This window comes from Oncorhynchus nerka, linkage group LG18 (assembly GCF_034236695.1).
Source record: "Oncorhynchus nerka isolate Pitt River linkage group LG18, Oner_Uvic_2.0, whole genome shotgun sequence".
Taxonomy (NCBI): Eukaryota; Metazoa; Chordata; class Actinopteri; order Salmoniformes; family Salmonidae; genus Oncorhynchus; species Oncorhynchus nerka.
Window position 1 is genome coordinate 16,341,498 of NC_088413.1, and position 72,089 is coordinate 16,413,586.

Consider the following 72,089-nt stretch of genomic DNA (forward strand, 5'->3'; position numbering starts at 1 on the left):
AGGAATACCTAGGATAGGATAAAGTAATCCCTCTCACCCCCTCCCCCTGAAAAGATTTAGATGCACTACTGTTCCACTGGAGGTCATAAGGTGAATGCACCAATTTGTAAGTCGCTCTGGATAAGAGCGTCTGCTAAATGACTTAAATGTAAATGTAAATGTAATGGTATAGAGTACAGTATATACATATGAGATGATATGAAGTGGCATTGTTTATTAAGTGACTAGTGATACATTTATTACATTCAATTATTAATTATTAAAGTGGCTAGAGATTGAGTCTGTACGTTGGCAGCAGCCACTCAATGTTAGTGATGGCTGTTTAACAGTCTGATGGCCTTGAGATAGAAGCTGTTTTTCAGTCTCTTGGTCCCAGCTTTGATGCACCTGTACTGACCTCGCCTTCTGGATGATAGCGGGGTGAACAGGCAGTGGCTCGGGTGGTTGTTGTCCTTGATGATCTTTATGGCCTTCCTGTAACATCGGGTGGTGTAGGTGTCCTGGAGGGCAGGTAGTTTGCACCCGGTGATGCGTTGTGCAGACCTCACTACCCTCTGGAGAGCCTTAAGGTTGTGGGCGGAGCAGTTGCTGTACCAGGCGGAGGAGCACTTTGGGATCTACTTCCCAATCCGAAGTCAGTTGACTTGCCGATAAGTGAAATCAAACAGCTGATCGAGCTGTCATGTGACTGAATGCTGCAGACAATGCATTCAGGGGTCAATGTTTCACTGGATGAGTGTCAACAAGATGCACACCCAGCATTGTTAAAATAACAGTTGTAATTCAATCTGAGCATACTAGTTCACGCCCTAAAAGAAGACGAGGTTCCAATGTAGTCCATGAAGAGGTAGTCCATGACGAGGTAGTCCATGAAGATGTAGGTCTATTAGAATGATGGTCACAGCTATTCTACTGCACTATTACAAACAGCAGTAACTACTGTTCACATTTTTCAAAAGTGAAGACTGAAATCCAGCTTTGTAGAGTCCGGTTTATCTTGTCACAAAGTGTCCTGGTTCAATTATATTCAGTTTCAGAGAAAATAGTGTCAAATAGTGACTGTAAAATCCAAGTAAAAACCAAGGCAAACAGCAGGAAGTGAAGTTACTGTACTCTGTCTTTGTTCCACCGTGATTTGACTGCAGTTACTGTGGTTTGTCTTGGTTTTCTGCTCCGAGTTAGGGCTAGGAGGTATGGTTGGGCGGGCTAGGAGGTATGGTGGTGCCGGCTAGAAGGTATGGATGGGCGGGCTAAGAGGTATGGTTAGGGGGGCTAGGAGGTATGGTTGGGCGGGCTAGGAGGTATGGTTAGGGGGCTAGGAGGTATGGTTGGGCGGGCTAGGAGGTATGGTTAGGGGGCTAGGAGTTATGGTAGGGGTATGGTAGGGCGGGCTAGGAGGTATGGTAGGGCGGGCTAGGAGGTATGGTAGGGTGGGCTAGGAGGTATGGTAGGGAGGGCTAGGAGGAATGGTTAGGGGGGGGGCTAGGAGGTATGGTTGGGCGGGCTAGGAGGTATGGTTGGGCGGGCTAGGAGGTATGGTTAGGGGGCTAGGAGGTATGGTTGGGCAGGCTAGGAGGTATGGTTGGGCGGGCTAGGAGGTATGGTTAGGGGGCTAGGAGTTATGGTAGGGCGGGCTAGGAGGTATGGTAGGGCGGGCTAGGAGGTATGGTAGGAGGGCTAGGAGGTATGGTAGGGCGGGCTAGGAGGTATGGTAGGGAGGGCTAGGGGGATGGTAGGGCAGGCTAGGAGGTATGGTTGGGCGGGCTAGGAGGTATGGTTAGGGGGCTAGGAGTTATGGTAGGGGCGGGCTAGGAGGTATGGTAGGGCGGGCTAGGAGGTATGGTAGGAGGGCTAGGAGGTATGGTAGGGCGGGCTAGGAGGTATGGTAGGGAGGGCTAGGAGGGATGGTAGGGCAGGCTAGGAGGTATGGTTGGGCGGGCTAGGAGGTATGGTTGGGCGGGCTAGGAGGTATGGTAGGGTGGGCTAGGAGGTATGGTAGGGGGGCTAGGAGGTATGGTAGGGAGGGCTAGGAGGGATGGTAGGGCAGGCTAGGAGGTATGGTTAGGGGGCTAGGAGTTATGGTAGGGCGGGCTAGGAGGTATGGTAGGGTGGGCTAGGAGGTATGGTAGGGGGCTAGGAGGTATGGTAGGGAGGGCCAGGAGGTATGGTAGGGAGGGCTAGGAGGTATGGTAGGGCGGGCTAGGAGGTATGTTTGGGCGGGCTAGGAGGTATGGTAGGGCGGGCTAGGAGGTATGGTAGGGCGGGCTAGGAGGTATGGTTGGGCGGGCCAGGAGGTATGGTTGGGCGGGCTAGGAGGTATGGTTGGGCGGGCTAGGAGGTATGGTATGGCGGGCTAGGAGGTATGGTTGGGCGGGCTAGGAGGTATGGTTGGGCGGGCTAGGAGGTATGGTAGGGCGGGCTAGGAGGTATGGTTGGGCGGGCTAGGAGGTATGGTTGGGCGGGCTAGGAGGTATGGTTGGGCGGGCTAGGAGGTATGGTAGGGCGGGCTAGGCCTCTTAAGGTCCGCCCATAACATCGTCCCTGTTGCCAGGAAACAAAACCAAAGCATGGATTGCTGACACACCTTGTCCATAGACAGTTTACAGGGTAAGGAATCCAATGTGTTATTTTGTCATTTGGGTGAACTATCCCTTTAACACATTTAGATTTTAGATACCGCACTTTGCGTTTGCATTACCCATATACTGTAGTTGTTTAAGGTCATACAATGGCAGAGTGCAGTATCCGCATTTTAGGGGTCAAAGTTGTCGTGTCTTTGGCTATGCCGGATTAAGTGATATGACATACTATTCTATAAAACCCTTTCTCCGTAATTAAATTACCTGATTGAGCTAATCATGTAAATGTAATTAACTAGAAAGTCGGGACACCACAAAATAATATTTATAGAGATGTTATCTTCCGAATAAACTCTTAAAGACCTAGTAATATTTTACATCAACAGTAGTCAATATCAATCGTCACCTTAATTCAGTCTCATCTGAACGTTGTAAATTCTTGGTTATCTTCACGAAGCCTGGCTAACAAGTTGAATCAGCAATACAAAATTGGGTTTAATTATTTATTTACTAAATACCTAACTAATCACACAGAATGAATCATACCTTGATTACAAATGACGTCATAAAGGAAAACGTCTCTAGCGGACTGAACAGATATGACAGCTACACAAAGAAAAGGGGGCTGGGTTTGAGTGAAAGAGCGAGAAGATTTGAGGAACAAAGGGAGACGCCATGCTATAGTTTTAACCATGTTTTGATGCTATACAGTGTTCTGAACTAAGCTCATCAGGCATTTATAAGTTACATTATTCCAGAATAAATAGGTATATATCATTAATTTCAAAGTAAAATGGATGTAGCAACTGCAGATAGTCCCTTTAAGGACATTTTTTATCAGTTTCCCTGTTTGCATAGTTACTGATCTTGTCCTTTATAGGTTAGTTATTGACCTCAGGTGGCTGTCCTGCTCTTGCCCCTAGTCTGCCTCATGTCCCTCCTTTCACCATGGGTACACATTCCTGAAAACAATAGCACTACACATTGCTTTAAACCTGTTCTGACAGTTCATTTCCTTGAAGATTAGAAGGGTCCAACGTGGTTCGCCAAGAAGATGTTCAGATAGTAAATCTGGATGATGACTGTGTGAACTGTCAAACAGATATGTCACATTTCTGGTTCGTCCATAACTTGGTTCCTGCTTGTAGGAGGGTGCGTTTACATCAGTTAATGGAAAATGTTTCCTCAGCCTAATGCAAGTCAAGGTATCCTTGGATGATTGTTAACAATAGGCATACTCAGCATTGTTGAAATAACTATGCTATGGAAAAATCTGAACATCGCAGTTCAGACCCTAGAAGAAAACAAGGTTCCAATGTAGTCCATGAAGAGGTAGGCCATGAAGAGGTAGGCCATGAAGACGTAGTCCATGAAGAGGTAGTCCATGAAGAGGTAGTCCATGAAGAGGTAGTCCATGAAGAGGTACTCCATGAAGAGGTAGTCCATGAAGAGGTAGTCCATGAAGAGGTAGTCCATGAAGAGGTACTCCATGAAGAGGTAGTCCATGAAGAGGTAGTCCATGAAGAGGTAGGCCATGAAGAGGTAGGCCATGAAGAGTTAGGCCATGAAGAGGTAGGCCTATTAGAATTATGTGCACAGCTATTCTGCCATACAATTACAAACAGCAGTAACTTACTACACATTAAATGATCATATAGATACTATACTACAAGGCTGCATTTCGGGCCTAACTACATGTTGACAAAAATGTTGGTCAAAATTGAGTTAGGACTGATATCCGGCTGTGCAGTATCTATTTAATCTTGTGACAAAGTATCCTGGTTATGTTGTATTCCGTCTCAGAGAAAATGAATTGTAAAATGTGTAGTAACTACACAATCCAAGTAAAAACCCAGGTAAACAACATTAAGTGAAGTTACTAAGTGAAATTACTTTACTCTGGCTTTGTTACAGCGTGTTTTCACTACAGTCACTGAAGTTTGTCTTGGTATTCATTGGGGTTCCTAGTTCAGGCCATCCCAAACATGACACACACCATGAGACAGCCAGGGATCAAGTTTTTACCAGAATAAATATGACACTATCTCACTGGAAAATTATGGTTGAACTCGCATTGAAACGCAAATACCCAGATAATGGTAAGATACCAAACAGAATATGTAAAAGTTAGCTAACATAAAGCAACTGACAGAATTATAACTATATTTATACAAAGTCAAATATGTCTTAAGTATGAATATTCTCCATGATTAAATAGTTATTTCCTTCATACCGAAACAATGCTTGAGGGTTACTTCAATACAACATTCACAACATGAAAACATGGCTACATAAAACCATTAAATACATCTAGAATGTAGTTAGAACTCTCAAACTGTTTCCATCAAACAGAAAAACAACAAGAAAGATGGATTAACACATTTATATTTCAGATCCTATACTTTGCATTTACCCATATAGTTGTTTAAGGTCATACAATGTCAGAGTGCAGTATCAGCGTTTTAGGGGTCATTAGGTTAATCCAACTTGTTGTTTTTCGGGGCGGCAGGTAACCTGGTTAGAGCGTTGGACTAGTAATCGAAAGGTTGCAAGGTTGAATCCCCAAACTGACAAGGTAAAAATCTGCGGTTCTGCCCCTGAACAAGGCAGTTAACCCACTGTTCCTAGGCCATCATTGAAAATAAGAATTTGTTCTTAACTGACTTGCCTAGTTAAATAAAGGTCAAATTAAACAAATCTGTGTGCATGGTTGATGTACCAAATTATTCATCGTAAAATAATAATCCCTCAGTGGATTATCACTTATCGACCTACAACATATTTTTCTATGCAGCCATATCGTTTTAAAGAGCCAATCTCCAGTTCAAACAATAACAAAGAGGGCACCCCGCCTCTGTTTTGGGTAAAAAGGTTAAGGGCTGGGCCTGGATAAATGTAACCACTCTCAAATTAATAGACACAGCTATGGGTGCAAGGACTGACCATCCATGATGTCAACAGTAAGATCTATACAGTGTACTTTTACATTTACATAGTTTACAAACATTGGAGTCAAACTTACTGCTTGGGCAGTGCACAACCCTGAATTAGCAGCGCCGTAAACTATATATACAAACGTATGTGGACACCACTTCAAATGAGGAGATTTGGCTATTTCAGCCACACCAGTTGCTGACAGGTGTATAACATCAAACACAGAGCCACGTAATTTCCATAGACAAACATTGGCAGTAGAATGGCCTTACTGAAGAGCTCAGTAACTTTCATGGTGACACTGTCATAGGATGCAACTTTCTAACAAGTCAGTTTGTCAAATTTCTGTAGTGGAAACGCCTAGGAGCAACAACTGCTCAGCCGCAAAGTGAGAGTCCACACAAGCTCACAGAATTTGATTGCCGAGTGCTGGAGCGCATAGCTCGTAAAAATGGTCTGGCCTCAGTTGCAACACTCACTACCTAGTTCTAAACTGCCTCTGCAAGCAACTTTAGCACAATACCTGTTTTTTCGGGAGCTTCATTAAATGTATTTCTGTGCAGCCACACACAAGCCAAAGATCACCATGCGCAATGCCAAGTGGCGGCTGGAGTGGCGTAAAGTTCGCTGCCATTAGACTTTGGAGCAGTGGAAACACGTTCTCTGGAGTGATGAATTTCGTTTCACCATCTGGCAGTCCGACGGATGAATCTGGGTTTGGCGGATGCCAGGAGAGCGGTACCTGCCCCAATGCATAGTGTCAATTGTAAAGTTTAGTGGAGGAGGAATAATGGTCTTGGACTGTTTTTCATGGTTCAGGTTAGGCCCATTAGTTCCAGTGAAGGGAAATCTTAAATCTACACAATAAAATGACATTCTAGACAATTCTGTGCTTCAAACTTTGTGGCAACAGTTTGGGGAAGGCACTTTCCTGTTTCAGCATGACAATTCCCCCGTGCACAAGGCGAGGTCCAAACATAAATCATTAGTTGAGATCGGTGTGGAAGAACTTGACTGGCCTGCACAGAGCCCTTACCTCAACCCCATCGAACACCATCGGGATGAATTGGAACGCCGACTGCGAGCCAGGCATCATCATCCAACATCAGGGCCGACCTTACTAATACTCTTGCGGCTGAATGGAAGCAAGTCCCCGCAGCAATGTTCCAACATCTAGTCGAAAGCCTCTCAGAAGAGTAGAGGCTGTTATAGTAGCAAAGGGGGGACAAACTCCATTTTAATGCCCATGATTTTGGAATGAGATGTTTGATGAGCAGGTGTCCACATACTTTTGGTCATGTAATGTATATTGCCAAGCTTATATTTTCGGATTTAAGTGACATTAATAAGTGATCATACCTTTCACCTGGATTCACCTGGTCAGTCTGTTATGGAAATAGCAGGTGTTCATAATCTTTAGTACACTCAGTGTAAATGCCTCATGAGCTTATTTCTAATGTCGTTCCTCATAGAGACCCAAAAAATAAACTTGGTTTGCTCAAATGTTTGTTTAGTTCTACTGTCGTAACTATAGAGACCAAAATATACTCTTGTTTTGCTCCAATGTTTGTTACGTTCTACATTAGTAACCATAGAGACCCAACATATGAGTTTGTTTTGCTCCAATGTTTGCTTAGATCTACTGTCTTAACTTTTTTGGGATAGGTGGCAGCATTTTCACTTTTGGATGAATAGCATGCCCAGAGTGAACTGCCTCCTACTCTGTCCCAGATGCTAATATATGCATATTATTATTACTATTGGATAGAAAACACTCGGACGTTTCTAAAACTGTCTGAATGATGTCTGTGAGCATAACAGTCTCAGATTATTGCATGGTTTGCTTTTTCCGTAAAGTTTTTAAAAAATCTGACCCAGCGGTTGCATTAAGAACAAGTGTGTCTTTAATTCTATGTAAAACATGTATCTTTCATCAAAGTATTTATTTGATTTGATGTGGCTCTCTGCAATTTTTCCGGGTATTTTGGAGGCATTTCTGAACATGGCGCCAATGCAAACTAACATTTTTGGATATAAATATGCACATTATCGAACAAAACATACATGTATTGTGTTGCATGATGTCCTATGAGTGTCATCTGATGAAGATCATCAAAGGTTAGTGATTCATTTTATCTCTATTTCAGCTTTTTGTGACTCCTATCTTTGGCTGGAAAAATGGCTGTGTTTTTCTGTGGCTATGTACTGACCTAACATAATTGTTTGGTGTGCTTTCACCGTAAATCCTTTTTGAAATCAGACATGTTGGCTGGATTCACAACAACTGTAGCTTTAATTTGGTGTCTTTCATGTGTGTTTCATGAAAGTTTGTTTTTTTACAGTAATTTATTTGAATTTGGTGCTCTGCATTTTTACTGGCTTTTGGCCAAGTGGTACGTTAGCGTCCCACATATCCCAGAGACGCTTTAACCTTAGAGACCCAAAATATGAGCTTGTTTTGCTCTAATGTTTGCTTAGTTCTACTGTCGTGCCCCGTAGAGACCCAAAATATAAGCTTGTTTTGCTCCAATGTTATATTGATGCTTTGCTTGGGCAGTGCGCCAACCTGAAGGAGCAGACCCTATAATAGCCCAGACTTGCATTATTCGTTTTGATCTATGACCCCCACAAGCGTCACGGGATTCGAGTGAAGTCGGTACCACCAATCTGCCAAATTCTGTCTGTAGAGTCTGAACAGTTTGGGTTACACACTAATATGACCCCTTTGTAGAAAGATGAGGCTCTCACGAACAAATACACGTCAGTATAAGAACACACACAAGCTTCACAAGACTCGTGTGAAGGAAGTCCGAAACCAGTTTAAAAAATGAAAGGAAGTAATATATATGGCGGTAGTTTAGTGCCTAAAAAAAGGCATTAAACATGTGGCAAAAAATATATAATTATTTCCAGATCTTCCCTATATCGCTCAGATAAAGGACAGAATCTTTAAACAAACTTCCTTTAGATTTTTTATTTTATTTTATTTTTTACAGATTTTACATGTATGAATCTGTTATTCAATGCGTTTCTATGGGCTAATAGCAGTAAGGTCGGAAGTTTACATATACTTAGGTTGGAGTCATTAAAACTCATTTTTCAACCACTCCACACATTTCTTGTTAACAAACTACAGTTTTGCCAAGTCGGTTAGGACATCTACTTTGTGCATGACACAAGTCATTTTTCCAACAGCTGTTTACAGACAGATTATTTCACAGATAATTCACTGTTTCACAATTCCAGTGGTTCAGAAGTTTACATACACTAAGTTGACTGTGCCTTAAAACCTGTTGGGGCCAGGGGTTCGACAACATCCGGTGAAACTGCAGAGCGCGAAAAAAAAGAAAAAAAAATCACAAATTCAACACACCAAATTAAAGCTGCATTTCTTGTTAATCTAGCCATGGTGTCAGATTTTAAAAAGGCTTTACGGTGAAAGCAAACAACACTATTATCTGAGGCTCGCACCCCATCAAACAAGCACAGAAAATCATATTTCATCCCGCTAGGTGAGACACAAAACTCAGAAATAAATATAAATCATGACTTACCTTTGAAGATCTTCTTTTGTTGGCGCTCCAATATGTCCCACAAACATCATAAATGGTCCTTTTGTTCAATTAAATCCATCGTTATATATCCAAAATGTCCATTTAGTTGGCGCGTTTGATATTTGTGGGCAGAACTGAAAAAGCATGTGCGAGCAAGGAGACCTACAAACCGGATTCAGTTACACCAGCTCTGTCAGGAGGAATGGGTCAAAATTCACCCAACTTATTTTGGGAAGGTCGTGGAAGGCTACCCGAAATGTTTGACACAAGTTCAAACAATTTAAAGGCAATGCTACCAAATATGAATTGAGTGTATGTAAACTTCTGACCCACTGGGAATGAAATAAATCATTCTCTCTACTATTATTCTAACATTTCACATTCTTAAAATAAAGTGGTGATCCTAACTGAGGATTAAATGTCAGGAATTGTGAAAAACGGAGTTTAAATGTATTTGGCTAAGGTGTATGTAAACTTCCGACTTCAACTGTATATATAGAATAATTTATTTAAATTGCGTTATTTTGATTTGATTTAATACTTGTTCTCCATTTGAAGAATACGTCAAAAGTCATTTGTATTACATTAAACAAAATGTTGAATCATTTTGATACTACAGGAAATAGGTTGACTGCTATGTTAAACAACAACAGTCATGGCTGCCTTGGTTGTCAACATCCTTGTGGCTGTTGAAGTCTTTTTACCATAGAAAAACAGGAATCCCTAAAGTTGTTGCTGGTGAGGCATACGGCATGGAAGGGTGGGGCAACTGTTCCTGCCCCTGAACTAGACAGACTGGAACAACCTCCGTGATTTACAAGAAATCACCCGACTGTCTAGAAATGGAAAACCTTCAAACTAAGGCTGACCTATCACTTCATGAAGTACAACTTGGCCCCACATCACTTTAAAACATCAGCTGTCAATCCTCCCGCAGACATACAACTCCAGATACCCAACTCAACAGGCAGGTAAGGACGTCTATAAAGTCACTATTACAAGACACAAGCCTGATACAATAAATGGGTGTTTTGTCTTTCTAAATCGACATGAAATGAAGTATGACTTTTGTAAAGGCTATATGCAACTTATTTTTTACATATCTGTATGGTGTTAAGATATAGATGGGAGGGGTTGAATGGAGCTGAAGGGTGGGACGAATAACAACAAGAGAAGTAACGTAAAATATACTGTGTCCGTAAAATGCTTTGGTTCAGAACTTTTGTGAAACAGAACAGTTAAAAATATATGGCAAATAGAAATCAAACTGGATGCATCCCTCGACATGTAGCGAACATTAGTCAATGCATCTCGGCCCTCACAGCCAATGTTCATTTGGATGGCATAAGGTGGGGAGTTGAGTCGTTCAGTCAGTTTCCTATTGATTGCTAGATATAGCACCAATTCTTAGCTTCACAGTGTTTTCTGACGAAGGCATTGATGCCAGTTTGTGCCTCTGCCTCCCCACACATTGTTTTCACGTATTAGCGTCACACCCTGACCTTAGTATTCTTTGTTTTCTTTATTGTTTTGGTTAGGTCAGGGTGTGACATGGGTGATGTATGTGTTTTTGTACTGTCTAGGGGTTTTGTAGGTTTATGGGGTTGTTTACCATCTAGGTGTTTATGTATGTCTATGGTTGCCTAGATTGGTTCTCAATTAGAGGCAGCTGTTTTTCGTTGTCTCTGATTGGGAACCATATTCAGGCAGCCATATTCTTTGGGTATTTCGTGGGTTATTATCTATGTCTATGTGTAGTTGCCTGTGTCTGCACTGTTTATATATATATATATAGCGTCACGTTTGTTGTTTTGTAAGTTTGTTTTAGTGTTCTTTCTTCATTAAATATATAACATTCATTCATATCACGCTGTGCCTTGGTCTCCTCCATTCAACGAACGTGAAAAGACACCTCTCTGTTTTATACTTTATCTAATATTAACATGGAATCTAGAAGGACAAGACACCTCTCTGTTTCATACTTTATCTAATATTAACATGGAATCTAGAAGGAAAAGACACCTCTCTGTTTTATACTTTAATATTAACATGGAATCTAGAAGGACAAGACACCTCTCTGTTTTATACTTTATCTAATATTAACATGGAATCTAGAAGGACAAGACACCTCTCTGTTTTATACTTTAATATTAACATGGCATCTAGAAGGACAAGACACCTCTCTGTTTTATACTTTATCTAATATTAACATGGAATCTAGAAGGAAAAGACACCTCTCTGTTTTATACTTTATCTAATAGTAACATGGAATCTAGAAGGACAAGACACCTCTCTGTTTTATACTTTATCTAACATTAACATGGAATCTAGAAGGACAAGACACCTCTCTGTTTTATACTTTAATATTAACATGGCATCTAGAAGGACAAGACACCTCTCTGTTTTATACTTTAATATTAACATGGAATCTAGAAGGAAAAGACACCTCTCTGTTTAATACTTTATCTAATAGTAACATGGAATCTAGAAGGAAAAGACACCTCTCTGTTTTATACTTTAATATTAACATGGAATCTAGAAGGACAAGACACCTCTCTGTTTTATACTTTATCTAATATTAACATGGAATCTAGAAGGACAAGACACCTCTCTGTTTTATACTTTATCTAATATTAACATGGAATCTAGAAGGACAAGACACCTCTCTGTTTTATACTTTAATATTAACATGGAATCTAGAAGGACAAGACACCTCTCTGTTTTATACTTTAATATTAACATGGAATCTAGAAGGAAAAGACACCTCTCTGTTTTATACTTTAATATTAACATGGAATCTAGAAGGACAAGACACCTCTCTGTTTTATACTTTATCTAATAGTAACATGGCATCTAGAAGGACAAGACACCTCTCTGTTTTATACTTTAATATTAACATGGAATCTAGAAGGACAAGACACCTCTCTGTTTTATACTTTAATATTAACATGGAATCTAGAAGGAAAAGACACCTCTCTGTTTTATACTTTAATATTAACATGGAATCTAGAAGGACAAGACACCTCTCTGTTTTATACTTTATCTAATAGTAACATGGCATCTAGAAGGACAAGACACCTCTGTTTTATACTTTATCTAATATTAACATGGAATCTAGAAGGACAAGACACCTCTCTGTTTTATACTTTATCTAATAGTAACATGGAATCTAGAAGGACAAGACACCACTCTGTTTTATACTATATCTAATAGTAACATGGAATCTAGAAGGAAAAGACACCTCTCTGTTTTATACTTTATCTAATATTAACATGGAATCTAGAAGGACAAGACACCTCTGTTTTATACTTTATCTAATATTAACATGGAATCTAGAAGGACAAGACACCTCTGTTTTATACTTTATCTAATAGTAACATGGAATCTAGAAGGAAAAGACACCTCTCTGTTTTATACTTTATCTAATATTAACATGGAATCTAGAAGGACAAGACACCTCTCTGTTTTATACTTTATCTAATATTAACATGGAATCTAGAAGGACAAGACACCTCTCTGTTTTATACTTTATCTAATATTAACATGGAATCTAGAAGGACAAGACACCTCTGTTTTATACTTTATCTAATATTAACATGGAATCTAGAAGGACAAGACACCTCTCTGTTTTATACTTTATCTAATATTAACATGGAATCTAGAAGGAAAAGACACCTCTCTGTTTTATACTTTATCTAATAGTAACATGGAATCTAGAAGGACAAGACACCTCTCTGTTTTATACTTTATCTAACATTAACATGGAATCTAGAAGGACAAGACACCTCTCTGTTTTATACTTTAATATTAACATGGAATCTAGAAGGAAAAGACACCTCTCTGTTTTATACTTTATCTAATAGTAACATGGAATCTAGAAGGAAAAGACACCTCTCTGTTTTATACTTTAATATTAACATGGAATCTAGAAGGACAAGACACCTCTCTGTTTTATACTTTATCTAATATTAACATGGAATCTAGAAGGACAAGACACCTCTCTGTTTTATACTTTATCTAATATTAACATGGAATCTAGAAGGACAAGACACCTCTCTGTTTTATACTTTAATATTAACATGGAATCTAGAAGGACAAGACACCTCTCTGTTTTATACTTTAATATTAACATGGAATCTAGAAGGAAAAGACACCTCTCTGTTTTATACTTTAATATTAACATGGAATCTAGAAGGACAAGACACCTCTCTGTTTTATACTTTATCTAATAGTAACATGGCATCTAGAAGGACAAGACACCTCTGTTTTATACTTTATCTAATATTAACATGGAATCTAGAAGGACAAGACACCTCTCTGTTTTATACTTTATCTAATAGTAACATGGAATCTAGAAGGACAAGACACCACTCTGTTTTATACTATATCTAATAGTAACATGGAATCTAGAAGGAAAAGACACCTCTCTGTTTTATACTTTATCTAATATTAACATGGAATCTAGAAGGACAAGACACCTCTGTTTTATACTTTATCTAATATTAACATGGAATCTAGAAGGACAAGACACCTCTGTTTTATACTTTATCTAATAGTAACATGGAATCTAGAAGGAAAAGACACCTCTCTGTTTTATACTTTATCTAATATTAACATGGAATCTAGAAGGACAAGACACCTCTCTGTTTTATACTTTATCTAATATTAACATGGAATCTAGAAGGACAAGACACCTCTCTGTTTTATACTTTATCTAATATTAACATGGAATCTAGAAGGACAAGACACCTCTGTTTTATACTTTATCTAATATTAACATGGAATCTAGAAGGACAAGACACCTCTCTGTTTTATACTTTATCTAATATTAACATGGAATCTAGAAGGACAAGACACCTCTGTTTTATACTTTATCTAATATTAACATGGAATCTAGAAGGACAAGACACTTCTCTGTTTTATACTTTAATATTAACATGGAATCTAGAAGGACAAGACACCTCTCTGTTTTATACTTTATCTAATATTAACATGGAATCTAGAAGGACAAGACACCTCTCTGTTTTATACTTTAATATTAACATGGAATCTAGAAAGACAAGACACCTCTCTGTTTTATACTTTATCTAATATTAACATGGAATCTAGAAGGAAAAGACACCTCTCTGTTTTATACTTTAATATTAACATGGAATCTAGAAGGACAAGACACCTCTCTGTTTTATACTTTATCTAATATTAACATGGAATCTAGAAGGAAAAGACACCTCTCTGTTTTATACTTTATATAATATTAACATGGAATCTAGAAGGAAAAGACACCTCTCTGTTTTATACTTTAATATTAACATGGAATCTAGAAGGACAAGACACCTCTCTGTTTTATACTTTAATATTAACATGGAATCTAGAAGGACAAGACACCTCTGTTTTATACTTTATCTAATATTAACATGGAATCTAGAAGGAAAAGACACCTCTCTGTTTTATACTTTATCTAATATTAACATGGAATCTAGAAGGAAAAGACACCTCTCTGTTTTATACTTTATCTAATATTAACATGGAATCTAGAAGGAAAAGACACCTCTCTGTTTTATACTTTATCTAATATTAACATGGAATCTAGAAGGACAAGACACCTCTCTGTTTTATACTTTAATATTAACATGGAATCTAGAAGGACAAGACACCTCTCTGTTTTATACTTTATCTAATATTAACATGGAATCTAGAAGGACAAGACACCTCTGTTTTATACTTTATCTAATATTAACATGGAATCTAGAAGGACAAGACACTTCTCTGTTTTATACTTTAATATTAACATGGAATCTAGAAGGACAAGACACCTCTCTGTTTTATACTTTATCTAATATTAACATGGAATCTAGAAGGACAAGACACCTCTCTGTTTTATACTTTAATATTAACATGGAATCTAGAAGGACAAGACACCTCTGTTTTATACTTTATCTAATATTAACATGGAATCTAGAAGGACAAGACACCTCTCTGTTTTATACTTTAATATTAACATGGAATCTAGAAAGACAAGACACCTCTCTGTTTTATACTTTATCTAATATTAACATGGAATCTAGAAGGAAAAGACACCTCTCTGTTTTATACTTTAATATTAACATGGAATCTAGAAGGACAAGACACCTCTCTGTTTTATACTTTATCTAATATTAACATGGAATCTAGAAGGAAAAGACACCTCTCTGTTTTATACTTTATATAATATTAACATGGAATCTAGAAGGACAAGACACCTCTCTGTTTTATACTTTAATATTAACATGGAATCTAGAAGGACAAGACACCTCTCTGTTTTATACTTTAATATTAACATGGAATCTAGAAGGACAAGACACCTCTGTTTTATACTTTATCTAATATTAACATGGAATCTAGAAGGAAAAGACACCTCTCTGTTTTATACTTTATCTAATATTAACATGGAATCTAGAAGGAAAAGACACCTCTCTGTTTTATACTTTAATATTAACATGGAATCTAGAAGGACAAGACACCTCTCTGTTTTATACTTTATCTAATATTAACATGGAATCTAGAAGGAAAAGACACCTCTCTGTTTTATACTTTATCTAATATTAACATGGAATCTAGAAGGAAAAGACACCTCTCTGTTTTATACTTTATCTAATATTAACATGGAATCTAGAAGGACAAGACACCTCTCTGTTTTATACTTTAATATTAACATGGAATCTAGAAGGACAAGACACCTCTCTGTTTTATACTTTATCTAATATTAACATGGCATCTAGAAGGACAAGACACCTCTCTGTTTTATACTTTATCTAATATTAACATGGAATCTAGAAGGACAAGACACCTCTGTTTTATACTTTATCTAATATTAACATGGAATCTAGAAGGACAAGACACCTCTGTTTTATACTTTATCTAATATTAACATGGAATCTAGAAGGACAAGACACCTCTGTTTTATACTTTAATATTAACATGGAATCTAGAAGGACAAGACACCTCTCTGCCACTATGAAAGAGAGTCAATGTTACTGTTTACAATTGAACTCTTATCTTGTTAACTTCCTCTTTGTGGAGGCAACACCAGAATGAAGGGTTGGATCATAACCATCAGTTATCAGAACAGTGTCTAAGGTTTTGTTACTAAACTAACTAGGATGAATCATTGACAACAGTAGGACAGGTGGCAATGACCTTCAGTTATCAGAGAGACAGCCTTAGGTAGGGTTTTGTTGGTGTGATTGTCAGAATGCATGAGATTAATCTAAAAGTGTATAAACCATTGGAGGCTGCTGAGGAGGACGGCTCATAATAATGTCTGGAACAGAGCAAATAGAATGGCATCAAACACATAGAAACCATAGAAACCATGCGTTTGATGTACAGTGGGGCAAAAAATTATTTAGTCAGCCACCAATTGCCACCAAAAGTTCCCCACTTAAAAAGATGAGAGAGGCCTGTAATTTTCATCATAGGTACACTTCTACTTTGACAGACAAAATGAGAAAACAAATACAGAAAATCACATTGTAGGATTTGTAATGAATTTATTTGCAAATTATGGTGGAAAATAAGTATTTGGTCACCTACAAAGAAGCAAGATTTCTGGCTCTCACAGACCTGTAACTTCTTCTTTAAGAGGCTCCTCTGTCCTCCACTCATTACCAGTATTGATGGCACCTGTTTGAACTTGTTATCAGTATAAAAGACACCTGTCCACGACCTCAAACAGTCACACTCCAAACTCCACTATGGCCAAGACCAAGGAGCTGTCAAAGGACATCAGAAACAAAATTGTAGACCTGCGCCAGGCTGGGAAGACTGAATCTGCAATAGGTAAGCAGCTTGGTTTGAAGAAATCAACTGTGGGAGCAATTATTAGGAAATGGAAGACATACAAGAGCACTGATAATCTCCCTCAATCTGGGGCTCCACGCAAGATCTCATCCCGTGGGGTCAAAATGATCACAAGAACGGTGAGCAAAAATCCCAGAACCACACGGGGGAACCTAGTGAATGACCTGCAGAGAGCTGGGACCAAAGTAAAAAAAAGCTACCATCAGTAACACACTACGCTGCCAGGGACTCAAATCCTGCAGTGCCAGATGTGTCCCCCTGCTTAAGCCAGTACATGTGCAGGCCCGTCTGAAGTTTGCTAGAGAGCATTTGGATGATCCAGAAGAAGATTGGGAGAATGTCATATGGTCAGATGAAACCAAAATATAACTTTTGGTAAAAACTAAACTCGTCATGTTTGGAGGACAAAGAATGCTGAGTTGCATCCAAAGAACACCTAGTGTGAAGCATGGGGTTGGAAACATCATGCTTTGGGGCTGTTTTTCTGCAAAGGGACCAGGACGACTGATCCGTGTAAAGGAAAGAATGAATGGGGCCATGTATCATGAGATTTTGAGTGAAAACCTCCTTCCATCAGCAAGGGCATTGAAGATGAAACGTGGCTGGGTCTTTCAGCATGAAAATGATCCCAAACACACCGGCCGGGCAACGAAGGAGTGGCTTCGCAAGAAGCATTTCAAGGTCCTGGAGTGGCCTAGCCAGTCTCCAGATCTCAACCCCATAGAAAATGTTTGGAGGGAGTTGAAAGTCCGTGTTGCCCAGCAACAGCCCCAAAACATCACTGCTCTAGAGGAGATCTGCATGGAGGAATGGGCCAAAATACCAGCAACAGTGTGTGAAATTCTTGTGAAGACTTACAGAAAACGTTTGACCTCTGTCATTGCCAACAAAGGGTATAACAAAGTATTGAGATCAACTTTTGTTATTGACCAAATAGTTATTTTCCACCATAATTTGCAAATAAATTCATTAAAAATTCTACAATGTGATTTTCTGGATTTTTTCCCCTCATTTTGTCTGTCATAGTTGAAGTGTACCTATGATGAAAATTACAGGCCTCTCTCATCTTTAAGTGGGAGAACTTGCACAATTGGTGGTTGACTAAATACTTTTTTGCCCCACTGTATTTGATGCTGCACCAGCCATTACAAGCCCGTCCTCCACACTTAAGGTTCCACCAATAAACATCCATTCCGTGTGACTATGCATGACTGGCCGAGAAGAGCTTCAGCCTGTGCTAATTCATTAACACAACACTAACCCAATACACTATGGCTCTTTTTCTCAGTCGTCTAAAAAGCACTCTTCCTCTCGGTCCTCTCCTTCACTGATCTGAAAGAGCTGACCAGGTGAAAGTTAAACCAGCGTAATGATGAGCTTCCTTCCACCATATTGTTTTCACCTGTGAAGCCAATCAGTGCAGAGGTAGGGGAGGAGACAAGTAGAGGGAGACATTTGCAAAAGAGCCTCTGGCCACATTTAGAAGCCTTTTGGTCAAAAGTTGCAGATATAAATTATATCAATAAAGCGGAATTGATTCCTTATTCTACACGTCAGAGAGGCATGTTTTTTTTACTACATACATCAGTTCCAAAACGTTGCATCCTGCTGAACTTTGGTGCTGCTGAACCTTGGTCTGGTAACATGTCCATAGATGACGTACCAAGTCCACCATCTAGTGGTCAATTATTATACTGCTATACATTTCCTCAGACTAGTTTCTAACAAAGATATGCATTACCCCTTGACAACTGACAGGGGGCGCTGTTTTGAAGCCTCTGCACATTCATTTTGGTGCTACTCCATTGTAAAGATTTTGGAAGATACAGAAATGCATTTATTAATGTCTACATTCAAATGACAAGTATAGTATATCAGACATCTTAATGTATGCATATTAGACAACTTAATGCATACTTTAAAATGATATTAAATGAAGATTAAAATATAACAGATGGGTTCATTGTACAACAACAAAATCAATGAGCAACCATGGGGAATAACTGACAGGGTTGGCTTAGATTGTTGACAGCATGTAAACTATATTTCATCTCCAATGTTTGAAAACAAATACATTTGAACAATGAGCCCTTGTCTCAAATACATCATTACTGTTGCTGGTGAGACAGCTAGCAAATATTACCCATATTAACGTGAAATCAGTCAAAACACCTAAATCAAGAAACTGTATCAATAATGATGAAACGAGCTGAAACGAGCCACTTACAATTCACCACATGGAAGTTTGTCAATCTTGCTAGCAATTTGGTCATCCAGAATCACAACCACTTACGTTCTCCAGCAAGAACCAAATAATGTAGCTCAAACAGAAGTGGGAACTAACAGAGAGTCACTGACAACAACCAAACAGAAACAGGTGGGTTTAGGAGGGGTTCTGAAAGACACTCATGGGGGAGTCCACTGGGAGTTGACTAGCAACAACTGGAACCTAAAAGACACACATCATGAGCACAACACTAAATTTGCCCAAGAACAGGAAAACAAATGAAAAACCCACACCAAACTGAAAAGACACCAAACTTGAAAGACATGAAAACTTTAATTGACTAAATGTATATTACTGTGCGAATTAAATTGTTTTGTTTGTTTTTTTCCAAGAGCTTTTAAAGAGCTGCACATGGGATATTAATTGCATTATGTTTTCTGGTTGATGTATTTTTAAAGGTTGGGGCTGCATTTCCTCTTGAATTTGGTTAAAAGGACAGTGAATTCACTCATACTTTGAGGACTTGCTACCAAGCTTCTGTGTGTCAGACACTTCTGGGAAGACTTTCCAATAGATGCTGGAACATTGCAGCAGGGACTTGCTTCCATTCAGCCACAGGATAATTTGTGAGGTCGGTCACTGATGTTGGGCGATTAGGCCTGGCTCGCAGTTGGCGTTCCAATTCATTCCAAAGGTGTTTGATGGGGTTGAGGTCAGGGCTCTGTGCAGGCCAGTCAATTTCTTCCACACAGATTTCAACAACCAATTTCTGCATTGACCTCGGTTTGTGCACGGGGGCATTGTCATGCTCAAACAGCAAAGAAAATGTGTCCTACTCCACCAACCAAACTTTACAGTTGGCACTATGCATTGGGGCAGGTAGCGTTCTCCTGTCATCCCCCAAACTCAGATTTGTCCATCAGAATGCCAGAAGGTGAAGCGTGATTCATCACTCCAGAGAACGCGTTTCCACTGCTCCAGAGTCCAATGTCAGCAAGCTTTACACCACTCCACCCGATGCTTGGCATTGCACATGTCCACGTTGAAAGTCACCGATAAAGGCAAACAATCCTTATTAGCCGTACCGTTTGTATTATTTATGACAATATATTACATACAGTATATAAGGCCTTTCTTTGAGGGCCTTGTTATTCAGAAAATCTCCCTGAAAAAATATATATGGTTATGCTTTTTCCCCCCCATGTCATTTTATTTGATTAGAAATAGTGAAAATAGCCAAAGTATTTCTGACCCCTGAACCTACAGTATAGCGCTACCACCTGAGCTTAAGTTTCCCATCACTTAAGGTTTGTTAAAATAGAGCCCTCGGTGTTCTAGCTAGAAAATGGGGGACGATATACAAAAAGTGCTGTCATTCCTAAATGGATGAAAATACCCTCAAATTAAAGGTGACATTGTTTGATTTCAAATGCAAACTTTTGGAATAAAGAGTGAAAAGAATAAAAAATGATTCACTGTCCCAATAATTAAAAAGGGCACTGTATCTCAAACCGTTTCCAAACAACTTGAACAGAGCTGTCCTGTGCTGACCTGGTCAGTGGTGGGCCGTCGGGGCCAGCAAGGCCTTCTCTGCTGGCCTAAACATCATCAGAATAAAAAATATATATATATATATTTTACCACAAATATGTATTACATTTTTCCCCAGAGTAAGGGTTATACTCTTAATTTCATAGCTTTCCTCTTGGTTGCACTGCTTCCAGCCCCAGGTTGAGATTTGGAGGGCTGGTCTTTATGTTAGATCTTTTATCCAATCATATTCAGCTATCATGTGTTGCCAGGGGTCTAAAATCTGCCCTCAGGCCTTCAGAATCAACAGTGCGGGCGCTTGTAGCTTAAAGTGAATGGAAATGAAAATTTAGTGTCAGCTATTCAGCTTTAGAGTTGGCTATTGTATGCCTGCTGGCTGGCTCCAGTGTTACACAGGAGCCAGCTAGCAGGCGTAGTGCGTGCATGTCTTTTGATTGGATTACCAATATTGAGAGGCAGGTCCTATATGGGCAGGTCTATGCAGAACCTCACAACTAGGAAACTGAATTTGATAAACAAATTAATTTGCATACCACTAAGCTTTTTTTTCAACCCACAAGGGCGGAAGGAGGAGAAAACTGTTCGCTGCTCTGGCCCCCCAATGGTGGAACAAACTCCCTCACGACGCCAGGACAGCGGAGTCAATCACCACCTTCCGGAGACACCTGAAACCCCACCTCTTTAAGGAATACCTAGGATAGGATAAAGTAATCCCTCTCACCCCCCCTCCCCCTTAAAAGATTTAGATGCACTACTGTTCCACTGGATGTCATAAGGTGAATGCACCAATTTGTAAGTCGCTCTGGATAAGAGCGTCTGCTAAATGACTTAAATGTAAATGTAAATGTAAGATATCGATTTGGTCGAGGATATAATTATAACGCCATTCTCAAGACGAACTTTGAGGTTGCCGGACGCCGACGCTACAAAGCCTGTCACAGGCGGGAAAGGGGTTTGTTCGCCACTTTCAAAGTTCCAACAAAGTTTAAGACACCCAGTCACTACAATACAGGCGTAATTTCCTAACTCAGTTGCCAGAGAGGAAGGAAACCATTCAGTGATTTTACCATGATGCCAAATGTGAATTTAAAACCATTACAGAGTTGAATTGCTGTGATAGGAGAAAACTGAGGATGGATCAACAACATTGTAGTTACTCCACAATACTAACCTAAATGACAGAGTGAAAAGAAGGAAGCCTGTACAGAATACAAAATATTCCAAAACATGCATTCTGTTCGCAATAAGGCACTAATGTAAAACTGCAAAAAATGTGGCAAATAAATGAAATAGAAAGTACAAGTACAAAGCATTATGTTTGTGGCAAATCCATTACAACACATAACTGTATATCCCTCTTCATATTGTCAAGCCTGGTGGTGGCTGCATCATGCTATGGGTATCATTCTCATTGTAAAAGAATAGGGATAAAAGTAAATGGAATGCAGCTTTAAGCACAGATGAAATCCTAGATGAAAACCTGGTTGAGTCTGCTATCCAACAGACATCAGGAGACAAATTCACCTTTCAGCAGGACAATAACCTAAAACACAAGGTCAAATATACACTGTAATTGTTACCAAGATGACATTAAATGTTCCCGGGTGGCCTAGTTACATTTTTGACTTAAATATATGGGAAGACTTGAAAATGGCTGTCCAGCAATGATCAACAATCAACTTAACAGAGCTTGACGAATTTAAAAAGAATAATGTGCAACTATTGTACAATCCAGGTGTGCAAAGAGCTTGGTGACTTACCCAGAAATACTCACAGATGTAATTGCTGCCAAAGGTGATTTTAACACTCAGGGGCTGAAAACGTATGTAAATTAGATATTTCTGTATTTCATTTTCAATAAGTTGGCAAACATTTCTAAAAACATGTTTTCACTTTGTCATTATAGGATATTGTGTGTAGATTGGTAAAATAATATATAAAACCTAATTCATTTTGAATTCAGGCTGTAATACAACTAAATGTGAACTACTATTTGGGATTATATCACTGTTATCATATACTGATTATTGCTGATAGGACTCATTCATATAAACACAATGACACAACTTTGCAGTACAGGAGAGTAAAGTGTATTGCATCTTTGTCAAAGATGTACAATGTAAAGAATGACTTCTGATAAATGTTTAAAATCTCTGCATTCTTTCATTGTATAAAAATGGAGGCAACATATCTCAGTTAAATTAATGAAGATGTAACACAATACATCATTTAAATACATTTTTAAAGAATTGTTTATAGAAAAATAAATGAACACATAAAAAATAAATACAACTCATTGAATGAACATTATTTCTAATTGTGGTGATTTCTCCCAAATAAACTACAATAAGTATGAACACATAGAGAGAAAATGGAAAGCAAAAGGAGAGAGAGAGAGAGAGAGAGAGAAAGAGAGAGAGAGAGAGAGAGAGAGACAGAGAGAGAGAGAGAGACAGAGAGAGAGAGAGAGAGACAGAGACAGAGAGAGAGAGAGAGAGAGAGAGAGAGAGAGAGACAGAGACACAGAGAGAGAGAGAGAGACAGAGACACAGACAGAGACACAGAGAGAGAGAGAGAGAGAGAGAGAGAGAGAGAGAGAGAGAGAGAGAGAGAGAGAGAGAGACAGAGAGAGAGAGACAGAGACAGAGAGAGAGAGAGAGAGAGAGAGACAGAGAGAGAGACAGAGAGACACAAAGAGAGAGAGAGAGAGAGAGAGAGAGATGTGCCCACTGCCCACAAAATGAGGTGGAAACTGAGCTGCACTTCCTAACCTCCTGCCCAATGTATGACCATATTAGAGAGACATATTTCCCCCAGATTACACAGATCCACAAAGAATTCGAAAACAAATCCAATTTTGAATTGCCCTTGAATTGAATTGAGAGAGAGACACAAAGAGAGAGAGAGAGAGACACAAAGAGAGAGAGAGAGAGAGAGAGAGAGAGAGAGAGAGAGAGAGGTGTAGAAAGAGCAGGTTGAGAGAAAATATGTTCTGGCATTTAATCTCTGTGCTCTTCAGATACACACAAAACCAATCTCTTCATATCATAAACGCATTGAATATAATTCACATTGGGTCTCTGTACCTTTGAACTCATCCCTGAGCTTCTTTGCTCTCGTCCTGTCTGCTTTCTGACAACGTTTTAGGACCATCAGCTCCACAAAGACCTTTGCTTCCACCCGGAGGAACAAAACAGTGATTACAACTGTCGCAGGGATGACAAAAAAGATCATAGGAATACTGTACATTTTCTGGTCTATGTTTGTTTGTATGTTAACAGCATTTAACCACGAGTTGAAGGCATTTCAACTTGGTGAACCATTTGAATGCGGCGTTTGCCAACATTTATCAGATGTGTTGTTATTTCCAGATGTTTTTAATTAATTTGACACTATCAATATTTGACACCAGAAAAATGACAATTATCAGAACTACATACTCTGGCTCTTAGAAAACGTAGAACTGTTTTTTAAAGAGTCGTTTGAAGCTGAAAGCGCGTCGGTTACAGTTAACGGACAGTTGAGTGGACAACAGTGAATTCCAAGAATGGAACAAAAAGTGCTAAGATTGTTGTGGAAAACGAGTCTGATGAATCGTTCCTTGTTGGAATACGCTTTTTTGGATAACAATGTTAAGGGTGAAAGAGTTGAGGTGTCAAGCAAATCTCTTTTGTGGAGACGGTGAAGAACATTGAAGGGGCAAGAGGCCACAGTTCTGAAGAAGATGCACCACAACCAGTTGCAAATGTTATACTTCAATCAAGTGATCTGGATACACTTATTGTGAAAAAGGTGGATTTTGTAGAATGTATTGCCACTGTTATTAAATGTCCTCCACAAGTGTCCAAGAAGCTGGACATCATTATATCCGCAGCCGATACGTTTTTGGGCCTCCAAGACATAACTGCAGAAGCAGTGCAAAGACTACTGTCGCCTGGAAATGTCCCGCAATCACATGATCCTTCTGAGCCAGTGTAGGGATACCTGTTAAAAAATATTATTATTATCCACCTGTACAGTAGGTGGCGGAATGCACATATAATTGTTGCGAATGCCATTATAACAAAGAAGAAGGTACATTTGACAACTATTTTATGTAGCTCTTCCTGAGGATTCTCGACAGCGGGAGAAATGGTAGGTTAATAATATTTATATTTTGTAAGTCAGGTGTAACATTCTTTATGAGTCCATTTTTATTTATCCCAACGAAACGTGAAGATAATAGCCCGATTTTCAACCTCTTTCTAATAAACGTCAGGTAAAAACATAAACACCCAACTTGGCCCACTATGGCGGTGTGGCCACAAAGTCTACGAAAGGTTTTCTCTTTTACACGCGGTCAGACGCTGAGATGTGTTTTGTTATTCCGATATATTATATTTATCCTAAAATAATACATGCTTATATTGAAAGAAACAATAGTGTTAGTGTATTTCTTGCTAACTTTGATAGGCGGTCATGTCATTGAGTGCTCTATAGGCCTTATTGAGTTCAATTACATTTTTGGTGTCCGAATACCCATCAGATTTGAAGGAAAAATATGTAGCCGAAGTCAGGCGACTAAGGATACAAATTCATTGTTTTTATTAATTATGACAAATGTTTTAAGAAACTGTTGAACAATGTGACTTTTGAAATAAGTTACACGTTGGCTGACATTGTGTTAGCTACACTATCCTTGCGAACCACATAGCATATCATTACAGCAGTACGTTAGTAGATACCTAAGTTGGCTACAAATGTATATATATTTTTATTTAGCCGTTATTTAACTAGACAAGTTAGTCAAGAACAAATTCTTATTTACAATAACGGCATACCCCGGCCAAACCCTAACCTGGACGACGCTGGGCTGATTGTGCGCTGCCCTATGGGACTCCCAATTACGGCCGGTTGTGATACAGCCTGGAATCAAACCAGGGTCTGTAGTGATGCCTCTAGCACTGAGATGCAGTGACTTAGACCGCTGCGTCACTCGGGAGCCCCCTCAAATACGTTCAATTTGACAGTAAATTGATTATATGCGGGTTGGTATAATTTGTGGAACGTTCCAACAGGAATCTGTTCCAAAAACATTAATAAGTACACGGTTGTCAACAAACAACATGTTCAAAGTAGCATGGTCAATTCACGTAGCTAATTAGCTGGCGAATAGGCATCAACTCACCACGTAGCTTATTCTTTATGTTTGTCCATAGGCTACCAGAGTGAGGAAATACTTTTTTCAGAATAAACATGGTGAGTGAAAAACTTAATGAAATAGCCCAGTCCCCACCCGGTATCTCATTCTGCCGCTATACAACTTTATATGCGTTGTTTGTTGGTAACCTTGTTATTTACAAAGTTTTTGGAACAGATTCCTGTTGTAACGTCCCACAAACTATACCCACCCCTATATGCTATCTAACAACCCAACCTTCATTGGCTTGATTACTCGCATCATGCTTAGCTAAATTAAGTGGTATAGTCTTTGCACGTTCTCAATAGACATTGTTAATTCGGGTGTGTTTGTAAATTCGCTCTGGCTATCTACTCTGATTTCAGAGCACTCTCCTCTGAGTGTGCCTGAGAGCAGAATAACTGATGAATTTAGGAACGCTGAACACCCCTTGAATATGGCCGGTGTAAGTAAACCTAGGCGAAAAGGCGTTATTAAATTGTTGCCAGCAGCACAGCTACAGTCACCAATGAGTTGGATAACATGAAAACAGCCTAACCAGCTCAGCTAGAGTGAATAAAATGGCCAGAGTGAGGTGCTCTCTCATTTGTGTCTGGGAGTAGTTACTGTAGCAAGCTAGCCAACGTTAGTCAGTTAGCTTGGCAGCTTGACTGCGGTTGTGAGGCCAGAACGCTTTGATCAACCCTACTACTCCCTGGCCAGAGCGTCCAGCGTGCGCTCTGAACTCTCCGGGAGCGAAACGCTCTGAATTTACAAATGGACAATCTGACAACGCTCTGAATTTGCTATCGCCCAGACCGAAATTTGGCACTCCAGATTACATTTACGAACACACCCTAAGTAAGTATTATACAGTATGTTAGTATGGGGCACTGGTTCCCAAACTTTTTATAGTCCCGTACCTCTTCAAACATTCAACCACCAGCTGTACCCCCTCTTGCACCAGGGTCCGTGCACTCTCAAATGTTGTTTTTTGCCATCATTGTAAGCCTGCCACACACACTCTATACAATACATTTATTAAACATAAGAATGAGTGAGTGTTTGCCACAACCTGACTCGTGGGAAGTGACAAAGAGCTCTTACAAGACCAGGGAACAAATTATAATAAGTAATTTTGCTCTTTATTTAGCCATCTTACATATAAAACCTTATTTGTTCATCAAATTGTACAAAAAATACATCATCCAGATAGGCCAGTGGTGTGAGAAACTCGTCATCATGCAAGAGGTCAGACAATGAAAATTATGGTCATTAAAGAAAACTTTAAGCTCGTCTCTCAATTAAAAAAAACGTGCCCCTTGATAACCAGCGCACTTCTGTATGTTGTAAAAGCGTTACATGGTCGCTGCCCGTATCACTGCATAGTGCAGAAAATACGCGAGAGTTCAGGGGCCTTGTTTTAACAATGTTAACCATTTTCAGTGTAATGTCCAAAATGTCTTTCAAGCTGTCAATCATTCCCTTGGCAGCAAGAGCCTCTCGGTGGATGCTGCAGTGTACCCAAGAGCCTCTCGGTGGATGCTGCAGTGTCCCCAAGAGCCTCTCGGTGGATGCTGCAGTGTACCCAAGTGGCGTCGGGAGAAACTGCTTGCACGCACGTTACCAATCCACTGTCTCCCTGTCCAATTGATGTCACAAAGCTGTCCGGTACTTAAAAATATCCTCTCCTGTTGTCCTGGTTTCCAGTGGTTTGCAGAAGAGGATGTCTTCCTTAATTGACCCCCCATAAACATAATGGACAGCTACCAGGAGCTGTGCCAGGCCACCACGTCTGTTGACTCATCCAGCTGTAACAGACATATACCAGGAGCTGTGCCAGGCCACCACGTCTGTTGACTCATCCAGCTGTAACAGACATATACCAGGAGCTGTGCCAGGCCACCACGTCTGTTGACTCATCCAGCTGTAACAGACATATACCAGGAGCTGTGCCAGGCCCGCCACGTCTGTTGACTCATCCAGCTGTAACAGACATATACCAGGAGCTGTGCCAGGCCACCACGTCTGTTGACTCATCCAGCTGTAACAGACATATACCAGGAGCTGTGCCAGGCCACCACGTCTGTTGACTCATCCAGCTGTAACAGACATATACCAGGAGCTGTGCCAGGCCACCACGTCTGTTGACTCATCCAGCTGTAACAGACATATACCAGGAGCTGTGCCAGGCCGCCACGTCTGTTGACTCATCCAGCTGTAACAGACATATACCAGGAGCTGTGCCAGGCCCGCCACGTCTGTTGACTCATCCAGCTGTAACAGACATATACCAGAGCTGTGCCAGGCCACCACGTCTGTTGACTCATCCAGCTGTAACAGACATATACCAGGAGCTGTGCCGGCCACCACGTCTGTTGACTCATCCAGCTGTAACAGACATATACCAGGAGCTGTGCCAGGCCACCACGTCTGTTGACTCATCCAGCTGTAACAGACATATACCAGGAGCTGTGCCAGGCCACCACGTCTGTTGACTCATCCAGCTGTAACAGACATATACCAGGAGCTGTGCCATGTCTGTTGACTCATCCAGCTGTAACAGACATACCAGGAGCTGTGCCAGGCCGCCACGTCTGTTGACTCATCCAGCTGTAACAGACATATACCACGAGCTGTGCCAGGCCCGCCACGTCTGTTGACTCATCCAGCTGTAACAGACATATACCAGGAGCTGTGCCACGTCTGTTGACTCATCCAGCTGTAACAGACATATACCAGGAGCTGTGCCAGGCCACCATGTCTGTTGACTCATCCAGCTGTAACAGACATATACCAGGAGCTGTGCCAGGCCACCACGTCTGTTGACTCATCCAGCTGTAACAGACATATACCAGGAGCTGTGCCACGTCTGTTGACTCATCCAGCTGTAACAGACATATACCAGGAGCTGTGCCAGGCCACCATGTCTGTTGACTCATCCAGCTGTAACAGACATATACCAGGAGCTGTGCCAGGCCACCACGTCTGTTGACTCATCCAGCTGTAACAGACATATACCAGGAGCTGTGCCAGGCCCGCCACGTCTGTTGACTCATCCAGCTGTAACAGACATATACCAGGAGCTGTGCCACGTCTGTTGACTCATCCAGCTGTAACAGACATATACCAGGAGCTGTGCCAGGCCGCTACGTCTGTTGACTCATCCAGCTGTAACAGACATATACCAGGAGCTGTGCCAGGCCCGCCACGTCTGTTGACTCATCCAGCTGTAACAGACATATACCAGGAGCTGTGCCAGGCCGCCACGTCTGTTGACTCATCCAGCTGTAACAGACATATACCAGGAGCTGTGCCAGGCCACCATGTCTGTTGACTCATCCAGCTGTAACAGACATATACCAGGAGCTGTGCCAGGCCACCACGTCTGTTGACTCATCCAGCTGTAACAGACATATACCAGGAGCTGTGCCAGGCCCGCCACGTCTGTTGACTCATCCAGCTGTAACAGACATATACCAGGAGCTGTGCCACGTCTGTTGACTCATCCAGCTGTAACAGACATATACCAGGAGCTGTGCCAGGCCCGCCACGTCTGTTGACTCATCCAGCTGTAACAGACATATACCAGGAGCTGTGCCAGGCCCGCCACGTCTGTTGACTCATCCAGCTGTAACAGACATATACCAGGAGCTGTGCCAGGCCACCACGTCTGTTGACTCATCCAGCTGTAACAGACATATACCAGGAGCTGTGCCAGGCCACCATGTCTGTTGACTCATCCAGCTGTAACAGACATATACCAGGAGCTGTGCCAGGCCACCACGTCTGTTGACTCATCCAGCTGTAACAGACATATACCAGGAGCTGTGCCAGGCCCGCCACGTCTGTTGACTCATCCAGCTGTAACAGACATATACCAGGAGCTGTGCCACGTCTGTTGACTCATCCAGCTGTAACAGACATATACCAGGAGCTGTGCCAGGCCGCTACGTCTGTTGACTCATCCAGCTGTAACAGACATATACCAGGAGCTGTGCCAGGCCCGCCACGTCTGTTGACTCATCCAGCTGTAACAGACATATACCAGGAGCTGTGCCAGGCCGCCACGTCTGTTGACTCATCCAGCTGTAACAGACATATACCAGGAGCTGTGCCAGGCCACCATGTCTGTTGACTCATCCAGCTGTAACAGACATATACCAGGAGCTGTGCCAGGCCACCACGTCTGTTGACTCATCCAGCTGTAACAGACATATACCAGGAGCTGTGCCAGGCCCGCCACGTCTGTTGACTCATCCAGCTGTAACAGACATATACCAGGAGCTGTGCCACGTCTGTTGACTCATCCAGCTGTAACAGACATATACCAGGAGCTGTGCCAGGCCGCTACGTCTGTTGACTCATCCAGCTGTAACAGACATATATCAGGAGCTGTGCCAGGCCGCCACGTCTGTTGACTCATCCAGCTGTAACAGACATATACCAGGAGCTGTGCCAGGCCCGCCACGTCTGTTGACTCATCCAGCTGTAACAGACATATACCAGGAGCTGTGCCAGGCCCGCCACGTCTGTTGACTCATCCAGCTGTAACAGACATATACCAGGAGCTGTGCCAGGCCGCCACGTCTGTTGACTCATCCAGCTGTAACAGACATATACCAGGAGCTGTGCCAGGCCACCACGTCTGTTGACTCATCCAGCTGTAACAGACATATACCAGGAGCTGTGCCAGGCCACCACGTCTGTTGACTCATCCAGCTGTAACAGACATATACCAGGAGCTGTGCCACGTCTGTTGACTCATCCAGCTGTAACAGACATATACCAGGAGCTGTGCCAGGCCTGTTGACTCATCCAGCTGTAACAGACATATACCAGGAGCTGTGCCAGGCCACCACGTCTGTTGACTCATCCAGCTGTAACAGACATATACCAGGAGCTGTGCCAGGCCCGCCACGTCTGTTGACTCATCCAGCTGTAACAGACATATACCAGGAGCTGTGCCAGGCCGCTACGTCTGTTGACTCATCCAGCTGTAACAGACATATACCAGGAGCTGTGCCAGGCCCGCCACGTCTGTTGACTCATCCAGCTGTAACAGACATATACCAGGAGCTGTGCCAGGCCCGCCACGTCTGTTGACTCATCCAGCTGTAACAGACATATACCAGGAGCTGTGCCAGGCCACCACGTCTGTTGACTCATCCAGCTGTAACAGACAGGCCACCACGTCTGTTGACTCATCCAGCTGTAACAGACATATACCAGGAGCTGTGCCAGGCCCGCCACGTCTGTTGACTCATCCAGCTGTAACAGACATATACCAGGAGCTGTGCCAGGCGTCTGTTGACTCATCCAGCTGTAACAGACATATACCAGGAGCTGTGCCAGGCCCGCCACGTCTGTTGACTCATCCAGCTGTAACAGACATATACCAGGAGCTGTGCCAGGCCGCCACGTCTGTTGACTCATCCAGCTGTAACAGACATATACCAGGAGCTGTGCCAGGCCACCACGTCTGTTGACTCATCCAGCTGTAACAGACATATACCAGGAGCTGTGCCAGGCCACCACGTCTGTTGACTCATCCAGCTGTAACAGACATATACCAGGAGCTGTGCCACGTCTGTTGACTCATCCAGCTGTAACAGACATATACCAGGAGCTGTGCCAGGCCTGTTGACTCATCCAGCTGTAACAGACATATACCAGGAGCTGTGCCAGGCCACCACGTCTGTTGACTCATCCAGCTGTAACAGACATATACCAGGAGCTGTGCCAGGCCGCTACGTCTGTTGACTCATCCAGCTGTAACAGACATATACCAGGAGCTGTGCCAGGCCCGTCACGTCTGTTGACTCATCCAGCTGTAACAGACATATACCAGGAGCTGTGCCAGGCCACCACGTCTGTTGACTCATCCAGCTGTAACAGACATATACCAGGAGCTGTGCCAGGCCCGCCACGTCTGTTGACTCATCCAGCTGTAACAGACATATACCAGGAGCTGTGCCAGGCCGCTACGTCTGTTGACTCATCCAGCTGTAACAGACATATACCAGGAGCTGTGCCAGGCCCGCCACGTCTGTTGACTCATCCAGCTGTAACAGACATATACCAGGAGCTGTGCCAGGCCACCACGTCTGTTGACTCATCCAGCTGTAACAGACATATACCAGGAGCTGTGCCAGGCCACCACGTCTGTTGACTCATCCAGCTGTAACAGACATATACCAGGAGCTGTGCCAGGCCACCACGTCTGTTGACTCATCCAGCTGTAACAGACATATACCAGGAGCTGTGCCAGGCCACCACGTCTGTTGACTCATCCAGCTGTAACAGACATATACCAGGAGCTGTGCCAGGCCACCACGTCTGTTGACTCATCCAGCTGTAACAGACATATACCAGGAGCTGTGCCAGGCCCGCCACGTCTGTTGACTCATCCAGCTGTAACAGACATATACCAGGAGCTGTGCCAGGCCACCACGTCTGTTGACTCATCCAGCTGTAACAGACATATACCAGGAGCTGTGCCAGGCCCGCCACGTCTGTTGACTCATCCAGCTGTAACAGACATATACCAGGAGCTGTGCCAGGCCGCCACGTCTGTTGACTCATCCAGCTGTAACAGACATATACCAGGAGCTGTGCCAGGCCCGCCACGTCTGTTGACTCATCCAGCTGTAACAGACATATACCAGGAGCTGTGCCAGGCCACCACGTCTGTTGACTCATCCAGCTGTAACAGACATATACCAGGAGCTGTGCCAGGCCCGCCACGTCTGTTGACTCATCCAGCTGTAACAGACATATACCAGGAGCTGTGCCAGGCCACCACGTCTGTTGACTCATCCAGCTGTAACAGACATATACCAGGAGCTGTGCCAGGCCACCACGTCTGTTGACTCATCCAGCTGTAACAGACATATACCAGGAGCTGTGCCAGGCCACCACGTCTGTTGACTCATCCAGCTGTAACAGACATATACCAGGAGCTGTGCCAGGCCACCACGTCTGTTGACTCATCCAGCTGTAACAGACATATACCAGGAGCTGTGCCAGGCCCGCCACGTCTGTTGACTCATCCAGCTGTAACAGACATATACCAGGAGCTGTGCCAGGCCACCACGTCTGTTGACTCATCCAGCTGTAACAGACATATACCAGGAGCTGTGCCAGGCCCGCCACGTCTGTTGACTCATCCAGCTGTAACAGACATATACCAGGAGCTGTGCCAGGCCCGCCACGTCTGTTGACTCATCCAGCTGTAACTCATATAATTCACTGATGCGTCGTGAAACAGTGTTGTTTGATGAAGTCATTGTCTGTATAGTTTGTTTGGCCTTTTCCCCCAGCATTGTCCCAGCCATATCCACTGCAGCAGGAAGAATTAAGTCCTTAACAATAGTTTGGCAACGGACTGTTAGTGGAATTCCCACGAGAGAGTAACGGTTAATGTAATTGAATGTTCATTATTTCACTAGGCTACATTTATTTGACATTGTGTTATTTCGCTGAACACTAGATGTTTTCATTTTATTTTTTGGCAGTGAACCGAAGCTATTCAGGCGAGGGAAAACACCACCCAAATGTACAGCCCTATTGGAACGTCTAAATCAACAGTTTGAAAATGTGAAACACATTTTTATTTGGCATACCCCCGACGGCATTGCCCGTATCCCAGTTTGGGAATAGCCTGTATGGGGTATTCAAACACAGCTCAGGATTTACTTTTTGTAGCAGGTTGATTAGGATAAATTATGCAGCAAGTTAGGACAATGAACATAGTAGGTTAGGATAATCGGGTTAAGGTTAGGAAAAGGGTTAGGTTTAACTTAAATGCAAAAAGAAATCAACGTCTGACGTCAATTAGACATCAACTGTATCCCGTCTAGCCATTACCAGGTTCAGGCAGATTGGTGTCCAACCTAATCCTGGGTCATTTCTACAATGCAGTGTGTTTTCTGCCCCAGAAAATATAACTTCTTGTTAGTTTAAATGTGGATTCCAAAAGTCTTTAAATATGAGGTCCGGTGTCCTTAAAAACTCAAATATGGCTCTTTAAGGGGAATATTTTGTATTTTGAACACTTTTCTTCAGTGGATGTAGTTGTTTTTAACATGTGTTAATTGCTGGGATGAATAATACACTTTTTTTTGTAATTTTACTGTCAATAAAGTCTGTTTTTCTCTCTCTCTCATTATTCCTTCACCAGTGCTGCCCCCTCCTGGTGAATCCATGTCCTGCTGCTGACATCAGTATTTGACATAAGTATTTGTGTCTCTGAGCTGTAGTTGTCCTCAGTGGCTGAGAGGACCACAGACATTCAGAGTGACCTGGGGGTGTGACGGTGAAACAAGCTCATCAAGAGTGAAAGATGTGTATCATCTTAAAATAAGCAGTCTCAAACCTGGTGAAAAGTACCAGTTCAACATGGCTACAGAGGGAGAAGATGGAAGACAAAGCAGATGGATCTCAGCATCCCTATCCACAGGTACAGTAGGTCTCAGCATCCCTATCCACAGGTACAGTAGGTCTCAGCATCCCTATCCACAGGTACAGTAGGTCTCAGCATCCCTATCCACAGGTACAGTAGGTCTCAGCATCCCTTTCCACAGGTACAGTAGGTCTCAGCATCCCTATCCACAGGTACAGTAGGTCTCAGCATCCCTATCCGCAGGTACAGTAGGTCTCAGCATCCCTATCCGCAGGTACAGTAGGTCTCAGCATCCCTATCCGCAGGTACAGTAGGTCTCAGCATCCCTATCCACAGGTACAGTAGGTCTCAGCATCCCTATCCACAGCTACAGTAGGTCTCAGCATCCCTATCCACAGGTACAGTAGGTCTCAGCATCCCTATCCACAGGTACAGTAGGTCTCAGCATCCCTATCCACAGGTACAGTAGGTCTCAGCATCCCTATCCACAGGTACAGTAGGTCTCAGCATCCCTATCCACAGGTACAGTAGGTCTCAGCATCCCTATCCACAGGTACAGTAGGTCTCAGCATCCCTATCCACAGGTACAGTAGGTCTCAGCATCCCTATCCACAGGTACAGTAGGCTAACTTGTGTTTTTATCCAGACTACATCAGTCATTCATTCACTAGAGACATGTTTGGACTCTGTCAAAAACAGCACATCCTCTATTCTAAACTAATCTTGGTTTTTGTTCCAGTTGTCCCACCCAGAGTTTTAAAGATCGACCATTTGGAAGAGACCTCCTTCACTCTCCACTGGTCCAAGGCTGAAGGGATGGAGAAAGTCCCACAGCGCTTCTTCATATCCAACTGCATCCCAGGAACAGACCCCCTCACAGCCGTTACTGACGACTGCCACAAAACCTTCTCAAACCTGCATCCTGGCACCAAGTACACTGTTAGTGTTGCAACTGTGCTGAGCAATGGGGAACAGAGTGAACCTGTCTCTACAACCATCTGCACTAGTAAGAGATCTTCCCCTAATTACAGCTCATCATCTCTTTACCACTAAAGCCTCTCTCCAACCTTTTATCCAGTCGCTCCTTTCTGGGGAGGTTCCCATTGCTTGGAAGGCAGCCATGCTTTGTCCTTTATTTAAAGGAGATCTAGCTCATCCTAACTGTTATAGGCCTATTTCTATTTTGTGCTGTTTATCAGAAGTGTTGGAAAAGCTTGTCAATAATCCGCTTACTGACTTTCTTGATGTCTGTAGTATCCTCTGGTATGCAATCTGCTTTCCGCTCAGGTTATAGATGTGTCACTGCAACCTTAATGATGTCACCATTGCCCTTGATTCTAAGCAATGTTGTGCAGCCATCTTTTTTGACTTGGCCAAAGCTTTTGATACGGTAGACCATTCCATTCTTGTGGGCCGGCTAAGGAGTATTGGTGTCTCCGAGGGGTCTTTGGCCTGGTTTGCTAACTACCTCTCTCAAAGAGTGCAGTGTATGAAGTCAGAACAGCTTTCTCTACCCTTAACCTTGTTCTGAACATCTCCAAAACAAAGGTCATGTGTTTTGATAAGAAGAATGCCCCTCTCCCCACAGGTGTCAAGCTCTAAACCCTCAGAGGTAGTAGTCACCTCATACAAGTCCTTAGGAGTATGGCTAGCTGGTATACTGTCTTTCTCTCAGCACATATCAAAGCTGCAGGCTAAAGTTAAATCTAGACTTGGTTAAAGCTAGACTTAGTTTCCTCTGTCGTAATCGCTCCTCTTTCACCCCAGCTGCCAAACTAACCCTGATTCAGATGACCATTCTACCCATGCTAGATTACGGAGACATAATTTATAGATCGGCAGGCAAGGGTGGTCTGGAGCGGCTAGATATGCTCTACCATTCGGCCATCAGATTTGCCACCAATACTCCTTACAGGACACATCACTGCACTCTATACTCCTCCGTAAACTGGTCATCTCTGTATACCTGTCTCAATGCTTATTTATAAAACCCTCTTAGACCTCACTCCCCCCCCCCTCCCTAGCTGAGATATCTACTGCAGCCCTCATCTTCCACATACAACACCTGTTCTGCCAGTCACATTCTGTTAAAGGTCCCCAAAGCACACACATCCCTGGGTCACTCCTATTTTCAGTTCGCTGCAGCTAGCGACTGGAATGAGCTGCAACAAACACTCAAACTGGTATCTTCAATCAAAGACTCAGTCTTGGACACTCTTACTGACAGTTGTGGCTGATTTCTGCGATGTATTGTTGTCTCTACCGTGCCCTTTGTGCTGTTGTCTGTGCCCAATAATGTTTGTACCATGTTGTATTGCTACCATGCTGTGTTGCCATGTGTTGCTGCTTTGCTATGTTGTCTTAGGTCTCTCTTTATGCAGTGTTGTGGTGTCTCTCAACGTAGTGTTGTGGTGTCTCTTGTGTGTGTTGTCTTATATAAATATATTTTTATCCCAGCCACCCGCAGAAGGCGTTTGCTTTTAGTAGGCCGCCATTGTAAATAAGAATGTTTTAACTAAGTTGCCTAGTTAAACAAATTAAAAATAAACGAACTACAACCATTTTGTTACATTACAAATATACATTTTGTTGCTTCTGTTCTGTTTCTAGCTTATTTCTTCCCATATCAAAAGCCCTGGATTTATTCTACTTTTCCATCTGGAAGGATATAAACATTTAAATGAAACATTTAATAAAATGACTAGAACGTTACCGGTGGAAAAGTAGAGTGATGTTGCGGTGACCATGAAATTGTTAAATCTATACCAAGAGTTAGACGTGTCCATCCCAGTATACAGCTACATTCTCATATAGTACACGTTTCTAATTTTGTCAGTCGTTTTCATTTCGAGTTAGTGTACTTTTAGCTAGCTAACGTTACGTATGATCTGTGTGTAGTTATAATATTCGTATATCAGAGCCTTTGCTGGTTATAGCTAGTTATGAACCTGGTTGGTTAGCTATCTGCAGATTCATGCAGGGTAGTAACGTCATGAGTTGGGGTTATGGTTCATTCTTTAGCTAGCTACATGTCTTAGATACGAATGACTCCACTATGCAAGTAACCATTTAAATAGAATATTCATGTCACTGCGACAACCCAACTGTTGATAGATGTAGCTGGTAAATTCCCTCTAGCTGTCTACTCTGATTTCAGAGCGCTCTCGTCTGTGTGCCAGAGGCCAGAATAACTGACCAATTACGAACGCTCTACACTTGTTGAATGTGTCGGTAAACGTTGGTCATTTAAACATATAATTAAATTGTTACCAGCAGCACAGTTACAGTCACCAACGTTCTGGATAACATAAAAACAGCCTAGCCAGCTGCTAGTGTTAGGATTGTGTCAATTCGAATCTGGTATCAGGATAAATATGACAATGAGTCACCGATTGTATACTATGTATTTTTATTAGCTGAGCAATAAGTGGTAAATGCAATTTTCATATATACGGGCTCTCTGTCCCACCTCGCAGGGCAAAACAGAGAACTGACTTGTTCCTGACAAAGATATTATAATATACCCTGATGACAGAAGTAGTTCCGGCTTCCGAGCCGGCCTGTCAGAGTAGAGACTGGGCGTGGTTTAAACTTGCTCAGCCTATTGCAGGCGCTCAGGCCGGTCCCCGCCTCTTGGCGCTTCTGTTGATAGATGTAACTGTTGCTGTGAAGAACATCCCTGCGCTCATGCTCGATACCGTTATCTCGCACCTGGCTCCTGTTATCTAACAAAAGGCCGCTTGTTCTGCAACTCCACGCTCTGAATGTGCCCCCCAAACCCATTGCACAGGTCCTGTCTTCTGTATTTTTCCATCACGAGAAAGGCCCATGGCCTTGAAACTTTTAACAATGATTCAAGTCAGCTATGTTGCATAACACATACATACATCCACACAAGCCAACAGCAGATAATATTCAATCATATATATGGTAATGGCTATAATGTAAAACACAGGATCCAACACTAGGGCGAGTGAAATGGTCACAGTGAGGTGTTCTCTCATTAATATCTGAATGTAGCTCCTAAGCTAGCCAACGTTAGCCAGTTAGCTTGGGTGCTTGACTGCTGTTGTTAGGTCAGAACGCTTGGATCAATCCTACTTTAGGGCCATAGCTTCCAGTGTGCGCTCTAAATTTACAAACGGACATTCTGGCAACGCTCTTGAGTTTACGAACACCCAGAGCACACTCTGGCACTCTAGATCAAATTTGCGAACACACCGTATTATAAACCAGCCTTTAGTCTTGAAATGGTTAGTACATGGCCTCACATGTGAATCCCTAAAGAGATGGGTGGGGCTAAAGCTTAATGTGTTGTACACTCAGTGTTTATCTGGAGTTAAGCTGTAACCCTGACAATGTGTTTATTTTCCCTTAGTACTTCCTGCTCCAGACCAGCTGACTGTTGACTCAGTGGACACCACATCAGCTGCTGTTAGCTGGATCCAGCCACCGGGATTGGACCAAACCCAACATCATTACCAGATCTCCTATCGCTGTTCAGGGACAGAACCACACATCACTACCACATCTTCACCCAGCATCACTCTCTCTGACCTGAAACCTGCTACTGAATACTCTGTCACTGTCTGCGCTGTGCTGGAAAATGGAAAGCAAAGTCAACTGGTGTTAACGACCCTCACCACAGGTAAGGAAGTACCCTACTTAAGTACAGTGCCTTGCGAAAGTATTCGGCCCCCTTGAACTTTGCGACCTTTTGCCACATTTCAGGCTTCAAACATAAAGATATAAAACTGTATTTTTTTGTGAAGAATCAACAACAAGTGGGACACAATCATGAAGTGGAACGACATTTATTGGATATTTCAAACTTTTTTAACAAATCAAAAACTGAAAAATTGGGCGTGCAAAATTATCCAGGCGTGGGAAGAAATGGTGCCGGAATAGCAGAAACACTTCATTTTTGTTACAAATCAGCTTCTGTTGTGACTTCTGCTTCAGCTTATTTTTTCCCATATCAAAAGGAATTGCAAGCTGGCTTGTTCTATTTTTTTAACTACTATTCTACTTTTCCTATTGTAGTCTATTTCTGTAGTTAAACGATAACACTGACAATAATGTATTTTCTCTTAGTACTTCCTGCTCCAGACCAGCTGACTGTTGACTCAGTGGACACCACATTAGCTGCTGTTAGCTGGAACCAGCCACCAGGATTGGACCAAACCCAACATCAGTACCAGATCTCCTACCACTGTCCAGGGACAAAACCACACATCACTACCACATCTTCACCCAGCATCACTCTCTCTGACCTGCAAGGTGGTACTCAGTACTCTGTCACTGTCTGCACTGTGCTGGAAAATGGAAAGCAAAGTGAACTGGTGTCAACAACCTTCACCACAAGTAAGGAAGTCAAATACGTCAAGTTTGTCACCAGACATAATATTTATCAAACCTTAACTAGTTATCAAAATAACTATGAACTAATCATAATGGATGTGTCAGCATGGGATGTTAAGGTCCAGTATTTTTCCTGATGAGAAATATATGATGGTTAATTCCCCAGATCTCAACATGCAGTTTGGTGCTGAAATTAATAAATGTTTTTATAGTGTCTGAACTCTTGCTTTCTTCCATTAGTGTGAGTCATTACATCAAGGGGTTGATCTGCCTCTGCTTACTATAACTTTATCAGTAGTGGAGTGTTAAACACCTGTTATTGTGGAGAGGATTTAGAACTGCAGTGTTTTTTGTTTTGTTGCCATGGTGACAACAATGTAGCAGTGGCACAGTGAAGTTGATAAATGCCGGATTCTTTTTTTTTCATATCTAATCTCTGTTATGACTTCTGCTTTAGTTTATTTCTTCCCTTCCCATTACCCTCATAAAACTGACCATCCTACCGATCCTTGACTTCGACGATGTCATTTACAAAATAGCCTCCAACACTCTACTCAGCGAATTGGATGCAGTCTATCACAGCGCCATCCGTTTTGTCACTAAATCCCCATATACTCCCCACCACTGTGACCTGTATGCTCTCGTTGGCTGGTCTTCGCAACGTATTCGTCGCCAAACCCACTGGCTCCAGGTCATCTATAACTCTTTGCTAGGTAAAGCTCCGCCTTATCTCAGCTCGCTGGTCACCATAGCATCACCCACCCGTAGCACACGCTTCAGCAGGTGTATTTCACTGGTCACCATAGCAACACCCACCCGTAGCACGCACTTCAGCGGGTGTATTTCACTGGTCACCCCCAAAACCAACACCTGTTTGTGCTGCCTTGCCTTCCAGTTCTCTGCTGCCAATGACTGAAGTTAAATCTCCCTCACTGACTTTAAGCATCAGCTGTCAGAGCAGCTTATCGATGGCTGCAGCTCTACACAGCCCATCTGTAAATGGCCCATCCAACCAACTACCTACCTCATCCAATATCTGTTTTTGTATTTCTACTTGCACATCCTCTTCTGCACATCTATCACTCTTGTGTTAATTGCTCTATTGTAATGACTTTGCCACTATTGGCCTATTTATTGCCTTACCTCCTTACTTCATTTGCACACACTGTATACAGATGTTATTGTGTTATTGACTGTATGTCTGTTTACTCCATGTGTAACTCTGTGTTGTTTTTGTCTTACTGCTCTGCTTTATCTTGGCCAGGTCACAGTTGTAAATGAGAACTTTTTCTCAACTGGCCGACCTGGTTAAATAAAGGTGAAATAAAAAAATAAATATCAAAAGGATTTGCAAGCTGACCTTTTCTACTTTTAAGCTACTTTTCTACTATTCTACTTTCCCTCCTGTATTATATTTCTGGAGTTAAACTGTAGCCCTGACAATAATCTATTTTCTCTTAGTACTTCCTGCTCCAGACCAGCTGACTGTTGACTCAGTGGACACCACATCAGCTGCTGTTAGCTGGAACCAGCCACCAGGATTGGACCAAACCCAACATCATTACCAGATCTCCTACTGCTGTCCAGGGACAGAACCACACATCACTACCACATCTTCACACAGCATCACTCTCTCTGACCTGCAACCTGCTACTCAGTACTGTCACTGTCTGCACTGTGCTGGAAAATGGAAAGCAAAGTGAACTGGTGTCCACAACCTTCACCACAAGTAAGGAAGTACCATACTTAAGTATTGTGCCTGGTGTTAATGTAATGAATGTGTTGTTGCGATGTTCATGCTTGTTTCCGTTCCTGTGAGTCATTATGTCAAGGAGTTGATCTGCCTCTGATTGCTTTAACTTTATCAGCACTACATTGTAAAATACTTGTTATTGTGGAGAGGATTTATAATGCATTCAGAAAATATTCAGACACCTTGACTTTTTCCACATTTTGTTCCGTTACAACCTTATTCTAAAATGGATCAAATGTGTTTTCCTCACAATCTACACACAATACAAAATAATGACGAAGTGAAAACAGGTTTAGAAATGGTTGCAAATATATAAAAACAGATACCTTATTTACATAAGTATTCAGATCCTTTGCTATGAGACTCGAAATTGAGCTCAGGTGCCATGAGGTCGAAGGAATTACATTTCTAACGCCAGTGGGACTTTCTCTAAGCACAATGACTCCAACGTACAGCGCTCCCGGAGAATTTAGGATGAAGTGCCTTGTTCAAGGGCACAACAGATTTTTCACCTTGTCTGCTCCGGTATTTAAACCAGCAACCTTTTGGTTACTGGCCCAACACTGTAACCTCGAGGATACCTGCCTCTACCTTACCCCTACCTACAGTACCCTCTGTTAATATTGAGACTACCTGCCTCTACCGTACCCCTACCTACAGTACCCTCTGTTAATATTGACTCTACCTGCCTCAACTTACCCCTACCTACAGTACCCTCTGTTAATATTGAGTTTACCTTTCTCTACCTTACCCCTACCTACAGTACCCTCTGTTAATATTGACTCTACCTGCCTCTACCTTACCCCTACCTACAGTGTCCTCTGTTAATATTGAGGCTACCAGCCTCTAGCTTACCTCTACCTACAGTATCCTCTGTTAATATTGAGGCTACCAGCCTCTACCTTACCCCTACCTACAGTATCCTCTGTTAATATTGAGGCTACCAGCCTCTACCCCTACCTACAGTACCCTCTGTTAATATTGAGGCTACCAGCTGCTACCTTACCCCTACATACAGGCCCTCCGTAGTTATTGGGGCAGTGAAGCATGTTTTCTTCTTATGGCTCAATAGTCAAAAAGTTTGGATTTTAAATCATGACTATGGGGTTAAAGTGCAAATCGTCAGCTTTAATTTGAAGGTATTTTCATCCATATCGGGTTAGAAATAACAGTGTAATGAGTAATAAAGTTGTGAAAAGTTTAGTATTCTCAGAAAATCAGTCCCAGGATAGAAATCTACGTTTTCACATTGCATTTATTTTAGGGCGCAGGAGAATTAACGAGGAGGAAACTCAAATTAGCTTTGAGCTCTTTAATTCAAATTCTTTCATTGCAAACAGTAACAATTATTTTCTATGCCACGAGAGGTAGCGGATCCGACCAAATAGGTTGTGGAATCCATCAGTCCAAAACTGAGAGCTGCCGGATCCTGTTCCTGCAGAATCCAGCTCAAATAAAACACTGATACAGTAAAATGCATTAACACATTACCAAAGATCTGACTTTAATAACTTGTTATTCAGAACATTTTCAGTGGTGGAACAGACCCTCCACAGTTGCTGCAGTGTTTGTTCTACTGGCTGTGATCATTGGCCTGTGGGATTCCTGTAAGTGAATATTGTTTTTTACTAAAACATTTTTGTCAATGTTGTGACAGTTACACATTTTGATTGACTTTTCCATTTTACAGATGCAACTTCAGAGCGAGACCAGCTACAGAATAGTCTAACTACCAGGACCACAGAGAGAGACCAGCTACAGACCAGTTACAACACCCCGACTAAAGAGAGAGACCAGCTACAGACCAGTTACAACACCCTGACTAAAGAGAGAGACCAGCTACAGAATCGTCTAAATACCAGGACCACAGAAAGAGACCAGCTACAGACCAGTTACAACACCCTGACTAAAGAGAGAGACCAGCTACAGACCAGTTACAACACCCTGACTTTAGAGAGAGACCAGCTACAGAGTAGTCTAAATACCAGAACCACTGAAATAGACAAGTTGAAGAAGAGTCTGAACACTACAACTATGGAGCGTGACCAGCTACAGAAGGAGATAGAAAGACTGAACTGGGAGAACAAAGGTAAATGTGTGCAAAAGGCCCACCTTTTTATTTGCTTCCTGATCCACAGTTTCTGTAGTTGACCTGTTATCTCACACAAGCATATTCAAGAAGTATTGTCAATGCTATCCATGACCATTAGGACCAGAAACAAATTAAATTGACTGGAGCTGTGTTCTGCCTTTGCGCTCAACACACGCCACGGGAGATCAGAGGTCATCAGAACTACCTAGAACTCAGATTGTATTATTTTTTTAGGGGGTAGATCATCTTTAATGTTGCAGATTGTGGCTTCCTTCAATGTGGAGTGGCAGGGTAGGGGCAGCAGGGTAGCCTAGTGGTTAGAGTGTTGGACAAGTAACCGAAAGGTTGCAAGATCGAATCCCCAAGCTAGCAAGGTTGAAATCTGTCGTTCTGCCCCTGAACAAGGCAGTTAAACCACTGTTCCTAGGCCGTCATTGAAAATAAGAATTTGTTCTTAACTGACTTGCCTAGTTAAATAATTATATATAAAAACATGTAATTGTCTGCACCATTTCCAATCCCCCATATATATTTTCTGTAAAGGGTTTTTCTTTATTTGTACTATTTTCTACATTGTAGAATAATAGTGAAGACATCAAAACTATGAAATAACACATATGGAATCATATAGTAACCAAAAAAGTGTTAAAGAAATCTAAATATATTTGAGATTCTTCAAATAGCAATCCTTTGCCTTGATGACAGCTTTTCACACTTGGCATTCTCTCAACCAGCTTCATGAGGTAGTCACCTGGAATGCATTTCAGTTAACAGGTGTGCCTTCTTAAAAGTGAATTTGTGGAATGTCTTTCCTTAATGTGTTTGAGCCCATCAGTTGTGTTGTGACAAGGTAGGGGTGGTATACAGGAGATATCCCTATTTGGTAAAATACCAAGTCCACATTATGGCAAGAACAGCTCAAATAAGCAAAGAGAAACCACATTCCATCATTACTTGAAAGAATCTCAAATATAAAATATATTTTGATTTGTTCAATACCATGTGTTATTTCATAGTTTTGATGTCTTCACTGTTATTCTACAATGTAGAAAATAGTCAAACTAAAGAAAACCCTTGAATGAGTAGGTGTGCCCAAACTTTTGACTTGTAGTCCGGTAAATATATTTAAAAATATATATTTTACTTATTAATTCCACATACCCTACCGTCCCCTAATTGTTGTAAACCAACTGAAAACAACACTTAATCTTCTACTTCCAGCTTGTGCATACTATATACATATTATGGACTGAGCATATTTTACAATAATTATAATTTGCTTGTTTTTAGTCCCATCCTTCAGCTCCACTCAACCCCTCCCATCTATATCTGAACACCATCCAGTTTTGATTCATATTTGTCATATTTGTCATATTTTTCAACTGTGCTGTGACGTTTCACAAACATCTGGATCCTTTCTAGTCTCACAGATTCCACATTCTGAAACAATAAAGTAAAAATGTTTTGCTAGGAGTATTATTATAATATTGATGGATTGACTATGGCTTTTTAAATCACCCAGCAGTGCTATCTGCAGAGTTAGCTGGGGGTAAATGTTGCAATTCTTCAGTCATTCCTGAACCTGCGACCAAAAACAAGCTACATATGGGCAGTACCAAAACAATTGATCTAATGATTCTTTCTCTAAGCAGCAAAATCTGTGGAGCTGGGATGGTTGTACCCCCCCCATATACAATGCATTCAGAAAGTATTCAGACCCCTTCACTTTTTCCACATTTTATTAAGTTACAGCCTTATTCTAAATTGGACTTTAGAATGGCTATCCTCATCAATCTACACACAATACCCCATAATGACAAAGCGAAACAGTTTTTTGGGGGATGTGCAAATTGAATAAAAAACAGATACCTTGTTTACTTAACCTCTGAAGTATCGGGCCTTTTTCTTTTAAAAATTTCGCCTAAAATGACATACCCAAATCTAACTGCCTGTAGCTCAGGACCTGCATATTCTTGATACCATTTGTAAGGAAACACTTTGGAGTTTGTGGAAATGTGAAATTAATGTAGGATAATATAACACATTAGATCTGGTAAAAGAGAATACTATATATAATGCAAAGAAAGGCAAATATATGACTACGGAATTTAGATTATGTCCACTAGATGGCAGCAGTATATGTGCAAAGTTTTAGACTAATCCAATGAACCATTGCATTTCTGTTCAAAATGTTGTATCAAGACTGCCCAAATGTGCCTAATTGGTTTATGAATACATTTAAGTTCATAACTGTGCACTCTCCTCAAACAATAGCATGGTATTATTCAGGACCTCAGACTGGGGGCGAAGGTTCACCTTCCAGCAGGACAACGACCCTAAGCACACAGCCTAGAAAACGCAGGAGTGGCTACGGGACAAGTCTCTGAATGTCCTTGAGTGGCCCAGCCAGAGCACGGACTTAAACCTGATCGAACATCTCTGGAGAGACCTGAAAATAGCTTTGCACCGACACTTCCCATCCAACCTGACAGAGCTTGAGAGGATCTGCAGAGAAGAATGGAAGAAACTCGCCAAATACAGGTGTGCCAAGCTTACAGCGTCAAACCCAAGAAGACTCAAGGCTGTAATCACTGCCAAATGTGCTTCAACAAAATACTGAGTAAACTGTCTGAATACTTATGTAAATGTAATATTTCTGTTTTTTGTTTTTAATACATTTGCAAAAATGTTTTTTTTTAACTGTTTTTGCTTTGTCATTATGGGGTATTGTGTGTGGATTGATGACGGGGGATTTATTTTTTTACATTTAACACTTTCTGAATGCACTGTATATAACCTTCTATTGGTTGCAGAATTGTGTGTAATAATTTAAACTTTTTTTAATCCAGGGTCGTTTTGTATATCAGTTCATAAACCATGTACCATGGAATAGGTACATGGAAAATCTCTTCCCCAACGTTGGTTTTAATTTTGAGTAGAACAGACATTTCCATATATTTTTGTTAGCTGCATGTGTAACAACTCTACCAGTCCTATTTCTATAACGTAGAAAGATTATAACGCTTTACATTAAAATAAAGTTTTTTTAAATCAATTAGTATATTTGAGTTTAACCATAATATTTGGAATAAACTGAAATTGCAACCGACTTTTCATGGCTTGTTTTAAAAATAACGATATTTTGGAGATCATTTCATTTTAAAATAACCAAAAGTGAGAGGTTGTAATGTAATGCCATTCTTGAACATGGGGTGAGACATTTTTACTAATTTGCTGGAGAACCACTTCAGATTTAAGTATAACTTTAGTATGACTGAAGCCTTTAGTGAGAGGTTTAATGCTTTTATTATATAAATAGGCCCCTGTCAAAGACAGTAAAAATGTGAAACTTCTAGGGTCCTGTCCTGAAGGATGGAGAAGGTTTGGCTGCAGCTGTTACTACCTCTCTACTGAGAGGAAATCCTGGAAGGAGAGTAGACAGGACTGTCTGGAGAGAGGAGCAGATCTGGTGATCATTAACAGTGAAGAGGAACAGGTGAGAGACAGAGATACTTTATTTATTAGTCCATCATGTGTTAGTAACAATGATTTTTCTGTTCCTCAACAACAGACATTCATCAATGGGTTTAAATCAGTCAAATATGCCTGGATTGGTCTGACTGATTCTGTTACTGAGGGGACCTGGAAATGGGTGGACAGCACCCCACTGACCACCCCAAGGTAAGAGACTACTGCTCTATAATAACACTGACCACCCCAAGGTAAGAGACTACTGCTCTATAATAACACTGACCACCCCAAGGTAAGAGACTACTGCTCTATAATAACACTGACAACCCCAAGGTAAGAGCCTACTGATCTAATAACAATAACCACATTGGAAGGAGTAGGACTGATTATCTGTGTTGTTCATACTCTTTCTGAGAGAGAGGTCAGTCTAACTCTGTGTTGTTCATACTCTAGGTTCTGAGAGAGTGGTCAGTCTAACTCTGTGTTGTTCATACTCTAGGTTCTGAGAGAGTGGTCAGTCTAATGCTGTGTTGTTCATACTCTAGGTTCTGAGAGAGTGGTCAGTCTAACTCTGTGTTGTTCATACTCTAGGTTCTGAGAGAGTGGTCAGTCTAACTCTGTGTTGTTCATACTCTAGTTTCTGAGAGAGTGGTCAGTCTAACTCTGTGTTGTTCATACTCTAGGTTCTGAGAGAGTGGTCAGTCTAATGCTGTGTTGTTCATACTCTAGGTTCTGAGAGAGTGGTCAGTCTAACTCTGTGTTGTTCATACTCTAGGTTATGAGAGAGAGGTCAGTCTAACTCTGTGTTGTTCATACTCTAGGTTCTGAGAGAGTGGTCTGTCTAACTCTGTGTTGTTCATACTCTAGGTTATGAGAGAGAGGTCAGTCTAACTCTGTGTTGTTCATACTCTAGGTTCTGAGAGAGAGGTCAGTCTAACTCTGTGTTGTTCATACTCTAGGTTCTGAGAGAGTGGTCAGTCTAACTCTGTGTTGTTCATACTCTAGGTTCTGAGAGAGTGGTCAGTCTAATGCTGTGTTGTTCATACTCTATGTTCTGAGAGAGTGGTCAGTCTAACTCTGTGTTGTTCATACTCTAGGTTCTGAGAGAGAGGTCTGTCTAACTCTGTGTTGTTCATACTCTAGGTTCTGAGAGAGTGGTCAGTCTAATGCTGTGTTGTTCATACTCTAGGTTCTGAGAGAGGTCAGTCTAACTCTGTGTTGTTCATACTCTAGGTTCTGAGAGAGTGGTCAGTCTAACTCTGTGTTGTTCATACTCTAGGTTCTGAGAGAGAGGTCAGTCTAACTCTGTGTTGTTCATACTCTAGGTTCTGAGAGAGTGGTCTGTCTAACTCTGTGTTGTTCATACTCTAGGTTCTGAGAGAGTGGTCAGTCTAACTCTGTGTTGTTCATACTCTAGGTTCTGAGAGAGTGGTCAGTCTAACTCTGTGTTGTTCATACTCTGGGTTCTGAGAGAGTGGTCAGTCTAACTCTGTGTTGTTCATACTCTAGGTTCTGAGAGAGAGGTCAGTCTAATGCTGTGTTGTTCATACTCTAGGTTCTGAGAGAGTGGTCAGTCTAACTCTGTTGTTTCTACTGCAGGTATTGGTGGAGTGGAGAGCCTGGTGGTGGTACGTACCAGAACTGTGGGGAAATCTATTACATATCGTCAGGCCAAGGCGTATGGAGGGATTTGGGATGTTCATTTTCACAAGAATGGATCTGTGAGAAATAGGCTTCTCATAGGTACTTTTAATGAACTCTCTACTGTATGTTAATGATGGTCTGTAGACTGGTGTGATTTGATAGAATGGTACTCTGAACTACAGGTAGGAGAGAAACAAATGTTCACATTCAGACAGACACACACGAAGACACTGATCTGAACCTGAGTCTCCCACAGGAGAAACCAACTTCTTCATTAGATAAGGAGGTAATTCCCTCTTGGGCCGAGAGCTGACACTGATTATTGAAGTCGCAGGTTGGGCTGCCGCATCACGTGACCAGGAGCAACATGACTGACTACTGTCTGCTGCACAAGCTGACACACAATCATGTATTCAGTGTGTATAAAGTGTGTGTAAATAGGGACATAACATCTGTAATCTAGATGGACAAGACGTCTCTCTGCCTCTTTAGGACAGAGTGACTTTTACAGTGGACATTTTAAAGGTCTACTCCTAAACTTGAAGAAAAACTGGTGTCAATAAGACATTGTGCCTTTTAAGACAGAGTGAATTTTACAGTGTACATTTTAAAGGTCTACTCCTAAACTTGAAGAAAGAAAAACTGGTGTAAATAAGACATTGTGCCTTTTAAGACAGAGTGAATGTTACTGTTTACATTTTAACTCATATCTTGTTAACTTCCTGTTTGTGGTGACAACACCAGAATGAAGGGTTGGATCATAACCATCAGTTATCAAAACAGTGTCTAAGGTTTTGTTACTAAATTAACTGGGACTAATCATTGACTACAGTAAGACGGGTGGTAATGACTGTCAGTGCAATAAACAGGTCACGACCCCTGGTGACCTTTTAATACAGGTAGTGGTTAGATTCAACTGTTTTGAAAAGCAGATATTATTTAGCAAGTGAATGTAGTTGTTTAATGGTTGTATTATATTTCAGAGGGAGAGAGAGAATCCCAAATGAAACCCTATCCCCTTTGTATTGCATTCCTTTGGGTGAGTAGTGCACTATAAAGGGAATGGGGTGTCATTTGGGATTCTCTCACAGCCAGAGAGTTAGGCAGAATACAGGGAGAGACAGCTTACGCACGACTCACTGTGGCCCAATGGAGGCCCGTTGAGGCTCTTCAGTTGGCCATCCCAAGAGCTCAACAAAATCACAACAAGGAAAACAAAAAGACTCTCCTAACCAAACCAACCTGGTTGGGAGTCTACTTTCATATAGCTTCTCTGATCAGTAATTACCTGTCAATCATCCATACCTGAGAGCAACCTGGTTGGGAGTCTACTTTCATATAGCTTCTCTGATCAGTAATTACCTGTCAATCATCCATACCTGAGAGCAACCTGGTTGGGAGGCTACTTTCATATAGCTTCTCTGATCAGTAATTACCTGTCAATCATCCATACCTGAGAGCAACCTGGTTGGGAGGCTACTTTCATATAGCTTCTCTGATCAGTAATTACCTGTCAATCATCCATGCCTGAGAGCAACAGGGTTGGGAGGCTACTTTCATATAGCTTCTCTCATCAGTAATTACCTGTCAATCATCCATGCCTGAGAGCAACAGGGTTGGGATCAATTCCATTTAAAAAAGGAAACACCACATGTACGTTTAACGATTTCTTAGAAAAGATTAGAATGCATAGACTTGGAGGTTGGCAGTGAGCTACCCTGAAGGAGCAGAGCCTGAGTGAAGTGTCATATTAAGTTAATAATATAGAACTGTTCTGTAGAATAGACCACATGTAAGTACAGTGTGAATCCAATTGGCACAATATCTGCTGATGCGATCAACTGATGTCACCACACTCAGGTTTCTTTCATGAACTGGCTTCGCTTCATATCCATTCAGTCAATTCAAGAACGTTGTTTCTCATAGACAACTCCAACTTCCAATTTCAACATTCTCATTACATAGACAAGCTTTGAGGAAAATGTATTTCAGTTTATTCACTGTATTGAAATGGAATTGACCCTAAACCTGGTGCGAAATCACTTTCTTAAAGGTCCAGTCCAACAAGAACTTGGCCCTGGCTGCTGCTGCCCCCTAGTGGTAGGATGTGTGATGTGGAAATAGACTTGATTCGTCCCAATCTCTCTCTCCTCCCGACAAGTTTAAAAGCATAGGATTGGTTTAGGCATAGCCCATGGAACAAGTTTCCATACCTGCCATTTTCTTTACAATTTTACATTTTATTTCACCTTTATTTAACCAGGAAGGCCAGTTGAGAACAAGTTCAAATTTACAACTGCGACCTGGCCAAGATAAAGCGAAGCAGTGCGACACAAACAACAACAGAGTTACACATGGAATAAATAAACATACAGTCAATAACACAATAGAAAAGTCTATATACAGTGTGCGTAAATGAGGTATCCAAGAAGTGAAGTGAACAAGTGCACACTACAGGAGAAGGGAGATATTGGCACGCAACTTGTGGCATTATCCACCTTTCTACCTCCATTCCTATCATTACACTGCGTCTCATACTAAATGTTGATTTTTATGTTTATAATTACAAAATGCATTTATGTGATTGAATGTGTCAGAAAAATGGTTTGAAAGCATTTTTGTTGTGAAATGTTAACTAAAAAAGTAGACTCAGCAATATGACGTAGATGCAGAAAGTAAAACGCATAGTGGGTCAATTTCAACAACAACTAAGAGCGTTCTTCTCTGCTGTTCTGGTGCCCTGGATACCACACTTTAAACAGCGTGATGCGAACCTGTGCACATGCGCAGATACTGTGTGTGACTGCGAAGTGTTGCATCTCGTTCATCTCAACATCTCCGGTGCGGCCCGTGGCATCGTCATTTCGCGGAGTCTACCTGGATGTGTTATATTTTCCTTGCGCCAAAATGACAGGTGTTGGGTTATCCATGGCTTGAGCAGGGAGGTCTGGATTGGACTTCAGCCATACAGAGGGAGTTTGGGAGTGGGTTGATGGCACCAGTGGTGTAAAAAGTACCCTATTATCATACTTGAGTAAAAGTAAAGATACCTTAATAGAAAATGACTCAAATAAAAGTAATCCAGTAAAATACTACTTGAGTAAAAGTAAAAAAGTAGTTGGTTTTGAATATAGTTAAGTATCAAAAGTAAATGTATAAATAGTGGGTTGATGGGACATCTCATCTTATGGAGTTGTGTTGGATATCAATTTCAAGTTAAGCAGTTTGTTTTTATTTGTAATTAAACTGTCATATCAGAAATGTATGTAATCTAGTGCACTAAATATATAATAGAAGTTAGCAGGTGTTATATTAGTGGTGAAGAATACATGTACACCATTGTGTAATGTATTGTAGTGAATGTGGGGACTAGTCCTTCATCCAGCAACTGTCAACCCAACACCTTAGTAGTTACACCAGGAGATATGAAACCTTTGAGGTTGCTAGGTGTTGGGTTAAGGTCACTACAGTATAAACTCAGTATAGACCAGGTTATGAGGTTGCTAGGTGTTGGGTTAAGGTCACTACAGTATAAACTCAGTATAGACCAGGTTATGAGGTTGCTAGGTGTTGGGTTAAGGTCACTACAGTATAAACTCAGTATAGACCAGGTTATGAGGTTGCTAGGTGTTGGGTTAAGGTCACTACAGTATAAACCAGGTTATGGGAACTGTTCGGTAATTAGTCAAATCCTGTGTCATTGGGACAGAAAAAAGTAATGATCTGTAGTCAATGTATAATAAACATTGTATTGTTAAAACATGTGTATTGTGTTAATAACGAACACAGTGTACTGCAATCTGTTCATTATGTTTATTTAAACCGGTCTTGCTCTCTGTGGAACATGTCTATGGCTGAACATGGAACAGAACACTAGTGTGATTCAGGAAGGATTCTGGAATGTTAAAGGAAAGATTCCCACATTTTGAATCTTATATCGTATTCGTGTATCTGAGCAATTTTTGCCAGAAAACTGACCTGTTATAGTGTAGATGTCAGAACACTATACTATCACCAGATAACTGACCTGTTACAGTAGTGTAGATGTCAGAACACTATACTATCACCAGATAACTGACCTGTTACAGTAGTGTAGATGTCAGAACACTATACTATCACCAGATAACTGACCTGTTATAGTAGTGTAGATGTCAACACTATACTATCACCAGATAACTGACCTGTTATAGTAGTGTAGATGTCAGAACACTATGCTATAACCAGATAACTGACCTGTTATAGTAGTGTAGATGTCAGAACACTATACTATCACCAGATAACTGACCTGTTATAGTAGTGTAGATGTCAACACTATACTATCACCAGATAACTGACCCAGATAACTGACCTGTTATAGTAGTGTAGATGTCAACACTATACTATCAACAGATAACTGACCTGTTATAGTGTAGATGTCAGAACACTATACTATCACCAGATAACTGACCTGTTATAGTAGTGTAGATGTCAACACTATACTATCACCAGATAACTGACCTGTTATAGTAGTGTAGATATCAGAACACTATACTATCACCAGATAACTGACCTGTTATAGTGTAGATGTCAGAACACTATACTATCACCAGATAACTGACCTGTTATAGTAGTGTAGATGTCAGAACACTATAATATCACCAGATAACTGACCTGTTATAGTAGTGTAGATGTCAGAACACTATACTATCACCAGATAACTGACCTGTTATAGTAGTGTAGATGCCAACACTATACTCTCAGCAGATAACTGACCTGTTATAGTAGTGTAGATGTCAGAACACTATACTATCACCAGATAACTGACCTGTTATAGTAGTGTAGATATCAGAACACTATAATATCAGCAGATAACTGACCTGTTATAGTAGTGTAGATGTCAACACTATACTATCACCAGATAACTGACCTGTTATAGTAGTGTAGATGTCAACACTATACTATCACCAGATAACTGACCTGTTATAGTAGTGTAGATGTCAACACTATACTACCACCAGATAACTGACCTGTTATAGTAGTGTAGATGTCAGAACACTATACTATCACCAGATAACTGACCTGTTATAGTAGTGTAGATGTCAACACTATACTATCACCAGATAACTTACCTGATATAGTGGTGTAGATGTCAGAACACTATACTATAACCAGATAACCTCTCTTTCATATCGTCTGAGATCCCCAAGGATTGGAAAGCTGCCGCAGTCATCCCCCTCTTCAAAGGGGGAGACACCCTGGACCCAAACTGTTACAGACCTATATCCATTCTGCCCTGCCTATCTAAGGTCTTCGAAAGCCAAGTCAACAAACAGGTCACTGACCATCTCGAATCCCACCGTACCTTCTCCGCTATGCAATCTGGCTTCCGAGCCGGTCACGGGTGCACCTCAGCCACACTCAAGGTACTAAACGACATCATAACCGCCATCGATAAAAGACAGTACTGTGCAGCCGTCTTCATCGACCTTGCCAAGGCTTTCGACTCTGTCAATCACCATATTCTTATCGGCAGACTCAGTAGCCTCGGTTTTTCGGATGACTGCCTTGCCTGGTTCACCAATTACTTTGCAGACAGAGTTCAGTGTGTCAAATCGGAGGGCATGTTGTCCGGTCCTCTGGCAGTCTCTGTGGGGGTGCCACAGGGTTCAATTCTCGGGCCGACTCTTTTCTCTGTGTATATCAATGATGTTGCTCTTGCTGCGGGCGATTCCCTGATCCACCTCTACGCAGACGACACCATTCTATACACTTTCGGCCCGTCATTGGACACTGTGCTATCTAACCTCCAATCGAGCTTCAATGCCATACAACACTCCTTCCGTGGCCTCCAACTGCTCTTAAACGCTAGTAAAACCAAATGCATGCTTTTCAACCGATCGCTGCCTGCACCCGCTTGCCCGACTAGCATCACCACACTGGATGGTTCCGACCTTGAATATGTGGACACCTATAAGTACCTAGGTGTCTGGCTAGACTGCAAACTCTCCTTCCAGACCCATATCAAACATCTCCAATCGAAAATCAAATCAAGAGTCGGCTTTCTATTCCGCAACAAAGCCTCCACTCACGCTGCCAAGCTTACCCTAGTAAAACTGACTATCCTACCGATCCTCGACTTCGGCGATGTCATCTACAAAATTGCTTCCAACACTCTTCTCAGCAAACTGGATGCAGTTTATCACAGTGCCATCCGTTTTGTCACTAAAGCACCTTATACTACCCACCACTGCGACTTGTATGCTCTAGTCGGCTGGCCCTCGCTACATATTCGTCGCCAGATCCACTGGCTCCAGGTCATCTACAAGGCCATGCTAGGCAAAGCTTCGACCTTATCTCAGCTCACTGGTCACGATGGCAACACCCATCCGTAGCACGCGCTCCAGCAGGTGTATCTCATTGATCATCCCTAAAGCCAACACCTCATTCGGCCGCCTTTCGTTCCAGTACTCTGCTGCCTGTGACTGGAACGAATTGCAAAAATCGCTGAAGTTGGAGACTTTTATCTCCCTCACCAACTTCAAACATCAGCTATCTGAGCAGCTAACCGATCGCTGCAGCTGTACATAATCTATTGGTAAATAGCCCACCCATTTTCACCTACCTCATCCCCACAGTTTTTATTTATTTACTTTTCTGCTCTGTTGCACACCAATATCTCTACCTGTACATGACCATCTGATCATTTATCACTCCAGTGTTAATCTGCAATATTGTAATTATTCGCCTACCTCCTCATGCCTTTTGCACACATTGTATATAGACTCCCCTTTTTTCTCTACTGTGTTATTGACTTGTTAATTGTTTACTCCATGTGTAACTCTGTGTTGTCTGTTCACACTGCTATGCTTTATCTTGGCCAGGTCGCAGTTGCAAATGAGAACCTGTTCTCAACTAGCCTACCTGGTTAAATAAAGGTGAAATAAAAAAATAAAAAATAAAATAACTGACCTGTAATAGTAGTGTAGATGTCAACACTATACTATCACCAGATAACTGACCTGTTATAGTAGTGTAGATGTCAACACTATACTATCACCAGATAACTGACCTGTTATAGTAATGTAGATGTCAACACTATACTATCACCAGATAACTGACCTGTTATAGTAATGTAGATGTCAACACTATACTATCACCAGATAACTGACCTGTTATAGTAGTGTAGATGTCAGAACACTATACTATCACCAGATAACTGACCTGTTATAGTAATGTAGATGTCAACACTATACTATCACCAGATAACTGACCTGTTATAGTAATGTAGATGTCAACACTATACTATCACCAGATAACTGACCTGTTATAGTAATGTAGATGTCAACACTATACTATCACCAGATAACTGACCTGTTATAGTAATGTAGATGTCAACACTATACTATCACCAGATAACTGACCTGTTATAGTAGTGTAGATGTCAGAACACTATACTATCACCAGATAACTGACCTGTTATAGTAGTGTAGATGTCAGAACACTATACTATCACCAGATAACTGACCTGTTATAGTAGTGTAGATGTCAGAACACTATACTATCACCAGATAACTGACCTGTTATAGTAGTGTAGATGTCAGAACACTATACTATCACCTGATAACTGACCTGTTATAGTAGTGTAGATGTCAACACTATACTATCACCAGATAACTGACCTGTTATAGTAGTGTAGATGTCAACACTATACGATCACCAGATAACTGACCTGTTATAGTAGTGTAGATGTCAACACTATACTATCACCAGATAACTGACCTGTTATAGTAGTGTAGATGTCAGAACACTATACTATCACCAGATAACTGACCTGTTATAGTAGTGTAGATATCAACACTATACTATCACCAGATAACTGACCTGTTATAGTAGTGTAGATGTCAGAACACTATACTATCAGCAAATAACTGACCTGTTATAGTGTAAATGTCAGAACACTATGCTATAACCAGATAACTGACCTGTTATAGTATTGTAGATGTCAGAACACTATACTATCACCAGATAACTGACCTGTTATAGTAGTGTAGATGTCAAAACACTATACTATCACCAGATAAATGACCTGTTATAGTAGTGTAGATGTCAGAACACTATACTATCACCAGATAACTGACCTGTTATAGTAGTGTAGATGTCAGAACACTATCACCAGATAACTGACCTGTTATAGTAGTGTAGATGTCAGCACTATACTATCACCAGATAACTGACCTGTTATAGTAGTGTAGATATCTGGTGATAGTATAGTGCTGACATCTACACTACTATAACAGGTCAGTTATCTGGTGATAGTATAGTGCTGACAACTGACCTGTTATAGTAGTGTAGATGTCAGCACTATACTATCACCAGATAACTGACCTGTTATAGTAGTGTAGATGTCAACACTATACTATCACCAGATAACTGACCTGTTATAGTAGTGTAGATGTCAACACTATACTATCACCAGATAACTGACCTGTTATAGTAGTGTAGATGTCAACACTATACTATCACCAGATAACTGACCTGTTATAGTAGTGTAGATGTCAACACTATACTATCACCAGATAACTGACCTGTTATAGTAGTGTAGATGTCAACACTATACTATCACCTGATGATTTATCCATCATAGCAGTGTTGATGGGAGAACAGATATGTGTGATGACTAATTGAGATTAAAGAGAGTTGAACTAGTAGTAGAATAGTGAGGGATTTAGAACAGAGATGTGTGATGAATAGTTGAGATTAAAGAGAGTTGAACTAGTAGTAGAATAGTGAGGGATTTAGAACAGAGATGTGTGATGAATAGTTGAGATTAAAGAGAGTTGAACTAGAAGTAGAATAGTGAGGGATTTAGAACAGAGATGTGTGATGAATAGTTGAGATTAAAGAGAGTTGAACTAGTAGTAGAATAGTGAGGGATTTAGAACAGAGATGTGTGATGAATAGTTGAGATTAAAGAGAGTTGAACTAGTAGTAGAATAGTGAGGGATTTAGAACAGAGATGTGTGATGAATAGTTGAGATTAAAGAGAGTTGAACTAGTAGTAGAATAGTGAGGGATTTAGAACAGAGATGTGTGATGAATAGTTGAGATTAAAGAGAGTTGAACTAGTAGTAGAATAGTGAGGGATTTAGAACAGATATGTGTGATGACTAATTGAGATTAAAGAGAGTTGAACTAGTAGTAGAATAGTGAGGGATTTAGAACAGAGATGTGTGATGAATAGTTGAGATTAAAGAGAGTTGAACTAGTAGTAGAATAGTGAGGCATTTAGAACAGAGATGTGTGATGAATAGTTGAGATTAAAGAGAGTTGAACTAGTAGTAGAACAAGTGGCAGGGACACTGTTGTTGTTGTTTTTTTCAAATTCCAGAATGTATCTTTAATTATTCAACCAAGGACTACTTCTTTAATTCAACAACACAACCACTTACTCCTGGGCTCTTTCTCAGTAGTCTAATATACAGTCTTCTCTGCTGTCCTCTAATTCACTGATCTGAAAGAGCTGACCAGTTGAAAGCTAAGCCAGCCTAATGAGCTTCTTTCCACCATATTGTTTTCACCCTGTGAAGTTGTTTTCCAAGCATTACATTACATTTACATTTAAGTCATTTAGCAGACGCTCTTATCCAGAGCGACTTACAAATTGGTGCTTTCACCTTATGACATCCAGTGGAACAGCCACTTTACAATAGTGCATCTAGGTCTTTTAAGGGGGGGGAGAAGGATTACTTTATCCTATCCTAGGTATTCCTTAAAGAGGTGGGGTTTCAGGTGTCTCCGGAAGGTGGTGATTGACTCCGCTGTCCTGGCGTCGTGAGGGAGTTTGTTCCACCATTGGGGGCCAGAGCAGCGAACAGTTTTGACTGGGCTGAGCGGGAACTGTACTTCCTCAGTGGTAGGGAGGCGAGCAGGCCAGAGGTGGATGAACGCAGTGCCCTTGTTTGGGTGTAGGGCCTGATCAGAGCCTGGAGGTACTGAGGTGCCGTTCCCCTCACAGCTCCGTAGGCAAGCACCATGGTCTTGTAGCGGATGTGAGCTTCAACTGGAAGCCAGTGGAGAGAGCGGAGGAGCGGGGTGACGTGAGAGAACTTGGGAAGGTTGAACACCAGACGGGCTGCGGCGTTCTGGATGAGTTGTAGGGGTTTAATGGCACAGGCAGGGAGCCCAGCCAACAGCGAGTTGCAGTAATCCAGACGGGAGATGACAAGTGCCTGGATTAGGACCTGCGCCGCTTCCTGTGTGAGGCAGGGTCGTACTCTGCGGATGTTGTAGAGCATGAACCTACAGGAACGGGCCACCGCCTTGATGTTATTTGAGAACGACAGGGTGTTGTCCAGGATCACGCCAAGGTTCTTAGCGCTCTGGGACGAGGACACAATGGAGTTGTCAACCGTGATGGCGAGATCATGGAACGGGCAGTCCTTCCCCGGGAGGAAGAGCAGCTCCGTCTTGCCGAGGTTCAGCTTGAGGTGATGATCCGTCATCCACACTGATATGTCTGCCAGACATGCAGAGATGCGATTCGCCACCTGGTCGTCAGAAGGGGGAAAGGAGAAGATTAATTGTGTGTCGTCTGCATAGCAATGATAGGAGAGACCATGTGAGGTTATGACAGAGCCAAGTGACTTGGTGTATAGCGAGAATAGGAGAGGGCCTAGAACAGAGCCCTGGGGGACACCAGTGGTGAGAGCACGTGGTGAGGAGACGGATTCTCGCCACGCCACCTGGTAGGAGCGACCTGTCAGGTAGGACGCAATCCAAGCGTGGGCCGCGCCGGAGATGCCCAACTCGGAGAGGGTGGAGAGGAGGATCTGATGGTTCACAGTATCGAAGGCAGCCGATAGGTCTAGAAGGATGAGAGCAGAGGAGAGAGAGTTAGCTTTAGCAGTGCGGAGCGCCTCCGTGATACAGAGAAGAGCAGTCTCAGTTGAATGACTAGTCTTGAAACCTGACTGATTTGGATCAAGAAGGTCATTCTGAGAGAGATAGCGGGAGAGCTGGCCAAGGACGGCACGTTCAAGAGTTTTGGAGAGAAAAGAAAGAAGGGATACTGGTCTGTAGTTGTTGACATCGGAGGGATCGAGTGTAGGTTTTTTCAGAAGGGGTGCAACTCTCGCTCTCTTGAAGACAGGAGGGACGTAGCCAGCAGTCAGGGATGAGTTGATGAGCGAGGTGAGGTAAGGGAGAAGGTCACCGGAGATGGTCTGGAGAAGAGAGGAGGGGATAGGGTCAAGCGGGCAGGTTGTTGGGCGGCCGGCCGTCACAAGACGCGAGATGTCATCTGGAGAGAGAGGGGAGAAAGAGGTCAGAGCACAGGGTAGGGCAGTGTGAGCAGAACCAGCGGTGTCGTTTGACTTAGCAAACGAGGATCGGATGTCGTCGACCTTCTTTTCAAAATGGTTGACGAAGTCATCTGCAGAGAGGGAGGAGGGGGGGAGGGGGAGGATTCAAGAGGGAGGAGAAGGTGGCAAAGAGCTTCCTAGGGTTAGAGGCAGATGCTTGGAATTTAGAGTGGTAGAAAGTGGCTTTAGCAGCAGAGACAGAGGAGGAAAATGTAGAGAGGAGGGAGTGAAAGGATGCCAGGTCCGCAGGGAGGCGAGTTTTCCTCCATTTCCGCTCGGCTGCCCGGAGCCCTGTTCTGTGAGCTCGCAATGAGTCGTCGAGCCACGGAGCGGGAGGGGAGGACCGAGCCGGCCTGGAGGATAGGGGACATAGAGAGTCAAAGGATGCAGAAAGGGAGGAGAGGAGGGTTGAGGAGGCAGAATCAGGAGATAGGTTGGAGAAGGTTTGAGCAGAGGGAAGAGATGATAGGATGGAAGAGGAGAGAGTAGCGGGGGAGAGAGAGCGAAGGTTGGGACGGCGCGATACCATCCGAGTAGGGGCAGTGTGGGAAGTGTTGGATGAGAGCGAGAGGGAAAAGGATACAAGGTAGTGGTCGGAGACTTGGAGGGGAGTTGCAATGAGGTTAGTGGAGGAACAGCATCTAGTAAAGATGAGGTCGAGCGTATTGCCTGCCTTGTGAGTAGGGGGAAGGTGAGAGGGTGAGGTCAAAAGAGGAGAGGAGTGGAAAGAAGGAGGCAGAGAGGAATGAGTCAAAGGTAGACGTGGGGAGGTTAAAGTCGCCCAGAACTGTGAGAGGTGAGCCGTCCTCAGGAAAGGAGCTTATCAAGGCATCAAGCTCATTGATGAACTCTCCGAGGGAACCTGGAGGGCGATAAATGATAAGGATGTTAAGCTTGAAAGGGCTAGTAACTGTGACAGCATGGAATTCAAAGGAGGCGATAGACAGATGGGTAAGGGGAGAAAGAGAGAATGACCACTTGGGAGAGATGAGGATCCCGGTGCCACCACCCCGGTGACCAGACGCTCTCGGGGTGTGCGAGAGCACGTGGGCGGACGAAGAGAGAGCAGTAGGAGTAGCGGTGTTGTCTGTGGTGATCCATGTTTCCGTCAGAGCCAAGAAGTCGAGGGACTGGAGGGAGGCATAGGCTGAGATGAACTCTGCCTTGTTGGCCGCAGATCGGCAGTTCCAGAGGCTACCGGAGACCTGGAACTCCACGTGGGTCGTGCGCGCTGGGACCACCAGATTAGGGTGGCCGCGGCCATGCGGTGTGGAGCGTTTGTATGGTCTGTGCAGAGAGGAGAGAACAGGGATAGACAGACACATAGTTGACAGGCTAGAGAAGAGGCTACGCTAATGCAGAGGAGATTGGAATGACAAGTGGACTACACGTCTCGAATGTTCAGAAAGTTAAGCTTACGTAGCAAGAATCTAATTGACTAAAATGATTAAAATGATACAGTACTGCTGGGGTAGGCTAGCTGCGTTGTTGACACTACCCTAATCAAGTCGTACCGTTGAGTGTGAAGTTTCTACAATGCTGCTTTTCGGGAGCTAGCTGGCTAGCTAGCAGTGTTGGTTACGTTACGTTGCGTTAGGAGAACGACAATAGCTGGCTAGCTAACCTAGAAAATCGCTCTAGACTACACAATTATCTTTGAAACAAAGACGGCTATGTAGCTAGCTATGTAGCTAGCTACGATCAAACAAATCACACCGTTGGGACTGTAATGAAATGAAATGAAAATGTGATACTACCTGTGGAGCGAAGCGGAATGCGACCGAATGCAAAAGTTCTATTCAGTAGGCGTTAGCTGGCTATTGGCTAGCTAGGAGTGTCTCCTACGTTAAGGACGACAAAATAGCTGGCTAGCTAACCTCGGTGAATTAAGATAATCACTCTAAGACTACACAATTATCTTGGATACGAAGACAGCAAAGACAACTATGTAGCTAGCTAATACTACACTAATCAAGTCGTTCAGTTGAGTGTGATAGTTACTACAGTGCTACGGTAGCCGGTGAACGTATGCTAGCTGGCTAGCTGCTAGGCAGATAGGAGGACGACGAAATACGATAATAACGCAATTATCACTCTAAGACTCCATACTCTAAGCTACACAATTATCTTGGATACGAAGACAGCAAAGACAACTATGTAGCTAGCTAATACTACACTAATCAAGTCGTTCAGTTGAGTGTGATAGTTACTACAGTGCTACGGTAGACGGTAGAATTGGTTTTGGTTACATTTCCACAAATACCATACCCACACCACCATCTATTGGTCAATTCTGGTGTTTATGATCACCAGGGACCGAATAACATCAAGCGTCTCAGAGTAACATGTTTTAGATAATATTTAATAATACATGGACAGGGAGGACCTGATCCTAGATCAGCACTTCTGCTCTGAGATGCTTGATACATACAGCACCTAAATATGTACATTGTGTACCTTATGTTTGTCTAATAGCTGAGTAATACTGTCAACAGCAGATTCCAAGTCAACAAGAAATACTGGTGTTCTATTGATGGACAGTATTTCTCATGACACCAGATAATGTTTTAAACCAAATAATGCTTTTAATTGATTGGTTTTTATTAATTATCCTCCAGTAACAAGATATTACAAAATGGAACTTTTTTTTTTACTTTCAAGTTCAACAATATACATTATTTCACTAAATGTATGTGTGTTTTCACTGCAGATGAAAAACAACATTTGTAAGAGATCATAAACAATATCAATATTTGTTTGATACAACTCAACTTTTTTTGTCTTCATCATGGTAGTTTGGCCAAATGAAAGCCATTTACTGCAGGCTCTCAAGAGTTCAATCCCACATCATCGTTAAATTATCATCAACAACAACAAAAATAAAACATCATCGTCATCAACGACAACAAAAATAAAAATCATCATCATCAACCATTTAATCTTCATCAACGGACAGATTTATAAATCACCATCAAATATCATCATCATAATAAATGCAAACAGTCATCAGCAATATCCAAAACAACAATCACAGTGCAGTATTTTTTTCATTTAACTTGGCAAGTCAGTTAAGAACAAATTCTTATTTTCAATGACGGCCTAGGAACAGTGGGTTAACTGGTCTAGGAACAGTGGGTTAACTGCCTGTTCAGGGGCAGAACGACAGATTTGTATCTTGTCAGCTCGGGGATTCAATCTTGCAACCTTTCGGTTATTGGCCCAATGCTCGAACCACTAGGCTACCTGCCTCCCTATTTCAAACCATACTGTACATCAAGCATCCATGAAGAGTTTTAATGAAGTTACATTACCAATGGTCACTGATTAGGAATTTTATCCAAACTGATTTTTATTAACTTTATCCAAACTAATGTGTTCAAAGCAATGAAGTCATTGAACAAATCACTGTTTGAAGGTGTGATCAATTCAAAGCATTATCGTTTAAATCTATTTAGTAATATTTCTTGTTGAAGTTAATTATTTGAAAGACCAATAAATGTGTAAAACCTGTATATGAAACAACACATGCATATTCTCTAAATAAAAAAATGACATTAAGATTAAAAAGTAAAAGGTCAAAAAAGAGAAACAAAATCCAAGTCAACCATTTATCACTAAATGATGCAATCTCTTCATAATCTGTAACTAAATCATATCAAGCCATAGGTTAGACAGTAAAGTAAATGAGAGAAATCATTATTCTTATTGAAAATAAATAATCATTAGTTACCTGTGTACTGTGTTTATTTATGGACATTATTAAGTCAGCTCTCAATCATGTTGGTTAACCTGCTGGTGTTCATGTTCACTTCTTATATTTTGTCTGATTTCTGAATTTGCTCAAATCTCTTTGCTTACATCATGATTTGAATTTTGTATTGATTATAATATTGTATTAATTTCCCATAAAACTCAGTTTTAGCTGTTTCGTTATGGAACATCAGATCTGTAAATTGCCAAGAGTTCACATAATTTATCAATGTATTTGAAAATATGACTGCCATGCTGCAGTTCTTCTTTTCAGAATTGCATTGGGTATTGCCCATTCTGCACATTATTTCCTCATGTTTGATTCTGTGATATATCAATGTCATGGGTTATTTCTGGTTCTCATGTCTGACATCTTTAAATCGTTGAATGTCGAAAACTAGAAACTAATCTTTCATGTTGAATGAGCCCTTCAAGCTCTTCATTGCATCATCAGGTGTTAATGACTTCCAGTCCCCTGGGAGATCAGCAGGAAGTGCATCTGTGTCTTTAGCAATTGTCTCATTGAATGTGGCCATCACATACTTCCAGTAGTCTGAAGCCTCAATACTGGAATCTCCAGCTATGATCCAGTCAGGGTAATATGTCTGGTAGTCCTTGTAGGGGTGAAATTTGCCTTCTGTCAGGGAGGTCCTGAATTTGTTCTCACTAATTACATCAGAGGAACATATATCAGTCACTAACACCTTTGTGTCTGTGTTCCTACAACCACTGACACCTTGTGGACGATGAATGGAGGTGAAGTGTTTGGTATGCTCCTTACCTCCTGCTTCACAGGGTGCACCGCAGAAAGGACATACCTCCCCACAGCCAAACAGACTGGTGAACATCTTGTCCTGAGGCTTGAATGGCAGAGATCTGAGTCTCTCTTCAATGTCTCCTCCCTTATCGTACTCAGCTACCAGTGACTGCTCCATTTCTCCCACAGAATTTATTAGGTAGTCAGCAAACTGTTCTGTATTTTCAGAGTAGTTCAGAGTCATGATCAAATCCAGACCATCCTTGGGAAAGACAAGCGTCTTTCCAAGGGCACAGCACATGTTCTGAATGAACGTCTTGATATCTTTTACAGTGCTAGTTGTATTTCTGATGTTTGAAATTGCCTTTGTGATTATCTTGACTATCTCTGAAAGATGTTTCTTCTCCAACTTCTCCAGAGTGTTGTCCTTTGAGAGTTTTTGGACAATTTGGTTAAACAGCCAGTGCTTCACAAACCTTTCATAATGTTTTATGTATTCTGTGTAATTATCATATTTTCCATCCAACAGGAGCTGTTCTAAAATGGTGAACTGGAAGCGCATCCGTGTGCTGTAATCCTCTGACCCTTCACCTGTCTTTATGTCATCAACCGCATCAGGACCAATCATTTTGGTCACATAGTCCTTTACAGCTGGCCGTAAGAGCTTTGAGAACTCCCCAGCTTTCTTAAAGCATTGGTCTACGTTATGATATAAGTCTATGAAGTCAGTAAGGTACTTGTTCTTAGACTGTTCCAGACATTTTCGGGGATCGTTGACTGCAATGAAATCATCATGTTTCTTCTGAAATGTTCTCGCTGCTCTGCCACAGATGTGCAGCTTCAGCTTAACCTCACATTCCTCACCAACTCTAAATGTCTTGTTTTGTTGCGATTTTTGATCAATTATTTCAAGCAGCTCTTTGATGTAAGTGGCATGGTAATCTGTTTTGCTTTTCACCTTCTGGTTTATAAACTCCTGACACTGTGTTATGATGTCACTACACAACTCTTGTAGTATCTTCCTGGGATCTCTATTCCAGGGCATCACAAAGTCTTTAGTCTTCTGCCACCAATCCCCTGGCTCTACAACAAATGGTCTCTCCCCACAATCAACTAAGTTGTGTACAAACAACATATTATTGACATAACCCGGCCTCGAAGATAAATGGTCTTGTAAAATTTTGAAGGCATCCTGAGCAACATCTCCTCTTGGTAGTCCTTTGAATGTGATCTCAGACAGAGTTTTCTTCCACATACTTTCAAACTCTTTTCTGAGGCCCTCATTAGATAGAACAGATTTGTTCTGTCTACAGGTTTTCAGCAAAGCCAGCACTTTTTGTTCTAGTGTTTTTGCTTGTGAACACTTGATGTCATCTAGTTTGGCCATTCCCTCTTTGATTTCAACAGCTCCATGTAGAGTGTTACTCACTGTGTTTTCTGTCGCTTCTCTCAGTTTTTTAGCACTGATCACAAAGCCTTCCCTGTATTTTTCCACCAGATTGACATGACCATCTTGCTTTTTAAAGTATTTTACTAGATTGTCTTGGATTTCCTTTTCTCCCTCTGCAAGCTTCTTGGATGCTTCTCTCATCAAGTTATTTAGCACATCTCTTACGGTGATCTGGGGATTAAGAACTGTCATGCCAATATTGGAGATTTTGGTTTCAGCACCAATCATCCAGTTGTACATCTCTTTCTGGAAGGCCCATTCCCAACCATTGTACTCAGAGCACAATTTGGAATATGCATCTGCAACCAAGCTGTTTTTGAAACTGAAGATGAAGTTCTCAAATTTAACAGACTCCCACAAGCTTTGTGTCCACTTCATGAAAAGTGTCAAATCATTTTTTGGACATTTTCTAAAATCTTTCATCAAGCTCTTTTTGAAGTCATACACAGCCTCACTGTAGCCTGCATTGACTGGAGCCATAGGTGGAGTCCCATTCCAGAGTCCTGGGATGTAGCAGCTGCTTGTGTCTGGATCATACTTCATAACGTCAGTGAACTTAGTGATATTCTCCTTCTTCTCCATTCTGGCTGCTGCCTGGGTCATTTCATTCAACTGTTCCAACAACTTATTTCTGTCCCTCATGTTGTTGTCATGAGCAGACATGTCTGACACATTCTGGTGCACAAAATGACATATCGGCTTCTTCCCCACTTCCTTCATCCTGATAAAAGCATGAACAACAATCTGTAGAATGTCTTTCATCTCTGTGGAGTTCTCCATGGCCATGTTGATAATTGTGACATCACTGAGTCCTATCACCAGTGTGGCCAGTTCATTGTCGTGTCTATAGCTATCATCTAGTTGAGCCAACTCTGGTGATTTCAACCCCTCTGTGTCAATGACCATGATGAAGTCACATTTCAGCTCCTCCTTGAGTTCTTTGTTGACTTTAATCAGTAGCATGAAGGCTCCTCTAGTGCATCTTCCACTGCTGACAGCAAACTGGACCCCAAACATGGTGTTGAGGAGAGTGGACTTCCCTGTGCTTTGGACCCCTAAAACTGTGACAACCCGGATCTTGCTGTTAGAGTCTACAAGAGTATGAAGATGAGTCAGAACAGCTGATATCCATTTTAGAGGGATATTTGATGCATCTCCATCCACAAGCTCAATGGGGAAACCATCCAACAGCATCTGAGCACACAATCCAGGGAGCTGCTCCATCTGTTTCCTTTGTAGGCTACTTTCAGGGAGGGAGCAGGCAGCTTCATATAACTGGCCCAACTCACGCAGGAAGTGTTCAAGTCCAAGGGAACAGTCAGATATATGCCTATCCAAATCTGCAATGCATTTTTTATCTTCAGATTCTTTATCCTGAAGTATTTTATACTTTTCTCGTAAACTAGACAGATTCTGCCGTGACAGATTGTCCAAAAATATCCTCATCCATTTGAGAAAATAGGATCGCTCCACTTCTGAACCTGACATGCTGATTATAAAATGTGTCATTGCCTCTGTCATATCAAAGCTTTGTTGCTTTTTTCTCAGTTCTATTTCCTTTATATTCAGAGAGCTCTTGTAGTGTTCAATGTCTTGACCACCTGCTTTTCTCAGTCTACACCTCTCTTTCTCCAACTGGGAAATCTCTTTCCAGACTTGCCCTTGTAAGGGTAGTTGTTTGTCTTTGAATTGTACTGTGTCTTTTATGCTACTGGTGATTTCATGTGCCATCTTCCTGGCACTCTGACACTCATTACGGTCTTCATCAACCAGAATCCCACTCTGACGAGCAATACCATCCATTTTTTCAATTGTCAATTTGTTTTGGCATTTTTCAATTACAAGACCCACAGATGACTGCAGGGTTTTTATAAATGCTGCTTCGTTCCTCCCCTTCTTTTCTATTACATGTGTTACTTTGTCTCCTGTGAAGGTTTTTCTCTGAGAGTTAACAACCACAAATAACTCTGTGTTAATGTCTTTCAAAACCTCAGAATCAGCCTCTAATTCATCACTAAACACGTAAATTGCTGCTGATGTTTGACACAGAAAGGAAAACTGTGTTTTAAAGGACCTGATGTCTCCTCTCAGATTGGCAAAAGCCACAGGCTTGGTGAACCTGTCTATGTTTCTTTTCCCACATGGGAGGTACCAGCTGATTTCAACTAGACCATCTGAGATCTTCCGAGGTACATCACCACAGTCCATATCACCATGGACAAATGTGTCAGGATTACTTAGCAGTTTGTTCAACATATTAGACTTGGACAAGTTGCTTTCTCCTAGCCTAACAAAGGACACCATAGGAATATCAGAGACAACAACTCTCTCCTCTATGAAGGACTTTGTGTCTACTTGGGAAGAGAGTCTAAACTTCTTCACTATGTCCCTCAAGGCCCACAGCATCAAAGTGCTTTGTTCTGTGTCACAGTTGGGCAGCAGAAGAGGAACAGCAAACTGACACATGGACATTTTCTGGACCATCTCCTGCTGCAGGAAACCATCTGAACACAGAAACAGGGCTGTAATCAGGTCCAGTGGATTGATTGCATTACTGTTATCAGAGTCACTCTCAGAAATGTCACGTTTTAGTGTCACACTCCTAGCATTTACATTTGCCATCATTAATTTCTTAAGGAAGGCCCCTGGAAGTGACTGCATTGTGGTAAGAGGTTCATCTGATGTAGTTTCAGCATTTATCTCAAGGACAGTACTTAACATCAGCTTGTTTTCATAACGATCTTCTAGTCCAGTCTTTGACAACAGCTCCTTGAGACTGGGTTCTGTAAATAGAAAGGAAGATCATGAAAAAGAAAAGTCCCAGGGAATTCACAATCAAATATGCCACTCTGACATTCCAGTCAAAACAACAGTTTATTAATTACTTTTTTCAAATCCAATGTATTTTCCACATAGATTCCATGTCGTACGTTGACAAATTACATTCAAATATAGCTTATTCAACCAGTTTTAGCCCAGACAATACTTAAGTAGGGTACTTCCTTACTTGTGGTGACGGTTGTTGACACCAGTTGACTTTGCTTTCCATTTTCCAGCACAGTGCAGACAGTGACAGAGTACTGAGTACCACCTTGCAGGTCAGAGAGAGTGATGCTGGGTGAAGATGTGGTAGTGATGTGTGGTTCTGTCCCTGGACACTGGTAGGAGATCTGGTAATGGTGTTGGGTTTGGTCCAATCCTGGTGGCTGGCTCCAGCTAACAGCAGCTGATGTGGTGCCCACTGAGTCAACAGTCAGCTGGTCAGGAACAGGAAGTACTAAGGGGAAATACATTATTGTCAGTGTTACAGTTTAACTACAGAAATATATTACAGGAGTAAAAGTTTAATAGTAGCCAAAAAGTAGAAAAGGCCAGCTTGCAATTCCTTGTGATATAGACCAGAAATATGCTAAAAACAGAATTCACACAACATGGTCTATAATGTAGATATCCTGAATGGTCAGTCCTTGCATCCATAGCTCTGTCTGCATTTGAGTGGTTACATTTCTCCAGGCCCATCCCTCAGCTTTTTACCAAAACTGAGGCGGGGTGCTCTGCTTTGTTATTGTTTCAATGAAGGATTCTAGCTTTAAAGGAGATGTAAGTACTGCTTGGATAGTTCCATCTGAACAACTGGCTTAATCCCATCCTTTACCTTTAGTTTTTTGTTCAGTTCGAGATGTCCAGTTTATAGGATATTTATTGTATTTTAAAAGAGATGTTGAATTGTGTTTGGTTGTCAACACAATCACATAGCAACATTTGCATGTGATTCATCTTCTGCCTGAATAGTTCCATCTGTGCCACTGTCTGGCTTTAATTCCAGTTTGTCTGCAAATTAATAATTGCCATGTGGGATTCACGTCTACATCTCAACCAAAAATCTAAGTTAAAGAACATGACTAAATCAAACTTTAAATGCAACTGAAATAGGCTCAGTCACTTTGGTTTTTCTTTTTTCCTTGTTTTGGAAGAGAAGAGAACGTGAGCCGGGTGCACCATTCTCCTTGCGGAGATGGTGCTAAATACATCAACACGGTCGGTCCCTGGGATTGGGCTGGCCAACACGATTCGGTTTGCTTGGAAGGAAAAGGAGTTGGAGCCTTTAGGACGGGAAACTTTTGGAAGGATAATATTGATGGGGATTCTAAAGCTGACGGTGAAGGACGTGTTTTGTTTCCAAGGAAACTCGTTGGAGGGAGCATACGACGTAGCACTATATACAGAGGAGAAACACAATGATATCCTGAGAAGGGCAAGAGCAGTGGGAGGTGAGAGGCCGATGAGCCACTATGAAATAACAAGCCTGGCGAAGAACAACTTTAGGGTTGTAACTGTCAACATTTACAACCCATACGTAAAGGACGAAGAGGTGAGGGCCTTTCTGGGGAGATACATGGATAACGTCTCCTCAGCAAGGCACCTCAAAGACTCCCTTGGGTTTTGGAATGGGAGGAGAGGCTTCCAGGCACTCCTCAGGGAGGACCCAAAGGGACATGGTGGCTACCTCCATCCTCCTGCTATGTTCTCCCTAGGGGCTGACAGGGGGACGTTGTTTTATGCACGTCAGCCCCCATTTTGCAGGCGCTGTATGGCCTACGGCCACATATTCGCTTCGTGCAGCACAAGAAAATGCAGATTTTGTGGATCTGAGGAACACGAGGCGAGGGATTGTGACAAGCCTAAGGCTCGTCACAATCTCGTCAGCACGTCAGCACACCGGTGGCTCGTCAGCACACCTGTGGCGGGGGTGCCCGGCTCGTCAGAGGTCATATGCATCTGCGGCTGGGGGGGGAGCAGGAGCGGGGGATGGGGAAGGAAGAGGGGAAGGAAGCACACCTCATGACCAGAGTACAGGTCCAGAGGGGAAGGCCGCAAGGAAGGAGGAGGAGCAAGAAGCGGCGGATGGAAGAGACAAGGAAACGGAAGGCACGGGAGTAGGAGAAACAGGAAAAGTGGCGGAAGAAGGCAAGCGAGTAGAGGAGCATGAGAGAGAAGAAAGCGAGGGAGGAGTGTTGGAGAAGGATATGGTGGAAGAGCAAGTGGACTGGGGGGAAAGTGCCCTGGTGGAAGAGATGAGGGGTATGGTGGAGGAGCTGGGGGGGGTGGTATCTCTCCACTGCCGCCATCACCAAAGAAGAGAATGAAGAGGAGGGTGCGATTGGCCGACAGTGAGAGGGAGGGGATGGCCAAGAGAGTGATGGGGGTGGGAGAAACCTCTGGGTTGCTGCTGGTTTCCCCAGGCCCTCAACTTCTGTTGGGTGGGGACACACCTAACAAGACTCAGGACTGGGTACAGGAGGAGGTGGGGAGTTTTTTTGTTTGGGGACTCAGCCTCCCCAATTTTTTTCCAATCCAGCTGCAGCACTGGGGAGGGGGAGGATTGTGGGGGTAGACCCAGGGTGCAGGGCACCCCGGAACAAAACACTATTCCTGCATTCTGGGTTGGTGAGATGGAGGAAGAGGGGGGGATGTCGGGAGTACGGATGGTGTTCTCACCGGTAGATATGGAGCAGGGGAGCATCAGGTGAGTCTCCTGTTTTTGTTTTTTCTGTCTGGGTTTAGAATGAGTGCATTACATGTTTTTATTTTATTATTTCATGGGGTCTAATTTTACTTTTGTTAGTTTAAATGTAAGGGGTTTAAGGGATTTTGTTAAGAGGAGGGCGGTTTTTAGTTATTCGTGCTTTTACACCTGCATTGTTTGCTGTTTGGGGTTTTAGGCTGGGTTTCTGTACAGCACTTTGAGATATCAGCTGATGTACGAAGGGCTATATAAATAAATTTGATTTGATTTGATTTGGAGGGTGTGGGGTTTGATTTTAGTTTTTTACAGGAGGTTCACCTGAGGGATGGAGGGGATGTTAGTAGGTTTAAGAGGGAGTGGGACAAGGGGGAGTCGGTTTGGGGTATTGGGGGTGCACTCATCGGGGGTAGGGATTTTGTGTGGGCACAGGGAGGTAAAAGTGGAGGATTCTTTTGTGGTAATGCAGGGGAGGGTTATAGGGGTGGATGTCACGATAAGGGATTGTACATTTAGATTAGTGGTGGTGTATGGGCCACAGGTGGTGGCAGACAGGAGGGAGATGGTGGACTGTCTGACGCCCCTGTGTGTCACAAATAGGAAATAAGTGATAGGGGGGATTTTAATACAGATTTAGGAATAGGGAGGGATAGCAGTGCAGGCGCCATTGCTGGGCTAATGGTTTGCCATGGTCTGGTAGAT

At 42.0% G+C, this 72,089-nt stretch overlaps 2 protein-coding genes and 1 long non-coding RNA gene across 3 annotated transcripts in view; 2 read left to right on the forward strand and 1 right to left on the reverse strand.

Annotated features, from left to right (window-relative positions):
• The first annotated feature begins 9,209 nt into the window (after positions 1–9,209).
• Positions 9,210–21,914, forward strand: LOC135561760 (uncharacterized). The gene is made up of 2 exons (XR_010459637.1): positions 9,210–10,038; positions 21,245–21,914. It is a non-coding gene; the product is annotated as an uncharacterized LOC135561760 (long non-coding RNA).
• A 2,819-nt stretch (positions 21,915–24,733) lies between these two features.
• On the forward strand, positions 24,734–42,967 carry LOC135561771 (fibronectin-like). Its single transcript, XM_065003589.1, has 7 exons — positions 24,734–24,818; positions 34,025–34,303; positions 34,986–35,252; positions 38,625–38,894; positions 39,341–39,610; positions 41,069–41,336; positions 42,884–42,967. The coding sequence occupies exons 2-6, from the start codon at positions 34,243–34,245 to the stop codon at positions 41,308–41,310; spliced, it is 1,110 nt and encodes a 369-aa protein (XP_064859661.1). The 5' UTR covers positions 24,734–24,818; positions 34,025–34,242; the 3' UTR covers positions 41,311–41,336; positions 42,884–42,967.
• A 19,280-nt stretch (positions 42,968–62,247) lies between these two features.
• LOC115119794 (interferon-induced very large GTPase 1-like) overlaps positions 62,248–72,089 on the reverse strand; it is an 87,741-nt gene continuing 77,899 nt past the window's right edge. The window contains exons 17-18 of the mRNA XM_065003570.1: positions 68,871–69,140; positions 62,248–68,646 (exon numbers count right to left, since the gene is read on the reverse strand). Of these exons, the coding sequence (XP_064859642.1) occupies positions 64,061–68,646; positions 68,871–69,140 (4,856 nt within the window). The 3' untranslated portion in view covers positions 62,248–64,060. The remainder of the gene's footprint in view (positions 68,647–68,870; positions 69,141–72,089) is intronic.

Bases quoted from the DNA above. Each gene is read 5' to 3' on its own strand.
- LOC135561771 (XM_065003589.1), top strand. From the start codon at position 34,243: ATGGCTACAGAGGGAGAAGATGGAAGACAAAGCAGATGGATCTCAGCA. The intron at 38,895-39,340 runs GTAAGGAAGTAC...ATTTTCTCTTAG, and splicing joins GTTAACGACCCTCACCACAG to TACTTCCTGCTCCAGACCAG. The intron at 39,611-41,068 runs GTAAGGAAGTCA...ATTTTCTCTTAG, and splicing joins GTCAACAACCTTCACCACAA to TACTTCCTGCTCCAGACCAG.